General features: G+C 39.4%; 1 protein-coding gene across 2 annotated transcripts; it reads left to right on the forward strand.

Moving 5' to 3' along the window:
- The first annotated feature begins 5,706 nt into the window (after window positions 1-5,706).
- On the forward strand, window positions 5,707-46,348 carry wt1.L (WT1 transcription factor L homeolog). 2 transcript variants are annotated; one of them, XM_041589124.1, is made up of 9 exons: window positions 5,707-6,332; window positions 18,153-18,275; window positions 19,869-19,971; window positions 34,636-34,701; window positions 37,563-37,665; window positions 39,485-39,632; window positions 41,758-41,847; window positions 42,559-42,651; window positions 45,762-46,348. In XM_041589124.1, exons 1-9 carry the CDS (start codon window positions 5,948-5,950, stop codon window positions 45,881-45,883), a joined length of 1,233 nt encoding a protein of 410 aa, XP_041445058.1. In that variant the 5' UTR covers window positions 5,707-5,947; the 3' UTR covers window positions 45,884-46,348. The 2 variants fall into 2 exon arrangements, with proteins under 2 accessions (XP_041445058.1, NP_001079336.1); NM_001085867.2 differs by having other exon boundaries at window positions 5,717-6,332; window positions 42,559-42,642; window positions 45,762-45,893.
- Window positions 46,349-72,089: the final 25,741 nt, after the last annotated feature.

Raw genomic sequence — 72,089 nt, forward strand, 5'->3', positions numbered from 1 at the left:
AACCCAAAAATACAGTTTTAACAGTAAAAGAAACATTACATCCATTACAATTATTTAGTGGTTTCAGTGTTATGTGTGAATGCAATTGCAATTTCAAGCAGTGTTTATCCTTTCCTATTATCTAGTTCTGACTATCGAAACAATGTAGCAGAAGTCAGTTCTCCTGCAGGTTTGTTAAACAGCTGGCATCTGCTACATTGTTTCAGGAGGCTGAACTAGCAGTGCAGATAACATAGATTGTAATAACATAGATACTGTTTGTACAAACATTGATACATGTTTAATATTGGGTATTGCTTAAAACTAAATTTTTTTAATCATGCTATTCCAATTTCAGGAGTCACACATCACAGTGTATAGCAGCTGATATTATAGAAGTAAATATAGTGAATAAAGTACCCCCTCTTGTAAAATATAAGGATACAATACACAAAAGCCATGAATATCTTGTAATTTATATCCTTAGAAACGGTGAGTTCTGATGTCATCAGTTATAAACGGTGAGTTCTGATGTCATTTCTGTCACATGACTCACTGAAACTTGTGTATTATAATAAATAAAGTACCCCCAGTTGTAAAATATGAGGATATTAGAAGTAACCTCGGCCTTCGACCTCGTGTTTTTATATGGTCATGAAACTCCTCGGTAACTTATAATATCCTTATATTTTACAAGAGGGGGTACTTTATTCACTCGTGTTTTTATACAGGTCATGGAACTCCGAGGTAATGTCTAATATCCTCATATTTTACAACTGGGGGTACTTTATTTATTATAATACACACGTTTCAGTGAGTCATGTGACAGAAATGACATCAGAACTCACCGTTTATAACTGATGACATCAGAACTCACCGTTTATAACTGATGACATCAGAACTCATTGTTAATAAGGATATAATTTACAAGATATTCATGGCTTGTGTGTATTATATATATATATACTGTATATAAATACATAGATGCAACAGATGCTTCAAGTTGCTAAACGTCTACCAAATTTCAGATCCTTCTCCCTCAGTTCTTTGGCTGCAGCACATCTGAGATCTGAGATGACACAGACCCTTCTGTCTTGACTTATCAGTGAGAACAGATACAGGGTCCGCAGGGGGTTATGTACGGATTCTAGAGATGTATTTATGGGATGTGTTTGGGAGTAGGAGTGTGTCGCCAATCCTTTCAGGAAAGGGAGAGATCAGGGGGTTTCCTGACTGATAATCAGGGCCGTGTTAAGTGGTGGTGGGACCATTTATATCAAACCTTGTGTGACTCAATTGATTATAAACTTTATACTTTACTACTTGTATCAACACCCTCTGACAATCCAGATACCATCAATGGCTTAAAGGCTGCATGTTGGCCAACATTATATAAAGTATTATCAGTCGCATTTCAGGGGCTTTTGCCGTCCCCCTCCCGCTCCGAGCTTCTAATTTCTAGCGTCAGAGCAGGTCGAGGAGGGGCCGCATCGCTAGTGCAATGAGCAATATAGCGCTTGGTGCACTAAAAGAGCTGAATTTCTGTGTTAAAAACTGAAATTCGGCTCTTAAAGTTACCAGAGGTGGCTTTTTGCCACCCCTGATAACTGACCGCTCCGTGCCGCCTGAGGCAACATTCTCACCTTGTCTCACCCAGAGCAGCCCTGAGTATTATTGTCATCATCCTTCTGTCACAGCAGTCCTTCCCAGAGACTATTATCCCACTGTTACTATAGGCACCATCTCTCCCTACTATACCTGCTATCCCACAGTCACACTCCCTTCCCAGAGACTATTATCCACTGTTACTATAGGCACCATCTCTCCCTACTATGCCTGCTATCCCACAGTCACACTCCCTTCCCAGAGACTATTATCCACTGTTACTATAGGCACCATCTCTCCCTACTATACCTGCTATCCCACAGTCACACTCCCTTCCCAGAGACTATTATCCCACTGTTACTATAGACACCATCTCTCCCTACTATACCTGCTATCCCACAGTCACATTCCCTTCTCAGAGACTATTATACCACTGCTACTATAGGTACAATCTCTCCCTACTATACCTGCTATCCCACAGTCAAACTCCCTTCCCAGAGACTATTATCCACTGTTACTATAGGCACCATCTCTCCCTACTATACCTGCTATCCCACAGTCACACTCCCTTCCCAGAGACTATTATCCCACTGTTACTATAGGCACCATCTCTCCCTACTATACCTGCTATCCCACAGTCACACTCCCTTCCCAGAGACTATTATCCCACTGTTACTATAGACACCATCTCTCCCTACTATACCTGCTATCCCACAGTCACACTCCCTTCCCAGAGACTATTATCCAACTGTTACTATAGACACCGTCTCTCCCTACTATACCTGCTATCCCTATATTCTCCCCACTATGTGAAGCCCCAGGGCAGACCCATTAATTGGAACCCCTTAATATAGTACCAATAGCCACAATACTTTGATTCTTTAAATCTTACCTATGCAAAGAATAGAGAGAGAGAGATATTATGTTTTGTTCTTTCGTTGAAGCTGTAGTGGGAAGTTTACTCTAAAATACTAATTTCTATAGCAGCATTTCCTAAAGAAACATATCATCGGATCACAGTTGCATTGCACACACTTCTTTAGAATATAACCCCTAAAGTGACAAGTCACTGTATTCTTAGCTAAGTTGACAATCAAAGGAAATCTGCATTTAGCCTGAAAAGACTTCAACCTCTACCTATACTCATCTCCCCAATGCAATGAAATAATCTCTTCCTCCATAACAACCAGGCTGACCTTGAATCCTGAGATGCATTTCCAGAAGCAAGTGCACAATAGAACCAGATAATTCTTATTCCCCTGAGATCCTCTCCTGGGGGCTGAATACATGGAAATGAATGGGAAGGTGTTGGCGGCTGCACAAAAGCTCCCTGTGTTTTCCCTGCTGCCCATTAAATCAGAGCTTGGTCCTCCAAGTGCCATGACAGGGTTAATTGTCCGGCAAATAGACTCGCCACAAGGCTTTATTAGCGGGATTCATTAGCTCAAGTGGCCAATTCATAGGTATGTGGATGGGCAACCATTGGGGGGGGGGTATTTGTGGTGCAACAATAGCAGATCCCAGTGCTGTTTATTTGGGTAGTGCACTTGTCCTTGGCTCCCAACAATTGAGCTGCCCCTTAACACAAAAATGGTAAATAAAATGATATTGAATATATACATCACCCTTCAGCTCTCCAGTTATTGAACCACAACTTCCACAATCCCCATAGGATTGCAGGTTGCAGGCTGGAAATCCTTGATTTATATACACAACACCACCCCCCCACCCCATCTTCTACCCCCACTGTAGGTGCTCCCAGGCCCCTCTTCAATAAAATTTAAGAGCATAATTACTAAGAGCATATGGGGCCCCAACAGTTATACTTTAAGAGGGCCCAAATGAAATATGTAGTTGTATCCTAGTTGCAGCTCTAGTGCATGTATATAAGTGTGTGTACACAATACACCTGGAAACACATATACACACTTATAGTATTTCATTTCTTTTGTTTCTCAGCCATTACAAAATGGGGAAAATAAATGATGCAGAATCTAAAACATGGGCTGAATTTATATTATATATTTATTTATATTCAGGCTTTTGTGTTCTCTTTTATAAATATAATAATATACCATATAAATATAATAATATAACATATACATATAATAATATAACATATAAATATAATAATATAACATATAAATATAATAATATGACATATAAATATAATAATATAACATATAAATATAATAATATAACATATAAATATAATAATATAACATATAAATATAATAATATAACATATAAATATAATAATATGACATATAAATATAATAATATAACATATAAATATAATAATATAACAAAGTCCCAGTGAGCTTTAATTGAACAGCGTGGATATAATAAATTGTCGGCTTGATTTTAGCGCCGGATGGGTGCAAATTGCGTTAATTTCGTGTGAACATTTCTTTTATCTAACATACAGCGTATCCTATTGACAGCAAGAACAAATATTCACCTTAAATACCGACAGATGCAAAATATCTAACGAATTCTGATATTACATCGGCGATAAATAAGTTGCTAATAGGAAACGACTTTATTTCATTTTAACACTACAATTGCGACTTTCTTTGAATGATCTCTGCAATACATAACATATAAAAACTGGTTCACTAAAAATAAAATAATAACTATCCCCTATCAAACTCTATAGAAGATGTATTGAAATAAGAGAACGATTGCACATTTTATTTATCCTGGAAATCGTTAAATAAATGACATAATAACGAATTAAAAAACGAACGATGCTTAAAAAACAAAAAAATCTAAATTTAATATTTTATCAGACAGAAAGTCTTGATCCTACCAATCAGCACACAATCATTTACCTGTAGTTAAAGAAAAAGTCCCATTAAACATAAACAAAATAATTGATGTAACATTTAATAAAGAAAATAACTTTTTTTAAAGAAATATATCAATATCATTTTAGAGCAATCACGTGGGATTTTTAACAGAGAGATGGAGATATGTTCTCTATACAAAGAAGAACTGCCAGGAGCCAATTCATTGAGAAGGTGGCAGTTAGAAATTCAGGGCTAATTATGGACCAACGAATTAAACAAATAATCCCAAAAATCTCACCATCTTCCCGAGCGTGTGAAAGTATTTGAGAAGGACAACAAGTCAAAGTGAAGTGATAGGAGGGAGGTGAAAGTTCATGATCGTGATGGGCATCTCCCCGTCATTCACTCTAATTGATCGTGTCGCTGCTTATCTGTGGCCCGTCGCTATCTGCTCGGCCGATCTCCCCTCTTCTTGTTGTTAGCAGATTTGGAAATGAGGAAGATAACTGAGGTTTGGTCCCAGTACTTATTTCAATATTAATAAATAAATTAATTAATTAATGAATAAAAATATAATATAATATTAATAAATAACATTTGCATCAACATTTAGTGGTACTATTTCAATTTGTGTCCCACTGTTGTGTCTCTGTCTATCTAGTCTAGTTTTTTTTTTTTAGTAATACATTAATTTAAGACATTAATTTGTGATATTTGTATATTATACAAATGAATGCACTCCACTGTAATTATAAGGATTTTCATAGAACTCATTAGTGATTTCTAATATCCTTATATTATTTATATTAGAAGTCTGTCTGTCTGTCTATCAGCCTCTCTCTCTCTCTCTCTCTCTCTCTCTCTCTCTCTCTCTCTCTCTCTCTCCAATCAAATCTAATGAGCTTTATTGGCAGGATATCTATCTATCTATCTATCATCTATCTATCTATCTATCTATCTATCTATCTATCTATCTATCTATCTATCTATCTATCTATCATTTCTCTCTCTCTCTCTCTCTCTCTATTTTTCCATCTCTCTCTCTCTCTCTCTCTCTCTAGCTATCTATCTACCTACCTATGTATCAATCACCCATTTCTTACAGCAAGTTATACTTACGTCTGAATATTTGGTGCATCCTGAAGGCAACAAATCCACATTGTGTGCCCCCCACCTCTACCCCTTAGCCTGGTCCCAGGGAGAGCAGTGGAGTGAGTATCAGGGTGCAGGAGGGTAGTGACTGGGGATGAATGGAGCATCAGAGTCGCACAGGCTCCTCCCCTCTATGTGAAACTCTATTAGAGGAAAGGGAATGCAGGGACTGGAGACACAAGAGAGGAGGCAGCTCCCACTCTCCGCCACAGTTATTTCCCCAGGACTTGACTAAAAGCTGATCTAAGCTGAGGCTGGGCAGGAGCAAACAAGGGGTGCTGCTGGGTGCTGCTGGGTGCTGTGGAGCTGTAAAGGTTCGGGACATATCAGGTGCTGCGAGTAGTTGTGCTTCTCCTCCTGACGCCCCAGCACAGGGAGCCTGTAGGTTGGACCCCAGGAGCAGCCGGCTGAGCTTTCAGATGGGATCTGATGTGCGGGATATGAATCTGCTGCCTCCAGTCTCCAGTCTGTCCGGGAATAGCAGCTGTAACATGCCGGTTAGTAACAGTAGTCAGTGGGCTCCAGTCCTGGACTTCCCCCCAGGGGCTCCTTACAGCTCCTTGACCCCTCATTCTTTTATCAAGCAAGAACCCACCTGGAACCCAGACCCCCATGAAGATCAGTGTCTCAGCGCATTTACTGTCCATTTCTCTGGCCAGTTCACTGGGACAGCTGGAGCTTGTAGGTATGGGCCCTTTGGGGCCCCAACACCCAGTCAGGCAACAACAGGCCAAGCAAGGATGTTCCCCAATGCCCCTTATCTGTCCAACTGCCTGGATAACCAACAGAGCATGAGGAATCAAGGTAAATCTCAGAACAATTCGCCTTTATCTCTATTCATCTATCTATATCTATTATCTATATCTATTATCTATCTATTTTTCTATTTCTCTATCATCTCTCTCTCTCTCTCTCTCTCTCTCTCTCAATTTCTCTATCTATCTATCTATCTATCTATCTATCTATCTATCTATCTATCTATCTATCTATCTATCTATCTATCTATCTATCTATCTATCTATCTATCTATCTATCTATCTTTTATCTCTCTCTCTCTCTCTCTCTCTCTCTCTCCATCTATTATCTATCTATTTCTCTCTCTCTCTCTCTCTCTCTCTCTCTCTCTCTCTCTCTCTCTCTCTCTCATCTATCTATCTATGTATCTATCTATTATCTATTTATCTATCTATCTTTCTATTTCTCTATCTATCATCTCTCTCTCTCTCTCTCTAGTCTCTCTCTCTCTATCAATTTCTCTATTATCTATCTATCTATCTATTATCTTCTCTCTCTCTCTCTCTCTCTCTCTCTCTCTCTCTCTCTCTCTCATCTATCTATCTATCTATCTATCTTTTATCTCTCTCTCTCCATCTATTATTTATCTATTCCTCTCTCTCTCTCTCTCTCTCTCTCTCTCTCTCTCTCTCTCTCTCTCTCTCTCTCTCTCTCTCTCTCATCTATCTATCTATGTATCTATCTATTATCTATCTATCTATCTATCTATCTATCTATCTTTTATCTCTCTCTCTCTCTCTCTCTCTCTCTCTCTCGCTCTCTCTCCATCTATTATTTATCTATTCCTCTCTCTCTCTCTCTCTCTCTCTCTCTCTCTCTCTCTCTCATCTATCTATCTATGTATCTATGTATCTATCTATCTATCTATCTATCTATCTATCTATCTATCTATCTATCTATCTATCTATCTATCTATCTCTCTCTCTCTCTCTCTCTCTCTCTCTCTCTCTCTCTCTCTCTCTCTCTCTCTCTCTCTCTCTACCTATCTGTCTGTCCTCTATCATTATCTGCCTGGCATATGTCATCAATCAATCTCTATGATCTTTCTTTCATAATCTATCAGATATACTGTCCCTATGTCTGTTAGAGAGTGTGTATAAGTGTGAGTATGTGAGTCAGTTATTGTGTGTATGTGCAAGTGAATATGTATCATTATGTGTGTGTACAATCCAATAAAGTCTGACAAAGGGCAGAGATCTTATAGATAGAAGGATCGGTCTGAATAAAGTGGGATATAGACAGGTGACAGGTGATTTGGAACAGAGAGACAGGTAGGTTGGCAGAGAGGAACATCTATTTATATATAAACACATACACAAAGGCACAGGTTATTATGAAGAAATCCTTAAAATCAGTCACAATTACAATCAGTGAAATAAAGTGAGAATTCGCCTCATAGGAAGGCAGGGTGCAGAGAATGGGCTGGAGAATGTGCCTGGGGGGCTGTAATGTTTAACAGAATTAGTGTAATGAGGTGTAATTAGCAAGAGGGGGGGGGGGTCAGCTACTGACTCAGTGTCAGGGATCTGGGGAGCAGTCAGACACCCATTCTACTATCCAAACCCTGTGCTGCTGCTTCTGCCTACAGACTCGTGTTTCTATCTGATCTCATATATATACACAAAAAAGCATAACATTTTTTTTACACAAAAAGAGAGAAAAAGCCGCATACGTTCCATTTCTGCTCTTAGCCATATAAATATATAATCGGAATTATTTTTCATTCCATTGAAACCTGCATTAGGCGCATTCGCTTTCCCTTGTAACAAAACAATTGATATTCCTCTTACAGCTGCTTTAACACCTTCCCAGTTATTTGCTTAGTTACAAGCAGGAGTTTTTCCCTAGTAAACTATTATTTCCGAGTCTCTCTCTTCTAACCTCAATAATATTAGAAATAGATGAATACACCGGTAGCATAAATGTATGAAAGAAAGATAAATATAGATAAATAAATAGATATCTATCCATCTAGAAAAGTAGCCATGGCACTGTAGAAACCAGTACTGTAATATTCTTATATTTAGAGTTTAGAAATAAACTTTAGTAAATACGGTGGTGTTTATTTCTTAAAATATTTTAGAAATATTTTTATATTTATAGAAATATATATATAATATATATATATATATTTTTTTTTTTTTGCAGGGAATATATATCTACATAACTGAGTTAATTTAGTTTAATTTATTCCAAATATTAGTAGAAAATGAGGCATGCAAGGTTCTTATTATTTTTAGATTAATCAATAATGTGCACCCTGGTTGGATTCCACACATACCTCCCATGACAAGGAATTTACTTAGATGGGAGATACATCCCAATGAAATCAGATTTGTGTGACTTTGGCAGAGGACACCAAGGCTGCACCCCAAGGAAGGGCTCAATGTTGGGCAATTGTGGGAAAAATGTCACCTTGATCCAGTTCTGGATATTGTGCCAGATCTGCAGAAGGAGGACTTGGAAACGTGTGTCCAGATAGATTGAGTCATAGGGAAACAATTCCCTCTCTCTGTGTAACACATGGGCAACATTCACGTTTTTCAGCACTTTTTAATCAGCCTGTTGGGTGATAAGGTTCTAATTAAAGAGAACTGGGCATCAAACAAATTGCTTTGGAGCAAAAGGCTCTTATCAAATTCCTGAAGCTCTGGGTCATGCAAGACAGGGGAAATTTTTTTGGGCCAAAACATGGCTATCTTGCATTTTTCAAGGTCACAGAAAATAAACAATATTAAAAAACACAGTCTCCAGGACAGAATGTATCCAACAAACTGCTGCTCTTTGTATAGAGATAAAGGAAAGACTTGTTAGGAAAACTAAGATCAAATAAGGAAATAATTAATGTTTTCAATGGACCAGGACTCCTTTATTTATCCAAAATGCTAATAAATTGCACAAATCGATGGTATACAATTTATATATGTGTGTCTTTGATGAGTATTGATGAGACCTGACCGATATAGATAATGAAAGAATGATGATTGATTGTATTTATTTATTCTGTATTAATATATATGTATGTTTATACAGGATAAATAAATACAATCAATTGTCATTCTATTATTTATCTACATCGGTCAGGTCTCATCAATAGTCAAAGGCTTTCAGACCTTCCCTGACAAATAGAGGTAGACAGACAGACATGTAGACGACAGAAGCACATTCTAATCACAATATTTAACGGATGCGACATTTTCGAGATATTTTGCATCTCCAATTAAATCGTCCCGATACAGTTGACATGAAAAATATGGGTAAAATATGACATGAAAAAAATAGGCTGAAGGTTCTTTTACACTGTTCTACCTTGTGAATTACACGCAGAAGTTTAAAATCTTAATGAATATTAAAAAATGTCTCATTTCATTCACTATAACTCGAAAACGGGTTACCTGTTATTTATATATATATATGAGAATATATATATATATATCTATAGCTATATATATATATAGGCTTTGTCCTGGTGGTATTTAATTTTTAGCATTATATGAAAGCAGCAAAGTGTAGAGAAGAAAATTATTTTAAATAAAATTTACCATCTTGGTTCGTTTGACACGAATAATATGTGATAATAATACAAAAGGGATCAAAATATTCCATTATCTCCAGAAGCAATGCTATTAAATCTACATGACCAACTTCCTAATAAGAGCCTAGAAATGCTGACTTTCCAAATATTAAATACCTGTAAACTCCTAATAGCTAGAAACTGGAAAAAAGAGGATGTTCCAAATATACACCAAATACAACAAGAAGTAACAAATAATCTAGAATATGAAAAAGCAGTACCAAGAGGTTTTAGAGAGAAAATAATAATACAAGAAGCACATGATATTTGGCTATCTAAGACCAAAACATAAAACCTACATTGTATTGGACCTTTTTATTATATATTTTTTATTTTTTTCCTTTTTGTTTTGTCTGTTGTTTTGTTTTGTTAGATTTATGGAAAATACTAGATCTTACTCCTTAGAGAAATATATGATGATACTATGTATGTATTTGTTGAAAAAACACAATAAATAATAAGATTAAAAAAAAAATAATACAAAAGGGATAGAACAGATTTAACATAGACAGTAAAATATGAAATATTTATATTTAAAAAATCTGCTGCTATTAAGAAACGAATGCAACAACAGTTCAATGGATACAATTTTTTCTCCTGTTCTACAAAAACATGTTCTTCTGTTCTCAGTCCCATTGGCCATAGTATAGTAAAATATTGATAGTCATATAGTATTGTAATATATTATAATAGTATAGTAAAATATTGATAGTCATATAGTATTGTAATATATTATAATAGTATAGTAAAATATTGATAGTCATATAGTGTTGTAATATATTATAATAGTACTGTAATATATTGATAGTCATATAGTATTGTAATATATTATAATAGTATAGTAATATATTGATAGTCATGTAGTATTGTAATATATTATAATAGTATAGTAAAATATTGATAGTCATATAGTGTTGTAATATATTATAATAGTACTGTAATATATTGATAGTCATATAATATTGTAATATATTATAATAGTATATTATACTAGTATAGTAATATATTGATAATCATATAGTATTGTAATATATTATAATAGTATATTATACTAGTATAGTAATATATTGATAGTCATATAGTATTGTAATATATTATAATAGTACTGTAATATATTGATAATCATATAGCATTGTAATATATTATAATAGTACTGTAATATATTGATAGTCATATAGTATTGTAATATATTATAATAGTACTGTAATATATTGATAGTCATATAATATTGTAATATATTATAATAGTATAGTAATATATTAACAGTCATGTAGTGTTGTAATAAATTATAATAGTATAGTAATATATTGATAGTCATAAAGTATTGTAATATATTATAATAGTATATTATAACAGTATAGTAATATATTGATAGTCATATAGTATTGTAATATATTGATATATGTATTTCCTGCTTTAGAGATGGTTTATAAAAAGGTTAAAATACTGGAAAATATGAAAGCAAAAATATAAAACAGCAGTATTAACCTGGGTTATGTAAAAAGGTTATTTCTAAAATATGCCAAACATAAAGCTTCTATCCCTGTACACTTTTCTGCTAAAATAAACCAGTATATTATAAAAAAACAAAACAAAAAAAAACCAAAAAAAACAAACAAACAGCAGTATTAATAAACATATGATGCTCTGATGACAGGATTGGTTTAATTTGCTTTATGCCCATTCTTGAGGTCGGGAGAGGAGTTCCAAAAAGAAAATATCAACTTGTAATTGCTTTAGACTTTCCCAGCAGCCTTTGTTTGGTTGGTTCCCAGTAATTAATGAAAGTGCTTCTCCCGTGGATTGATTAATGGGTACAGTGTCACTCCTGGGTCAGGACAAGGGCTGACTCAGTTTGTTTGCTAAAAATATGGGGAGTTTATTTTGTTGGCAAGTCATTTTCCATTCAGAGAGGTGCAGCTGATTTAACCCTAAATGTGCCCGGGGCAGTAGGAGTAAATAAGCCCCCATTAGCAAATAAATCCATGTATTTGATGCTGTAGTATCTATGTTCATGGACTGAAATCGGGTTTGGGGGGCTCGCAGCCGTGCGCAACCGAATACGCGCGTAAGCAACTGAATACGCGTGTGCGCAACCGCGCGCAAACGAGGACGCGCGTGTGCGTCTTGCGCAAAGCTCTTTGATTTCAGAGAGTGCACCCACTTTTCAGTTGCCGGACCAGGGGCAGTCTGAATATGACTGAGGTACGTACCTAGAGCCCCCCAAGCTTTGCGCCCTAGGCACGTGCATTTTCTGACTACACCAAGTTCTGGCCCACCTGAAATTTCATGAATTAAGGTGACTGGGTGACTTCTAAAATCAGAGACTTTGCAGAGCTGGACCTGTATCTGTTGTACTCATTGTTCTTGTGCGCTGTTCATCTTAATTCAGATTGGGAATTTTTAAATTAAGTAAAATAGATTTTGTTTTTGTTTTTTTGTTGTTTTTTTAGAAAATTGTCAGATGTAACAAAGGCTTGGTTAGAATTTTATTATTCTTATTTTTAAGTTCCTACCATAGAGATTTGAAGACAAAGGCCATTGCCTTGGGCACCCAGCATCATGGAACCTATTGTGGGGGAAAAAGGAGAAATAACAAATTATATTAGATGAACGCAGGGCTTTATATGTGGCTCTAAAATTTCTCTCTCTCTTTATATATATATAATGAGTGTGTGTAGGTATGGGACTGTTATCCAGAATTCTTGGGACCTGGTGTTTTCCTGAAAAGGGATCTCCATACTTTATGGGGCAGAGTCTTCAAAGGTCTAAGTGAAAAATCGAATTAAAAAAATTCAAATTTCGAGCTAATTTTGGTGTCCTTCGACTTGGGAATAGTCCAAATTCGATTTGAAAATAATTCGAAAAATTTGAATTTCGAAATTTATCATGTAAGGGCAGATTTATCAAAGGTCGTGGTGAATTTTTGAATTAAAAAAATTAAAATTTCTAGCTTATTTTCGAGTATCGAATTCGAAGAATTTTAGTGCAAATACTTCGATCGAATAAAATCGTGTGATCGAACGAAAAAATCCTTCCAATCGAACGATTCAAAAGATTTTAATTGATTGATCAAAGGATTTTTATTAGATCATAAAAAACGTAGAAAAGTGCAGGGGAAGACCCCCATAGGCTAACATTGAACCTCGGTAGGTTTAAACTGGCGAAGTATGTAGTCAAAGTATTTTTTAATGAGACAGTACTTCGACTATCTAAGTCGAAGGTCGTAGTAGCCTATTCGATGGTCGAAGTACCCCGAAAATTACTTCGAAAATCTGATTTTTTTTCATTCGAATCCTTCACTCGAGCTTAGGAAATGTGCCCCGTACTGTCTCTTTAAAAATTCAACTTTGACCATTCGCCATCTAAAACCTGCCAAATTGCTGTTTTAGCCTATGGGGAACATCCTAATACCTATTTAAAGTCAACCGGTGGACTTTGAAAAATCAAAGTTTTTTTTGTGAAAAACTTTCGAATCGTATGATTCAAATGCGCTATTACTACGATTCAAATTCGATTGAAAACAGACCTATTCAATCAAAAATGGACCTATTCGGCGAAAAAAAAAGTCAATGTAATTTCAGTTGGTCTTTTTAAATTCGAATTTCGAAGTTTTTCAAATTCGAAATTCGACCCTTGATAAATCTGCCCCTATGTCTACAAAAAAACAGTAATTTAAATATGGAATAAATTCAACCTCATTGTATTGCCTCCAGTAAGAAAAACATATATCTTAAGTCTACTAGAAAGTCATGTAAAGCTGGCCATAGATGTAAAGATTTCTAAAAGATCCGATCGTCATCGTGAGACCACGATTATCTCGAAACGATCGTAAGAATTGTCCATCAAATAAAAAGACCATTTCAGGTTGATATTGCCAGGAAAACAAAGGGGAGCTGCCTGCTTGGCCCTGCAAACATAGATAGATTGCACTGGGACCGACAAAGATTTTTTGACCTGGCCGATCAATATCCTGACAGATGTCGGCCGAAAAATCGTTAGATGTACGATCGTTCGAATCCCACTAACCGTGCAATAATTTCGAAGGATTGGTCAGACTTCGCTAAAATCGGTCGTTCGGCAAGAAAAATCTTTGCGTCTATGGTTTTGCTTTCAATAAGGATTAATTATATCTTAGTTGGGATCAAGTACAAGCTACTGTTTTATTATTACAGAGAAAAGGGAAATCATTTTTAAAAATGTGGATTATTTGGATAAAATGGAGTCTATGGGAGATGGCCTTCCTGTAATTAGGAGCGACCTGTATATATATATATATATATATATATATATAAAAAGATATAAAATATATAGATACATAGAAAAGAAGCTTCTGTAGCTGCACTCAAAGGGCTCAGAGGAGACTATTCCCAAATAAATGCACCTCTTTTGTACCTGAGAGTAATGCTGTCCATGTATATATATATATATATAGTAGAAGTGCCTCATAATCCCCTTTAAATGGCAGGAAAATCACTCCCAAGAAAGATTATACCTATTAAATGAGCTAAGATACAGTATTTCTCTTTCAAATAATGGATGGGAACAAATATGACCCCCCCCCATAATTTACCTCCTCTGGGGAGGAAAATCCTGTTATTCTGTCGGGATTTTGGGAGGTTCTTAGAGAAGATGTTTCTGGCTTGAGGTTTATACAATATATTTCATATTTTGCCCCTGCATTTAGGCCATTCTATTGAATCCCCACTGCTGCACTGTAAACTAATCAGAATCTCAATTATCACCAGCTCTACAGAAATGATTTTGTCGTAAAATGCGTTGAATGTGTCATTTTGGCATTTTTTTATAGTATCTGCAGAGGAAGCAGCATGTGTGTGTATAGAACAAAATGTATTTATTCCAGGCCCTTGTTGTTTTAGTAATTATCCTTTGATAGTCTTACTATTCATGTTAAATAACATTTCCTTCACACTGGGCCTCATATTTAATTTATTGGCCAAGAAAGAAACATTATGAAATTACAGGTATGGGACCTGTTATCCACAATGGAGTTTTCTGGATAATGGATCTTTCTATAAGTTGGATCCCCATATTTTAAAGGGGTTGTCCAACTTGTACTTGTACAAGGCACAGAGATAAAAGAAATACTTTAAAATAATTGAATTATTTGATTAAAAGAATCTATGGGAAATGACCTTTCTGTAATTTGGAGCTTTCTGGATAACGGGTTTCTGGATAACCTGTACTTTCATCTCAAGGATAGGAGAGCTTACCCTTTAAATTTCCTTTGCGCTGATGGCTGTCAGTCTGCCTGGAGAGAAAATCCGGTCTGTGAATACCTCCCTTTGTCGTGTGTAGGAGGCAATTGGCTGATCCGGAAGGCACAGGGGCCACACTTCCCTTCAGCTTCCCATTTCCATGTGGGAATGAATTAATTGCAAGTTCGTTTAGGCCTTTATGGATCAGAAGACCTGTTTGACTGAACATTGGGGAATGGGGTACAATAAAAAGCAAAAGAGGATAAACTTTCATTATATTCAGTGGAGAGAGAGATGCCTATATATATATATATATATCTAACAACCTAGCTAATATTGAGATTATTTTGGGTCATTGTGTATTGATTATGGAGCAAAATAAGCACGTTTAATGGGGATCTATCCTATGCTGACTCTATGCAAATATATATATTTGGCTACAATATATGGCTACAACAATTTCTCTATATATAACTGAATATACACACAAATGTTTATTACACATGGGAGTGCCAATGACATATTACATTATTCCTCCATAGGGATGAGACGTAGGGACAAATTCACTAAGCGCTGAAAATACGCTAGCAACGGCTTCGCCGCACTTCGCCAGGCGAAGTTTCTCCAGGACGTTCACTAAAATCGGAAGTTGCGCTCAGGGAGGCGAAAGGTAGCGAAGTTTTGCTAGCGTTAATTTGTCAAGCAAAGCGAAGTTACGCTAGCGATGCCTAATTTGCATACAGCACTAACTTAAAGTACAATGGACGTATATGTAGCAGCAAATACATTACACTACACAAGCCTGGGAAAGCTTCATAAAATAAAATAGAGTTGTTATATTACCCTACACATGAGCCCAGTGTATAGTTTAGGTGCCATATGTTAGGAAATGTAGTGGGGGAGGAGGGTACCCCAAAAAAATGTACGATCTTTTTCAGCCTATCACCCTTAAAAAAAGTTAAAGACGCCAGCGTTTTCTGGGACTTAGAAAAAATTTTAACTTTTTTTGAAGCAAGTCCTATTTACTCTGTTGCACTTCGCCTGGTCTGAGGTGGAGGAGGCAAGTCTGGCGCAAGAGTTAACGTTCAGTAAAATGCGTAAGTTAGTGAATTATCTTAGTTACGTCCCTTCGCCATAGCGCAACTTCTCCTGAGGTAAGCAGCGCTAGAGTAGGTCCACTTTACTAGCGAATTTACGCCAGCACCGTTAGTAAATTGGCGAAGTAACGAAATGACGTCACGCTGGCGAATTTGTGCTAACGTTAGCCGTTTCGCGCTTTAGTGAATTTGCCCTGTAGTATGTAAGTGACTGTAGGTAGATACACAGTTATTCCTCCATAAGGATGAGAAGTAGTATGTAAGTGGCTGGGGGTAGGTACACAGTTGCATAGGCTGTATGTGTGGGGGTCTGATTTATTGCCTCCAGCTTTAACCTTCTAAGTGCCAAAAAGCCAGCAGGGGAGATAAAGGGTTAATGCTGGCACTCACCACTTTGGGTGACGGCACATTGAGCACATTGTCACCCATGGGAAAGTGATAAAGGGATTAAAAGAATACATTGTCATTGGGAGCTGCAGGAATCACCATGGATTAGATATATTACACGTATGGGACCTGTTATGCTTGGGATCTGGGGTTTTCTGAATCATGGGTCTTTCCATAATTTGGATCTTATTAAGTCTACTAGAAAATCATGTAAACATTAAATAAACCCAAAAGGCTGGTTTTGCTTCCAATAAGGATTAATTATATCTTAGTTTTAGGATTTGTGGAAAGGCCACATAGGCCCGGGCCTAGGGCGGCAGAATTTTAGGGGGACGGCATCCCACCCAACCACAGGTTCAGAAGCACTGGGGATTTGCAGGAGATGCAATAGTTTTTAAAATTTCCTGTGCACCAATCCCCAGTACTCCGGACCCCATGCTGAAAATTTGCTCATGTTCACAAAGGGAGGGGAAAGGGGGTGATGAACAGCAGCAGGCCTAGGGGCGCATGCTATGTAAATCCGGCCCTGCAGGTTTCTGTGCTGCCATGTAGTAATTATCTGTATTAATTACCAATCAGCCTTATATTGTGACATTTCTATTCTATGTGTACTGTATATTGTGAGTGGGTCCCTAAGCTCAGTAAGTGACAGCAGCACAGAGCATGTGCAGTGAATCAGCAGAAAAGAAGATGGGGAGCTACTGGGGCATCTTTGGAGACACAGATCTTTACTGCTAAAGGGCTGTGGTTGACTTGGGCTGGTACAGAAGCACAAAACATCATGTACAACATTTCTAGACACTTCTTTAGTTTAACTTTCCTTGTCCTTTAAGGCTTCTTCCCTGATGATTATAGGAGCAAAGAACAAGAGGCAGGTCTCTCATGTATTTCTTGGATCGTTTGCCCTGGTGATTTGGGCAATAATTTATTGCTTTCTTTTCATTTTCTAATTGATAGTCTGATCAAAACAAATTGATTTATTGTTTCTTGCATCAAGTGGTGGGTCAGGCCGGCATCTTCAGTTCCCTCTTCAGTTCCCTCTTCAGCAGTGTGCAACCGCCGTGCGTAACTGAGGACAAGTGTGCGCAACCGCGCGTAATCGAGGACGCACGCACGTGCGCAACCGTGCGCAATAGTGCGCAACCGTGCGCAATAGTGCGCAACCGAGGACCGGCGTGCGCGGTTGTGCGTAAAACACTGACTTCAATGAGCGCACCCACATTTCACTGAGCTAACACTAATAAAATATGAGGTCCTCATCTGAATGCAGAAGTGGACTTTAGAAGGTGGCTTTCTGGTATTTATTTCTGGTATTTATTTCTGGTATTTATTTCTGGTATTTGTGCAGTTTGAGTTAAGATCCCTTTAATTTAGCGATCTCTGATGTCAGTAGAAAAGCGTTTCTAGCTTACTGGAAGGAGATGTCAGTAATCTAAAGGCCAGATGACTATTATTATTTAAAAAATGCTATTTGTATGTGTCTTACACCATGTTTGTTCTTTTTGGGTATCTGCAAGTGGATAACATTATATTTTTCTGCTTTGTTTGTAAGGTTACAGTGCAGTGGCATTTGATGGTACCCCAAGTTATGGCCACACCCCCTCTCATCATACAGCACAATTTACAAACCACTCCTTCAAGCATGAAGACCCCATCAGCCAACAGACCTCTCTAGGTAACTGCTCTTATTCACTTCCTCTACATATCAACAGCCATATCTACAGAAAATATCCTGTGTGAGCAATTACATATCTTGTGTAATAAAATATCTTGTGTGAGCAATGAAACAGACTATGCTGGGTCCCCACTCTCCAATTATTTTATTTCCATCCCACCTTTCTCCATATCTCCTCCTTCCCCATACAGCCTCCCTTCTCTCTCCCTATGGTACTTTCTTAATTCCTACCTCTATACCTCATTTTATCAAACCTTTCTTGCCATTCTTACCCCCCTCTCTTCTTCCTTACTGCCTTACTTTCCCTGCAACTTTCCTGCCCCCACCATTTTCCCTATTATTCTTACTTCAAAATTCTTCCATCCTCTTCCTAAATTCAACCTCCACCTTTTTTTCCTCATTCATTTTCCCCCTTCCTTCCTTCCTTCCTTCCTTCCTTCCTTCCTTCCTTCCTTTACTTTTTATTCCTTTGCAATAATTCTTATATTATCCTTTTAAGTCTTCTCTTTACATATCTTCAATTCCCCTTCTTTTATGTCTCCATTCATTTAAATACTTTTCTTCCTTCCTCTCCCTCTATTAAACCCCCAACATACACATTCTTAGCCCCATGTGTGTGTGTATATATATATATATATATATATATATATATATATATATATATATATATATATAGTGAATAAAGTACCCCCTCTTGTAAAATATAAGGATATTATAAGTTACTGAGGAGTTTCATGACCGAGTGTTTTTATACAGGTCATGGAACTCCAAGGTAACTTATAATATCCTCATATTTTACAACTGGGGGTACTTTATTTATTATAATACACAAATTTAAGTGAGTCATGTGACAGAAATGACATCAGAACTCACCGTTTATAACTGATGACATCAGAATTCACCGTTTATAAGGATATAATTTACAAGATATTCATGGCTTTTGTGTATTATATATATATATATTCCATTCCTTACTTCCTTTCCTTTCCAATAGTTCTTTTATTATTCTTCTCTGTAGTTGTTGTTTTCTGTCTCCAATCTTTGAAACTCAATCGTTCCTTCTTTTCTGCTTCCTCCCTATCTATCAGCATTTCTTTTTCTTTTCTTCCCCTTTATTTAACCTGCAACCTCCCCCTTCTTTGCCCCATTCAGTTTCCCGTTCCATCCCACCGTTCTCTTTCCTATCTACTTCTTCCGTTCCTAAACTTATTATATTATCCTTTGAAGTCCTCTCTTTACATGTCCCAAATTCCCCTTATTTGTTTGCCTTACAAAGTAACAGTAACCTCTCTGTATAATGAATGGCCCTGTCTCTGCATTTCTTTCATATTGAGAGATTCTCTTTCCTAGAACATAAACTCAGCAGCCAGAGATGTTTATGAAATGGAGATAGTTGTGATGTTGCGACGGGTCTCCTATAGACTGATGCAAAGAATGACATTATGTTGTACGAGCATCTCTGAAATCCCATTTGCAATTTCAAGCCTACAAATAGTCCATAAATCACTTGCTAAGGGCCTGGTCCCAGTATGTAAAGGGCCTGTGAAATGTCTGAAATCTCTTCTTTGTTAATGTGATATCATGTTCCTACAGGAGAGCAGCAGTATTCTGTCCCCCCTCCAGTGTACGGCTGTCACACCCCTACTGACACTTGTACCGGGAGCCAAGCGCTTCTCCTGAGGACTCCTTATAACAGGTAACAAGTGATATATGCACTTTCAGTTAAACCCAATGGAAACCTACCCAATCTGTAATCACAGCCGCCTCATTGTATATTGCAAATGATTAAAGCTTTATATAGGGAATTTCTTTTGTATATCACAATTGTACAACAAAACATTACTGTACAAATCCTTGGCAAGTTCTCACCTTGAATGTTCCTTCAGCTTACTGAATACAAGTACATTTGTTTATCTCATTACACTGCTAACTATAACTAAATAAATAAGACAACTGGATAAAACGTACAGCCTAACTGGCCAATACAGGCCACCATCCAACACTTGCAGAATCTGCACTACAGTTTACACACACCCACACCCCCCACACCCACACCCCGACATCCCCCCACACACCCACACACACACCCACACCCCCCTCACACACACATACACACTCACCCACACTCACCCAGACATACACACACCCACACTCACCCACACACATACACCCACAACCACACACACCCACCCACACCCCCCTCACACACACACACACACCCTCACACACACATACACACTCACCCAGACACCCAGACACACACACACACCCAAATACACCCACACACATACACCCACAACCACCCACACACATACACAGACACACACACACACACACATACACCCACACCCACATACACCCAACACCCACATACACACACACCCACCCACACACATACACACACACACACATACACACACATACACCCACACCCACATACACCCACATACACACACCCACACACATACACACCCACACACATACACACACACCCACACACACATACACCCACACACACACCCACACACCCACACACACATACACCCACACACATACACACACACCCACACACATACACACACACCCACACACATACACACACACCCACACAGGATTAAAAGGTGAAAAACATTTTTGAAAAAATAAGAAAAGTCAGTGCAATTGTATTAGATTATATGTGTCTGCAGCACATTATAAATAGTTTTCAGATGAGTGCCGTTATTTTTTATCCTTCAACCCCAGGACTTTTCTGAAGTTCTGTCTGGTTGCTGGACCATAGCTCTCTAAACAGTTCCACAGAAGAGAAGGCTGTTAAAGGGGTGGTTAACTATTAGTGCTATAGAATGGCTAATTCTAAGCAACTTTTCAATTGGCCTTCATTTTTTCAATTTTATAGCTTTAATTGCCTTCTTCTTCTGATTCTCTCCTGCTTTCAAATAGGGGTCACTGACCCCATCTAATAAACAAATGCTCTGTAAGGCTACAAATGTATTGTTATTGCTACTTTTTATTATTCACCTTTCTATTCAGTCCACTCCTATTGATATTTCAGTTTCTTATTCAAATCAATCCATGGTTGCTAGGGTCATTTTGACCCTAGCAACTAGATTCCTGAAACTGCAGACTGGAGAGCTGCTGAATAAAAAGCTAAGTAACTCAAAAACCACAATTAATAAAAAATGAAAACCAATTGCAAATTGTCTCAGAATATCCCTCTCTACATCATACTAAAAGTTGAACAACCCTTTTAAGTCAGCTATTACTGATAGGTGCAATCGCTTGAAGTACTCCCCTTCTGAATGAATGGTTTAGGCAGTTGTCCTGTTGAAGGCAAGGGGCAATAAGTTGCTCTAAAAACTCTCTAATTACCCCAAAGTAATTGCCCTGGAGCAAGCAGATCCCTCATAGCTTAACTTTACAGAGACAACCATAATAAACATGTATAATACAAACACACAGATACATAGGGGGTTATTTATTAAAGTCCGAATGCCCAAAACTTGAAAAATGCAAGTTTTTTTCTTTACTATAAAATTCGAATTTATATTTTTTTTTGGTGATTTCTTATACCCCGAGGATGGAAAAAGTCCAAATCCGAAAATCCATCATCTCAGACATGCTGAGGTTGTATATACAGTAAGTCAATGGTAGAAGTCCCGAAGATATCCTGATTTGCTCTGTTTTTTGTGCAAAAATCTGAATATTTTGCGTTTTTCTGGCAAAAATCAGAAAAATTCGTACGATTTAATTTTACCCAATTTTTCGAGTTTTTTTCCCCGCACTCAAATTTTTCAGAAAAATTTATTGATATGTAAGGGGAAATAACCCATGCGGATTTGGTCGGAGTATATTTCAGAAAATTGACACATAATTTGAATTGAGATAAATAACCCCCTAAATGTACAATTTGTTTTTACATAAGTAATATATACATATATATATATATATATATATATATATATATATATATATATATATATATATAAATATACACTGCTAAAAATATTAATATATATATATATATATATATATATATATAATAATATTATATATATATATATATATATATAATATAATATATATATAATCAGAACATAACAGAACGACTCCTCCTGTTTTACAATAATAATTTCAGACCCTGCTCAGAATATATTGTATTCCCTTCATCCCTTCCTAACATTTAGTGCAGTGAGATTTTCCAGCTATCAGTGAACTTGGCCATGCTCCTCTATTAGCCTGATAAGGCCTGTCTGGTGACTGGTACAAAGCGCTCCACTTATAGCACGGGGAAGCCATAACTCATACGCAGGCCCCCCTTTAAAGAATTACATTTTTTTTAAACAATTATTAATGAATTCTGTACCAAAATGAGGTAATTTCCTTAACCTCACTCTGTGCAACATGGCTGACGTCAAGGGAAAGAGTTAAAGTTTAGGGGGGGGTCAGCCTTCCTGTTGGATGATAATCCATATGATCACTCCAGTGGCACAAATGGAGCAAAAAAGGATTAACGGCCGGGCACTCAGAGTAAATTCCTGGCGATACTTTCAATTACTCAAAATGTTTTAAATGTAAGCTAAATATTTAGAAAAATCAGCACGGACATGGGATAGAAATTTAAGTGTATATCACACTCACCGCTCTGCAGTATGAACATATAAACTCAACGGTGTCATTGTGTAATCCAATTTTAATGGAGAACTAAACCTTAAAAAAACAAGTAGGCTATAAATGTTGCACATTAAGTTTTGTGCTTCTGTACCAGCCCAAGGCAACCACAGCCCTTTAGCAGTAAAGATCTGTGTCTCCAAAGATGCCCCAGTAGCTCCCCATCTTCTTTTCTGCTGATTCACTGCACATGCTCTGTGCTGCTGTCACTTACTGAGCTTAGGGACCCACTCACAATATACAGTACACATAGAATAGAAAAGTCACAATATGAGGCTGATTAGTAATTAATACACATAATTACTACATGGCAGCACAGAAACCAGTGCAATTAGCATCAGAATTTAATAATCAGCAAACCTGTAGCATCAGCTTATATTACAGCCAGGGAAGCTCATTTTCTGCTGGATAATTAGTGACGAGCCCTAAGCTTAGCTTCTCAACAGCCAATCAGAGCCCACTGAGCATGTGAGTGTCACAGACACTTTCCAAGATGGTGACCCCCTGTGACAAGTTTGAAGTCCTGGATCATTGCTGCTATTGACAAGCTGAGACTTTAGCCTCGTGCAATAAGTTCACTATATAAAATGTGGCATTTTTAACCATATTCGTTTTTAGCTCTCCTTTAATGATGGACATTTTTAAGGCTTTTTTTAGGAAATTCTTGTTGAATATGTTTATTGTCTGTATGGTACACCCCAAGTCTGAAGTATCCTTGTCCTATAAGTCATCAGTTCTGCTTACTTCTTCTATTAGTGTATCACATTCTGTGGTATAGATTAGATGTATTAGAATTTGAAACAGATTCCCTGTAAATTCTGGTTAAAAAAGGGCTGTGATTCAGTAAATACTTGAGAATTTATGCAAATCCCATGTTTCCCATAATTCTCTGTGTTTGACATAAGCGGACCACACACATGAAGATCAAAGGTTGCCAAACAAGCAGGTCTTCCCCCCCCCATATGCCCACCTTCAGCTGGGTGATAGGCTGATTTGATTGGCCCTCGGGCCAATGATTGGATCATAAGAAAGTAAATGCAGCACATCAGATGAGACCCTCACCCCAAGAGTTCTCACCCCAATGGGAAAATCAGACCTGCCTAGTCGATATGTGCCCAATATTTTGCTCAGATACCAGTTGTACCAGCCCAATACACAGGTCTGGAAGAAGAACATCACCAGCTTTGATCGACCCATGTACCTAACATTTGCTCTTTTCAAGCCAGGGAGTCGCCATCATGTAGATTGTAAGCTCTGTTTAGTGGCGTAACTAGAGTGTGACGGTCTGACGGATCCCCCTGTAAAAAAATCTTCAGAAGAGCCCAGTGCACTCCGACCTTATCCTCCCGCCCACTCTCTGCCCAATGCCCACCCAGACTCCACCCACTCCCCGCCCAGACACTGCCTACTCCCCTCCCAGACTCCTCCCCTCCCAGAATCCGCCCCTTGTCGACACATTCTGCTTTCCCGCCATAGGTAAGAGAGCGGCTGGGGGTGTTTTTTTTGGATGTAGAGGAAGCAGCTTCCCCTATAGTTATGCCACTGACTCTGTTGATCAAAACTTTACTTTCTGTATTGATTAGTATTTGTACACAACTTGTATGTTGGATGTATACACTCTTCTCTTGTAAACACTGTGCAATATGTTGGCGCTTTGTAAATACGATACAAGTGCGTGTTAATGTTGAGCGTACAGGTATGGGATCTGTTATCCGGAAACCCGTTGTCCAGAAAGCTCCGAATTACGCAAAGGCCGTCTCCCATAGACTCCATTTTATCCAAATATTCCAAATTTTTTCAAATGATTTATCTGTAATAATAAAACAATACCTTGTACTTGATCCCAACTAAGATATAATTAATCCTTATTAGAAGCAAAACCAGCCTATTGGCTTTATTTCATGCTTACATGATTTTCTAGTAGACTTAAGGTACGAAGATCTAATTTAGGGAAAGATCTATTATCCGGTAAACCCCTGATCCCAAGCATTCTGGATAACAGGTCCTATACCTGTATATATGCAGTGCAAGTCCTGCTTCACTGCAATGAAAGTGCACTTGTGTTATCATTTCCCCTTCAGCTGACAGTCAGTAAATCAGTTACAGCCTCCCCTTCGGCAGTGAAAAGGTTATCCAGTATGTAATATGAGTCACGCTGGTGAATGGGGGAGTCTCAGTGTAGATTAAAGCTGTAACCACTGCGGGGTCAAGCACCATCATCTTTTCTCTTTAGGCCAAAACAAACTCTGGATGATCTACGGCTCGGTTCCTTTAAAGTTCCTCTTTGCGGGGTAAAAAGTTCCTTTTTTCTTTCATACGACTCCAAAACTCATCATTCCTCCACTTTGTATAGTAGAACTAGTAGTAAAAGAGAAATCTACTTGTAGAGCTTTGATATCTCAGCCGGCGTGGAATGGTCAATGAAGCAGCGAACGCAAAAATGGCTGGAAACGACCACGGGACAAAAAATAGAAAATGGGGATTCCTTTGTACAGTGGATCTGTTTGTAAAATGTAGGCTTGGGGTTGGACTGGCCTGTCGGGATACCAGCAATAAACAGATAGACCCCAATAGCCTTTTATCTTGGGCCTATTGCCTGATAGGCCCAAGAAACATGGGGGCAAATTCACTAAGATTCGTAGTTGCGCCAGGCGTAACTTCGCCGCACTTCGCCAGGCGTAGTTTCGCCAGCGCTTCTCAAATTCACTAAAATCCGAAGTTGCGCTCAGGGGTAGCGTAAGGTTGCGAAGTTGCGCTAGCGTTGATTCGCTAAGTAAAGCGAAGTTACGCTAGCGAAGGCTAATTTGCATACGGCGCCAAATTCAAATTTCAATGGAGGAACACGTATCTGCACTACAAATGGCTAGAAAAGCTTTAAAACATCAAATAAAAATTTTATTTTGCCCTACACATGTGCCCACTGTATAGGTAAGTTGCCATGAGTCAGGAAATGTAGGGGGGAAGGAGGGGAGCCCCAAAAATGTTTTCGATCTTTTTCAGCCTATCACCCATAATGTAGAAAACACGCCAGCGTTTTTTGGGACGTAGAAAAAATTTTAACTTTTTTTGAAGCAATCCCTATCTACTCTATTGCGCTTCGCCTGGTCTGAGGTGGCGAAGGAAGTCTAGCGTAAAAGGTAGCGTTCAGTACACTGCGCGCGTTAGTGAATTTGCGTAGTTACGTCGCTAGCGAAACTTCACCAGGCGTAAGGGTGCGAAGTAACACTAGCGAAACTACGCCAGCGTTCATTAGTGAATTTGCGCAGTAACGAAAATGCCAAACGCTAGCGAAGTAACGCTAGCGTTCGGCGCTTCGGCGCTTAGTGAATTTGCCCCATGGTTGGGCAAAACAAAACTCTTTGCTGGGGTTTATTGTGCCATGTTATCCAGGACTACTTCATCTCGCTCTACGGCTTGTTGAAAGACAACATGAGGCTGGGTAGATCACAGAGTAACCCAGAAACGTAAAGCTACGGCACTGGCAGTTAGGTCCCTGGTAGAGGACACAGTAGACGTATTGGTGCCATTTAATGCTATGCGGGCTGATAGCTATTGTCCTTGTGATCCAAGCACACCAACAACGGGTTTGTCTTTGTGTTGCTAATGTGGACTCTCGCCCTGGTACATGGATTATCTAGGGTTTGTATGATTTAATGCATCTCCTATGGAATTTAGCTGTGGTTTTAACACATTTGAATGTGGTTTATGGCCCCTGTTTCTCTAGTGGGTCCCCAGTATGACAATGTGTTTATGAGTTAGCTGCATCACATCTTTTGGGCAGACTAAGGCCCCAAGTCTTAATAGCCATCCCAGGGATGAAAACCTCCCTCCAGTGACCACAGGCCTCTTCTTCTTCAACTCTGGTTCCACGTTTTGGAATATCCCATAAACAGATAACAAAATCCTCTCATCCTCTCTGCCAATAGCTCTCTAGCCATTTCCAGGCCTTATCTTACTGCAGTCATTCTAAACAATACATTATCTGAGTTCTCTAATGAGTTTGAAAATAGAGAACTCTTTAAAAAAAAGTGTGTGGTTTCCATAGAATATTTGGTTTCATTCTATCATTGTTAGTTAGGTTTTGAGGAAAGGGGGGCCCACACAGTTCATGACTTGAATAAGAACTTGGTGCTTCCCTTTGCAGAGTTTTGCATTGACTTGTTTGCTCGCCTTTTGTTACATATGCCCCGTGTGCAAATATAGCCTTGTAATACACAAGAGTCCTGAATATCCTGTAAATAAGATCCCTAGAAATGGTCCTTAGTGATGTCATTTGTTAGAACTGGTGCTTAATGATGTCATTTGTTAGAATTGGTGCTTAGTGATGTCATTTGTTAGAATTGGTGCTTAGTGATGTCATTTGTTAGACTTGGTGCTTAGTGATGTCATTTGTTAGAATTGGTGCTTAGTGATGTCATTTGTTAGAATTGGTGCTTAGTGATGTCATTTCCGTCAAGTGCATCTCCCCCTTGCAACCCTCATTTCTCATGAATCTATGGATATCAAATAATTTGAATTATTTCCTTTTTCTCTCTCTGTACTTTATACACGACCCGAACTAAGATATCATTAATCCTTACTGGACCCAATCCTGTTGGGTTTAATGAATGCTTAAATGATTTTTAGTAGACATAATGTATGGAGATTCAAATTACAGAAAGACCCCTTGAAGAAAACCCCAAGTCCCAAGAATTCTGGATAACAGGTCCCATACATATTTGTATTGCAGTGCACTGTATATCCGTTATAAAATTATTGACTAAGATTGCAAGTATTGAGGTTCTACAGACTGCCTTGGTCATGATCCTTCTCCTTCCAGCTGACCTATTTCAACAGTATAAATTCAATTGAAAGGGGAAAAGAGGGGCACAAGGTGACAGAAAAAGGGAAAGAAAACAATTAAATGACAGAGAGGGCGTGAAGATGGTAACCCTCTATAGAAACTATAATTAAGAAGAAGGGCTGAGTATATGAAACAATATACTGAACATAGTTCCCTGTTAAAGAAACCAGTCGTTTTTGCTTGTTTTTAGATCTAATAGCATATATAATAGATAGTGTCCTGTCATGAACCATCCCTCACTTACTGTGTTAGTAAAGGGTCAAACCATTGGAATCCAGAAGGCTTTTAATTTACAGGCTCTATGAGCCACCAGGGACCTCTCAGACATGGTGCTGATTTACTGTGTGATTTTTGACAAAGTTCAGTCCCTTGAACGTTCAGTGAAAGCCCCTCGAATTTCTTACTGTCTGGGAACCCCCCACTTAGGTTATGTCTATTTAGTAAGGTGAAGATATATGTCTGATGACTCTTGCTTCTATGTCCTGGGCTTCATTTCTCACTGAACGTTTATACCTAACAGGACAGTTCACTATTGTATTTCTTACATGCACATTAAATGGCCTCTATACAAATATTTAGCAGAGGAAACCTTGTAGATTTATTGTCTGTCTGTATCAGTGAGGGTCGTTCTGGCTGAAGTTATGCCTTTGTACATACATATATTGTTTATTGGGTTAACTATACCCTTGATGATGGCAGACAAAGGCCCTGGTTGCTTTACCATGGCATGTATTTGTAATTAAGACAGTGTCCTAAATTATAAATGGTGCTACTAGACTGAAGAAGACTAATGCCGGACAGCTGAAGAAGAAGCAAGGCCCATGTTATGCTGAAATTGCAATCCTATACTAACTCCTTCATGGACGTAGGGGGAAAGCCATAAGCCAACAAGGAAGGGTGCAGCTGCTGCGATGAGCCAGGTGCCTTAAGGTGGTATTTTCCCAATGGTAAATAGAAGCCATCTCTGGTAACTTTAAGATCCAAGTAACATTGTGGCATTGGTTCCACTGACAAATGGCACCAGGGCCAGGGCCACCCCTCAAGTATTAGATAATAGATAGAGTATAGACAACAAGGCATTGTGCCTGTTATAGAAAGACAATTATAGAACCCCACTCAAAACTGCATTTTTTTGGATTTTCACCTAGGGTTCAATCATCTGTGACATAAAGAAATTGTACAATGCCTTAGTTCCCAGAATCTAGAATGCTCTGATTTAGTGGCTTTTAGAATTTTTGGGCTCAAGTATGCCTTTAGGCTCCAGAATTTGTTCAGGCCCCTTCAAAAGCAAGTTACATATACAGTATAGTCCCATATAGAATTCTAAGAACAGCAGATTAGTGTTTGTCAGGGGGGGTATCGGCTCCCAGCGGGGGAAGTCCGGACCAAGGAGGAAGCTTCGGGTAAAGGTCAAAGTTAGCAGTACAGACAAGTACTAGGAATAATGGTAGTTAAATCCAGGCTGTAGTTCAATAGGCAGATAGATAAATAGCAAAGTCAAGGTACAGGCAGGGTCAAAAGGAATGCTTAAAACAAATCATAATCAGGCATTGAACCGGCATCCTGGGCGTCCTTTTATTTTGAATTTGGCGCCAAAATGCGGTGTCGTGGCGTCACGCATTTGCATGCTGACGTCAACATGCCAGCGCCCAAACCCACTCCGCGACCATGGGTGCTTCCATCTTGGATTTGCTGCGCCCGGGAACAGGAGCTTCGCATATCTGGTCTTTTGGTCTTCAAGCTGAACTTCAAGGAACATCTAGGATAGGAAATAATATGAAGCTTATCCTCATTTGTCTTCATGCTGTCCCATCCTTTGCTTTCAGCTTTCTGGTGGCCAAGATTTATTACTTGTAATTCTTGATTTTCTCTCATAATTCCTTTGTAATTGTGGCCACACTCTGAGATGAAATGGATGCAATGGCACTTGCATTGTTACACAAATTGGGTGCAAGTGGGTGTGTGGGACTTATGGGCATAACTCTGCTGCACCTGTTGATGAAAGTCGCTGTGGGAAGCCTGGGGCTACTGCCAGGTCCAGGGTAACAGAAACTCCAGGGTTCCCCAGGGTCAGTAGAGGCCGTTGTTCAGAAGAAGCAGGATGGACTCATTGGCAACTATGTAGAAGTGCAAGAATGTTTGTACCCTAATGAATTCACTCAATATGCACTTTCCACTATGTCCTTTTTAGACCAGGCCCATTCATAAATATTGCATGACCCTGGCACAAGATAATGTTTTTTTTTGGTATTCTCTTCTTTTAATGAATTGAATCCATGATAACATAGTACTCATACCCAGAGGCAGCTTTAAGCTTCTAGGTCCAGTGCTTTTGGCTGGGGGATGTGCTCCCTTTGACGAACAATTAAAATGGGACAGGTTTTAGAAAAAAAACAAATGAGAATGTTCAGGATACAATTGAGATTGCTGAGCCAAACAAACATGTATATGTCTGCTGGCTGATTAGTCAAAACATGTTTATGAACTCATCGCCTTGTGCTGCTGCTCGACAGCAATGTTTTTGTTTGGAGATAACTTTTTGTCACACTGTAACTTCATCAGGCGATGGTGTTCCTGCGTCTGGCAGCTCTGGGTGCCGAATTCATAACTAAACAATAGGAACAGCAGAGTGTTCATAACCTTCACCTGTGAGAACACATTATCGTTATTCTGTTATTCTGTCGGAAGTGAGGGAACAGCGAGCAGAGATTCATTATATAGGATATAGTATTAGAAAGGGTGGGGTATGGTATATAGGATGTTGGTGTAATATGTTCTGAATATTATAAATTAAAATTTTTTTCTTATTTGAGATTAGATATATGATTTATTTTTTTGTGCACAGGCCTGATATACTTTGAGTGCTGCACCTCAAAATAGGGATTCAGGGCTCGGTTCGGGATTTGGCCAGGATTCAGCCTTTTTCAGCAGGATTCGGATTACTGAATCAGAATCTGAATCCTAATTTGCCTATGTAAATTAGGGACGGAGAGGGAAATAGCGTGATTTTTTGTCACAAAACAAGGAAGTAAAAAAATGTTTCCCCTTCCCATCCCTAATTTGCATATGCAAATTAGGATTTGAATTTGGTTCGGTATTCCGCCGAATCCTTCGCGAAGGATTCAGGGGTTTGGCAGAATCCAAAATAGTGGATTCGGTGCAAACCTACCTCAAAATAAAACAGTACTATACAGTACATGCACTTGCCTGAACTGTTAGGTCCCATTTTTGGCACAGGGCAGGGATAATTGGAAAATGTTGATCAAACATGGGGGCATTGTGCCCTAGAAGAAAGTACCTGCGGTATTTATGGAAGACATGCACTGGCCTGAGCCACAAGGTTGGAGATTCTAGACATGTACTATTTATTCTGTTGTTAATTAATTTATGTTGTTTATAGGATATCCTAAGTTCCTTTGGGGGTATCCCTGGTTGTATGTTTATCACGTTTCTTGGATGCTAACAAAAGTCAACAAATGCCTGAAACTGCCCCTTAGACTGGGACAATAAGGACCATTTAATTTAACCCCAGCTGCAGGTGCAAAAAAGACATTTAAGGCCCCCATACATGGGCCATTAAAAGCTGCAGAGAGACCGAGTTGGCAGCTTATTGGTCTGTGCATGGAGCCATCCGACGGGCTGCTCCGATCGATATCTGGCTGAAAATCCCGCTGGATCTTGGCCGCATCTATGCGGTCCTGTGATCCGACCGCCCGTATCTAATCCATTATGATCCGATCGTTGGGCCCTTCACTTCAATGTGGGCATATCGGGGCGAGATCCACTCATTTGGCGATAGCGCCAAACGAGTGGATCTTTACGTCTATTGTGAGCGGATCTCTACGTCTATGGTGAGTGCACGGAAGCCCTGTCCTTACCACTTGACATAAGACAGTTAGTAAGGACAGGGTCGGACTGGGCCAGCAGGAAATCAGTGGGCTCTCTTGGGCCTCATGACCCAGGCCTGTCCTCTGCCAGGACCAACTCCTGGTAGTTTTTAGGTGGAGGAGGGAAAATACAAGAGATGGAGGGGCAGTCAGTGCATTGGGGGCCAGACAGTGCATTTGGTGGGCGCATGGTTGGTTGGTTGGTTGGTAAATGCATTGGGTTTGGTGGATTGGGTAGGCAGATGGATAGGTGCGGGGAGTTTTCCACTGGATTAGGAGAAGTTGGTCTTTAGGATTGGGACCCTGAACCACCCAGGGCGATCCTGGTTAAGTACAGGGCTTCATCAGCCAGTGTCCCCTTCGGTTCTTTAATACAATAAAAATATGAACTATTAGCTCTCATTTATGGCTAGTGATGAGTGAATCTGACCCATTTTGCTTCGCCGAAAATCCGTGAAACATTCAAAAATCTGCCAGAATGCATTGAAGTCTATGGACGACAACATTTTTGTTGCGCGACAATTTTTTTCCCCCCTTTTGGGTGAGAAATTCCACTCTTCACTATTTATTGCTCTAGCTCCAATGGGCAGAAGCATAAATTGACACGAGTGTGCTTTTGCTTAACCTTTGCCAGGAGCTTAAATGTTTCCAGCTGACTCTAAAAATAAATAAAGCCCCCAAAAGAATGCAGGTAACGTAAACTGGATTGTGCTGAGGTTTCAGCCTGTTTATTCAGATGCAGACGGGAATGAATCCGGAGCTGAGCGTTAATGCACATGACTCCATTTTAAAATATATCGTTTATAACCTGATGCCCCTTGGACCCTATGAGGTTAATGAAATTCATTAGCTGGCGGCTAGTAACTTGGCAGTCCCTGTTTCATAACAAAAGTTAACGGTTTCTACCAAAGAAAACAATGGCCCTGTGATACATTGAGATTAATGGAGAAAAGAAGAATTTGATGCCTTTTTGCTGAAAAGAGCTCAAAATTAAGAGAAAACAGGGCAAGTTAAAAATGACGTGTCAACTAAATGAGAATTACAGAGAAACTCCTGCTGTAAGTGTCCTGGGATGGTATTTCTAATAAATTATTAATTACACGAGTGTAACAGCAAGAATTTGTGGAATTGCTGAGAGCAGTGGCACGGCCCAGCACGGGGGGCTTCAGAGAGAACCTGCTCCTATAATAAGTGCATCTGGGGAACACAATAGAAGCCAAAGCTCACAGGGAGTTGTACCCTTATAATACAAATTAATCCTACATCGAAAAAATATTCTATAGCTGATTAGCAATATACATAAACCTTGTGACCCTCCTGGGCAAAACCAGTATGAACACAAGGTTTCTATAGCAGGGGACACTAGACTTTTAGCCTTCATTCTCATTGGTGAATTTTTCTGTATTAGTTTGGTTAATGCAAAGGGGCAATTTGTTGGAGGGTCCTCTATAATGAGATCTGCAGGTACTCTGGTTTCTTCCCACCCTCCAAAAATGACACAGGAAGGTTAATTGGCTCCTAATGAAGTTGCCCCTAGTGCAGCGTCAGACTGGGGGGCAGATTCCCTAAAGGGCGAAGTGACTAACGCTAGCGAAAACTCACCAGCGTGACGTCATTTTGTAACTACGCAGATTCCCTAACAGGTGAAGGTGATATCGCTAGCGTCGCTTCACACTCTAACTTTAGATTTCGCTTTGGCGAAGGGATGTAATTCCACAAATTCAGTAAAATGCGGATTTTAACGAATTTTACCTCTTGTGCCAGACTTGCCTTCACCGCCTCAGTCCAGACAAAGTGCAATGGAGTGCATAGGACTTCCTCAATTTTTGGTTTAAAAATGTTCTAAGTCCCAAAAAACGCTGGCGTCTTTTCCTTTTTTCAGGGTGATAGGCTGCAAAAGACCGTAAAAAATTTTTGGGTTCCCCCATACATTTCCTAATATATGGCACATAAACTATACACTGGGCTCATGTGTAGGGCAATATAACAACTCTATTTTCTTTTATTAAGGTTTCCCGGGCTTGTGTATAATGTAATGTATTTGCTGCAACATATACGTCCATTCAACTTTCAATTCCCGCTGTATGCAAATTAGCCAACGCTAGCGCAACTTCGCCAGCGTTCGGCGCCCTGGACGAACTTCGCATTTTAGGGAATTAGCGTTGTCTTGCCGAATTTACACCTGACGAAGTGTTGTAAAGTGGGTGAAGCGGTCGCTAGCGAATTTGCGCCACTTAGGGAATTTGCCCCTGGGGCGGTCTCGGCCCACCGGGGTTCCAGCATTGGGGCTCACACCCCCCTGGCCCCCTTACCACCCTCCACGCCCCCTGCCTCATCTGCGGTGTACCTTTTTTTTGCAATCAGGTCAGGGGGGAGCAGATATCGGGTGCAGGAAGCTCACAATCTAATGCACCCATGGGGATCAGATCTGGGCTGGCAGGGCCCACTGGTTTTTTTTTCCCGGTGTCCCGCCGGTCCAGTCCGACCCTTCCCGAATATGACAGGGATCTTCAGTGTCAGACTGGGGCGTGTGGGTCCCACTAGGGATGCCAACGCAGGGTCCTCCGGCTCTCCACACCCCAGTTGTGTAACTTGGAGCTGTCCTAACTCACCCCTCCATGAGCTGCGTATCTCACTTACCTCTACTTGCAGCCATGATCAGGGGCGGGCTATGTTTTGGATCAGGGGGATAATACTAATAATAATGCTAATATAGGTATGGAAACTGTTATCCGTTTTATCCAAAATAATCAACATGGAAGCAAAACCAGCCTATTGCGTTTATTTAATGTTCATATGATTTTCTACTAGACTTAAGGCATGAAGATCCAGATAACAGAAAGGCCCATTATCTGGAAAGAGTCCCGAGAATTCTGGATAACAGGTCCCATACCTGTAATACATACTAGCCTATCACTGTAATTGAACATTGCAAATAACCAGTTTTAAACATTCCCTGCAGCGATAATCTCTACCAAATGGAATGTATGACATGGAATCAGATGAATTTGGGATCTTCGCTAAAAAGGTCAGTTATCAAAATGTCTATGTTGCTGGCATGTACGTGTTGTTTTATATCCGCAAAATCTACTGGGGAATATGGATACATGAATCAAATAAAGCAGGAGTGGAGCTCATTTGTCAAATTTGCCCCAGTGCAGAAACCAATTAGAATTTAGCTTCCCTTATTCCTCCTGCAGTAGATCCATTGCTGATTGGTTGCTAGGGGGTTATTACTCTGGAGACACTCTGCTCAGTATTAGTATCCCCTTTTATTTTTGCAATGCATGAAAATATAAGTATCTTTTTCCATGGACTTGGAAATGAGTTTTTTATGTGAGTTCTCAGCCTCCCTTACAAATTGATAGAGAGGGCTTATTTATTTTCTTACACATTGTGACAACGGGGATTAACGTGGCGGAAACAAATATACCTTGAGCCTGGTCCAACAAATGAATGTAAGGATATGGGGTTATCTGCTGAATTTATAGGACACAATAGCGATGTGAGAACAGGGAGAAAGCTCATGTTCTGCCTCCATGGGTTCACAGGCGGTCAGTAAAGAGAAGCGCTTGACCCTCACATGCTTTAGGAGTAATGAATGGCAATGCACATGGATGATCTATGGAGATAGGCTTGTTTTTTTCTATTTTTCCTGTTCTTTTTAGGCCAGAATCTGTGGAAAATCAGCTCTAGACATAGCCTCATCTTTAAGACCCAGAGCCAAAATATTTATGTCTTCCTAAGCCGAGAGTTACAATGCACAGCCCAGTATATGTCTGAAATCAGGGGCCAGGGACATAGTCTTCCCTCCTCATAGAGCGTCCAAAGGATTTAGCTCTGAATAAAATACGGGCTGCTCCGAGAAATTATTATGCCTTTGGTAAATGCCTGTATTGCTTCTTGAATCAGAGATTAGGGGGGCACCTCTACTAGTACCATATCCGTCAAGTATGATCAATGCCATATGTGTGAGTCTGGGGGAAAGGCAGTGGGATATTTGGCACGAGAGTTATCAGTGGGTGCCAGTCTTATTCTACTCCCATTGAGGGGACATTGGGGCAGGGAGAAGAGAAGACCCTCAGCCAGTGCCAGATTCATCCTAAACTGGGGTGTTATTTTATACCCCGAGACATCACGGTGTATCCAAATGTTGCTGGACCACGACCCCTAGTCCAGTGCTGTCCAACTGTTTCCATATAGAGGGTTAATTATTTACTATACTGTATTTGGTTCTACTGGCAGCTGTAGATTTCTTCAGGCAGCTATGGGGTTGCTGAAAGCTGTAGCTCAAAAACAGCTGGAGGGCCACAGGTTGGACAAACATGATGTGTGTATCAGGGGCGTAACTTGATGTTATTGGGCCCCCATAGCAAATTATTTTGAAGGCCCCCAACATGTCTAGAGGTTGTACTATTTTACCAACATATATTAATATTGCTCATTAATTAGAGACTCATGGGGCCCCCTATACCACTTGGGCCCCCTGCAGTCTCATGGTCTGCTTTCTCTGTAGTTACACCCCTGTTAACTATATCTACCCCCCATCCTAGTTTTAGTCTTCTTGTATTTCCAGGAATCTTAGTTCTAGGCCAAGGTTCTTATCCAGTGTCGAACTGGGTGGTCCAGGCTTCCACCTTAAGACCCCCACGCCCCTCCCCAGGACCACCACACCTCCCCCAGGACCCCTGCCTCAGCCATGAGGTCCACCCAGCGCTGGAACCCCCCTCCTCCCCAGTGTGTTCCTTGTTGCATACCTTGGCCTCTAGTGATGGGCAAATCTGTCTCATTTCGCATCGCCGGAAACTTTGCGAAATTCGCGAAACGGAGAAACATTAGAGAAACTCGAATTTTGACGCCCACATCAATTTTGCTGCTGGCATTAAAGTTAATGGGCATCCAAATAATGTTGACGCACGACAGTTATGAAGTGAGCGACTTTTCCAACGCACTTCCATAATTTTGGTGTGGAAATTCACCGCAAATTCGTGCCTGGTGAATAAATTCGCCCATCACTATTGGCTTCTCTTTTTTTGCAGCCACTTTCAGGGCCGTGGGGAGGCAGCAACTCCCAGGTCTTCATCTGGAGCAAGTCTTTGTCAGTGAGCCACACCAGCAGAGCCGGGCCAACCCGGCCAGGCGCCCTAGGCAACCTGACGGGCCACGGCGCCAGCTCTGTGCGCGCTTGACTGCGCATGCACGTATTTTTTTGCCAGCGCGCAACTGCGTTTTTTTGCCAGCGCGCATGTGCGGAATTTTGCTCCAGCGTGCATGCGCAAAATGTGTTCGCGCATGCGCAGAAGCGCAAGCCAGTGGCAGTCGGGGAGAGCACGGGACCGGACACGGGGTAGGCGACAGAGCAGGTATGTGCCTGGCGCCCCCTCAGCTTTGCGCCCTAGGCACGTGCCTACTCTGCCTACCCCTAGTTCCGGCCCTGCCCACCAGGTTTTTTTCCAGGATTCGGCCTTTTTCAGCAGGATTCGGCCGAATCCTTCTGCCGGGCTGAACCGGATCCTAATTTACATATGCAAATTGGGGGTGGGGAGGGAAATCGTGTGACTTTTTGTCACAAAACAAAGAAAGTATATAATGTTTTCCCCTTCCCACCCCTAATTTGCATATGCAAATTAGGATTCAGATTCGGTTTGGTATTCGGCCAAATATTTTTGCAAAGTATTCGGCCGAATCCAAAATAGTGGATTTGGTGCATCCTTAGTTTTTTCCCAGTGTTCCACCGGTACAGTCCAACCCTGTTAAACCACAAAGCAGTTTCTGGTGCACTAATTGTACCTGACTCATGAGCAATATATAAATATATCAGTATCACTGGACTTTAAGGTTAAAGTCAGATAAAATGGCTCTCTGATGTTTTTCATGTTTTATTTGCAGTCACGGGACGACTTATGAAAACGACAGTCACAGCGCGCCAATGCTGTACAGCTGCGGGGGTCAGTACAGGATACACACACACGGGGTCTTTAGAGGAATTCAAGTAAGTGCAGTAGCGATACACTGATGATCTATGATAATGCTATGTTTTGTATGAAGATAACTCAAACAGCATACTCAGCACATTTTACATATTGAAGAGAGCTGCCATACTACTTGCATCTGCTGAGAGCTTCTTCATTGATTTATAAGGGCTTGTTACTGATGCCCCTGGGCAGCAGTGCAAGGGCACTAAGATGCACAAGAGTCATCTACGCATGCTCCTTTAAACTGGTTGCAGAACAGGGAACAAGGAAGACTCTGGTGTAAGGGAACCCTGCCCTGAGCAAGTGGTTATTCCAGGGGCCCATTTTGCATGTTGTACCTAGAGGTGTTTCCTCCAACTTGCTATTGCAACTTGCAAGCTTGCTGCAAGCACAATTGCTCAATTGGAATGCTGGCTTACAATGTTGCATTGTGGGTAAAACACAGCTATTTTCAAGTTTGCCCATAGCACCATTTAGAACATGGGCCCTGTAAAGGTGGTATTCCTTTGGTATCTATGCAAGATACAATCAAAGGGCAAGTAATGTTAAAAATAACAGTCAATGCCAATTTGATAGACACCCCCAATGACCAAAGTGCCTAGTTTATCACCCTGGCCTGGTGTACCTCTTCTTTAAAGGAGAAGGAAAGGTTAAAACGAAGTAAGCTTTATCAGAAAGGTCTTTATAAATACACCAGTAAACCCTCAAAGTAATGCTGCTCTGAGTCCTCTGTCAAAAGAAACACCACATTTCTTTCCTTCTATTGTGTACACATGGGCTTCTGTATCAGACTTCCTGTTTTCAGCTTAAACCTCCAGGGCTAGGGCTTGAGCATGCTCAGTTTGCTCCCCTCCCTCTTCCCCTCCCTCTTCCCCTCCCTGCTGTAATCTGAGCCTAGAGCTATGAGATACTCAGGCAGGAAGTGATGTCACACCAAACTAATATGGCAGCTGCTATCCTAAACTATCAGAGAGAGCTTCTAGAGTTGTTCACTCAGGTCTGGTAAAGCATTCTACAGAATAAATATAGTGTTATAGTTTGCACTATTGTGGCTAATCTATTGGCAATAAACTGCCTCAGTAGCTTTCCTTTTCCTTTAAGTCTGAGTATGTCAAGAACTACTTTACTGCACATGAACCCAGACTAGTGAACTACAAGGGGCACTAACAGGAACAGTGACACCACCACGCTCTGGAATCTAGTTTCCAGCACCAGAATATGATTAGGAAATGAGACAAAGTGGGTGAAACTTTAGCGACCAATGGGTGTCTAACAAATTGCCGCCCCCTTCTGATTTTGACTTTACTTGTCCTTAAAATGAGTAACAACCTCCTTGTGTACAGGGTGTGTTTATCCCTTTAACACCTCGGCGATATATATATCTACAAACATAGTCGTGATTCATACGTAGTTCCTGGCATGGAATGACAGTCTGGTGCTGGAGTGGGCGCTGATTAGCCGTATACACCCTGCTGTGCTATAACAGGATAGAATTATTGTGAATTTGCTGAGTGCGGAGGAGTTTACAGATGAAAATAATCCCTGGTGATTCGTAATGATGAATTTACTCGGCTGACACAAAGGTCATTTATTGTACAGAAGACTCATTGCTTTGCACACGGTATCATTAGTGAGAGTAATTAACAGCTGCTTTCGTCAGAATAAAGGATTTTTATTGGTGAGCAACGGATAGAATAAGTGTAAAAAAATAAGTTTCTCCTTAACATTCACTTGATTTAATATAGCAATGACACTAACACTTATTGGCAGCATATTTATGTTTATTATGAGTATGGACGCTCCTAATGCATTGTGATATATGTTGTTCCCCCTTAGGATGTGAGGCGCGTGCCTGGAGTGACCCCGGCTATAGTGAGATCAACAGAAGCCAATGAGAAGAGGCCATTTATGTGTGCCTACCCAGGATGCAACAAGAGATACTTCAAATTGTCGCATTTGCAGATGCACAGCAGGAAACACACAGGTACCAACTATAATGCAGTATATCATTAAGGTTATTCTTAGATACAATATCTAGGAGGTCAGGGGCATTACCCAGAATCTACTTGACTCAAAAGAGCTGCATCTGTGCACATGCTAGTTTCTCTTTTATTTATAGTAGAGTTAAATCCCCATCAATCCTGTTGGAGCTTTTATAAATTGGAAATACTTTTTGGGAGTAGCTGGAATGCTCACTATGCCCTTTCCAAAGGAGCCTACAATTACCCAAGTTTCATATTCTTGTCACTGTCTTGACCTGTGACATAACAGTTGGGGACCATTCAAATCTATATTTTGTTACACCCATACTGGGCCCAAAGGTAAAAGTCAGAGTCCTGGGTAGACTTCTATTCTGACCCTTCAACATGCAGAGATATTTCCCTACATGGGTAGATTTTAAAAAAAGGCCTCCCCTAAACCAACACCAACATCAATTTCCTGTAACAAACAGGATGGAAGTATCATACATGAAGCTGGCACTGTATTTATCCTGCCATGTATTTACCCTCAAGGAGCGCTATACAAATAAAAATATATATACATACATACATTGTATATAAAATTGGCACTGTATTTATCCTGCAGCATATTCTGGGGTATTATATATGGAATTGGCACTGTATTTATACTGCTGTGTGTTCTGGGGTATTATATATGGAATTTGCACTGTATTTATCCTGCCATGTATTTACCCTCAAGGAGCGCTATACAAATAAAAATATATATACATACATACATTGTATATAAAATTGGCACTGTATTTATCCTGCAGCATATTCTGGGGTATTATATATGGAATTGGCACTGTATTTATGCTGCTGTGTGTTCTGGGGTATTATATATGGAATTTGCACTGTATTTATACTACTGTGTGTTCTGGGGTATTATATATGGAATTGGCACTGTATTTATACTGCTGTGTGTTCTGGGGTATTATATATGGAATTTGCACTGTATTTACACTGCTGTGTGTTCTGGGGTATTATATATGGAATTTGCACTGTATTTATGCTGCTGTGTGTTCTGGGGGCATTATATATGAAATTGGCACTGTATTTATACTGCTGTCTGTTCTGGGGTATTATATATGGAATTGAACTGCATTTATACTGCTGTGTGTTCTGGGGTATTATATATGGAATTGGCACTGTATTTATACTGCTGTGTGTTCTGGTGTCTTATATATGGAATTTGCACTGTATTTATACTGCTGTGTGTTCAGGGGTATTATATATGGAATTTGCACTGTATTTATCTTGCCATGGGTTTTGGGGTATTATATAAGGAACTGGCATTGTATTTATCCAGCTACGTGTTTTGGGATGTATGACATTGGCACTATATTTATCTTGTCATCTGTTCTGGGGCATTATATATGAAATTGCATTATATTTCTCCTGCCATGTTTTCCAGGGTATTAAATATGTAACTGGCCCTTCATTTATCCTGCAATGGGTTCTGGGGTATTATACATGGAAGTAGCCCTGGGATACAAAGAGGAATCTACAGATATATATATAATGCAAAAAAAAAAAAAATCAGCCTCTACCTATGTCGTCCTACCAAGTCATGGACCATCTTAATTTTATCCTTCCACTGTAGCAGGACCAAGAAGTCCACATACTCTAAATGAAATATAAAAGCTAAGACTTGAAGCCTGTAGTTGAAGATGATATTCAGGAGAGACAGACTCTGAGGCATTGCCATCAAGTGGATTCCTTCTGGAACTTGGATTAGTTCCCACTTGCTTTTATTTAAATCCCCTCTTCGTTCATTAGAAGGTTGCAGAAACATTGGTGTTCCAAGGATATATGGGGCAGCAAATAAGTGTTCACCCCAAATGTCATTTATTGACATTACAAATTGCCTTAATTGACTTATTACATGGTCTTTCAGTGGTATCCAGGAAAGCAATTGCCCCACAAGTAAAAGTTAACTACTAATTTGCTGCTATGGTTGGCCGGACAGTGTCAAACATCTCCTGTGTTGTTACCAAAATGCTCCTCTCTGCTTCCCTCATCGTTGTTTAGCTTAAAGGTTAATGTACGATCTCTAATGTTTGTTCTTGGAAGTGGTCAAGATTAATTGTTTATCTTTTGCCTCCTTAGGGGAAAAACCATACCAGTGTGATTTCAAAGACTGCGAGAGGCGATTTTCTCGCTCAGACCAACTTAAAAGGCACCAAAGGAGGCACACAGGTCTGTAAATGTATTGTGATCCATCAGGTTAAGTTCTGGGGGAAAGGCACACAGATCAATGGCTGAACAGTTGTATTTATTTATTTTTATAGTAAGGATTGGGTGGTCTCCTGAAACAATGGTTCCAAAGCCTAAAAATTAGGTTTGCAAAGAACTAAGCCCAGTTCTTTGTGAAGACCAAGATACTATTTTTGGCACCTGTAGTGATCGAAAAAGCAAAACATAAGGAATAATGTGGGGTATTTTTCACTGTTCTCTAGCTCAGTAATCCTCAACCTTTTTGAAAAGTGAGCTACATTCAAATTTAAATAAAAGTTGGAGAGCAACACAAGCATGCTTAGGGGTGTAGTGATTTACTATTTGTAGCCCCTATGTGGACTAGCAGGCTACAGGAGGTTCTGTTTGGCTGTAAAACTGGCTTTTATGCCACCAAAGCTTGCCTCCAAGCCTGGAATTCAAAAATAAGCACCTGCTTTGAGGCCACTGGGAGCAACATTGAAGGGGTTGGTGAGCAACTTGTTTGATCACAAGCCACTGGTTGGTGATCACTTCTCTAGCTAGTGGCCTTATTTCACATATGAAGATACATTAGATTTTTGCTTGCCATTATAAATGGCTTCACCCTGCATATATGAAGTTGTTTGGACCGTAGATGTGACAGAGCATAACCACATATAGTTATTCAATTTTAATCTCATGATTACGTTGCAGGCGTCAAACCCTTCCAATGCAAAACCTGCCAACGAAAGTTCTCCAGGTCCGACCACCTGAAGACTCACACCAGGACTCATACAGGTAAAACAAGTGCGTATACTTTTCTTCATATTTTTTTTTACTATATTGTTGATATCTTCAGCATGGGGATGAGGTAAACGTTGGCCATGGAGTTTTATTAATACAACGGGGCCAGGGAAGTCTTTACTTGTGGGAATGTTGATTGAATATGATTATTGTTACATTGCTATGGATCCGTTTCAAAAGGGGTAACAATTTGCCACTCAATCCAATCCTCAGGGTGGATTTATTTAAATTTTCTTACATTTGGTCAACAAAGAATAGGGGCTAATTCACCAAGCTCGAGTGAAGGATTCGAAGTAAAAAAAAATTCGAAGTGTTTTTTGGGCTACATCGACCATCAAATGGGCTACTTCGACTTCGAAGGATTCGAACTAAAAATCGTTCGACTATTCGATAGTCGAAGTACTGTCTCTTTAAGAAAAAACTTCGACCCCCTAGTTCGCCATCTAAAAGCTACCAAACTCAATGTTAGCCTATGGGGAAGGTCCCCATAGGCTTTCCTAAGTTTTTTTGGTCGAAGGATAATCCTTCGATCGTTGGATTAAAATCCTTCGAATCGTTCGATTCGAAGGATTTAATCATTCGATCAAAGGAATAATCCGATCGTTCGATTGTATTATCTGCGCTAAATCCTTCGACTTCGATATTCGAAGTCGAAGGATTTTAATTCCCAGACGAATATCGAGGGTTAATTAATCAGCCCCTAAGTGTTTTTTGGGCTACTTCGACCTTCGACTTCGACTACGACTTCGAATCGAAGGATTCGAACAAAAAATCGTTTGACTATTCGACTATTCGATAGTCGAAGTACTGTCTCTTTAATATAAACTTCGACCCCCTAGTTCGCCATCTAAAACCTACCGAACCCAATGTTAGCCTATGGGGAAGGTCCCCATTGGCTTTCCTAAGTTTTTTTTGGTCGAAGGATAATCCTTCGATCGTTGGATTAAAATCCTTCGATTCGAAGGATTTAATCGTTCGATCGAAGGATTACTTCTTTGATCGTCCGATCGAACTATTTGCGCTAAAATCCTTCGACTTCGATATTCGAAGGATTTTAATTCCCAGTCGAATATCGAGGGTTTATTAACCCTCGATATTCAACCCTTGGTGAATCGGCCCCATAGAGTTTAGAGTTCATTTCCATAGTAATCCTGATCTTTCTTTACATGTAGGTGGATTTATTGCTTTACTTCCAGTTATCTAACCCCAGAGGTTCAATGTTGTTTTTACATTCTGTATGCATGGTGGTAAAAATGCCGATTTTCGATGTTGTAGAATGCAGATTTAATCTATAATATTCATATTATATATATATTCATATGCCAGTCGTTGCTTAGAGAAGATAAGGGAAAGTCACACACGGAAAAAACTTCAAAGCTGTTACCTCCTAATCTGCTCAAATTAGACTGCCCATTAACCATAGCAGAAGGGGATCAAATTGCTCCACAAATTAGAATTAAGAGGAGGCCTGTGGTCAAATATAGGCATGAAGGTGGGCTTTGGGGTTTGAAGCAAAATGTTCCATTAAATAGTACTCACCAGCACTCTATCTTATGATTAGTCAGTCTAATAATTATGTTAAGTGAATTACTTCGATTGATTAAAAAAGGGATCTGATTTGCATCAGTGTATTCAAATTTATTTATTGGAGAAAAGAGAAATCCTTTCCTTATCAATTAAAACGTGTTTTAAATTACCTGCAAGATTCTGTAGAACGACTTCTTTAGAAAGAGCTGGATGATATATATCATATATTACTATAAGGGGCTGATTCACTAAGGGTCGAATATCGAGGGTTAATTAACCCTCGATATTCGACTGGGAATTGAAATCCTTCGACTTCGAATATCGAAGTCGAAGGATTTAGCGCAAAAAAGTGCGATCGTACGATCGAAGGATTATTCCTTCGATCGAACGATTAAATCCTTCGTATCGAACGATTCAAAGGATTTAAATCCAACGATCGAAGGAATATCCTTTGATCGAAAAAAGTTAGCCATGCCTATGGGGACCTTCCCCATAGGCTAACATTGACTTCGGTAGCTTTTAGATGGCGAACTAGGGGGTCGAAGATTTTTTTAAAGAGACAGTATTCCGACTATCGAATGGTCGAATAGTCAAACGATTTTTAGTTCGAATCCTTCGATTCGAAGTCGTAGTCGAAGGTCAAAGTAGCCCATTCGATGGTCGAAGTAGCCCAAAAAAACGTCGAAATTCGAAGTTTTTTACTTCGAATCCTTCACTGGAAGTTAGTGAATCGGCCCCGAAATCTAAAGTGCTAGTGCAATAAATTATTTAAGTTCATTGACTTCCTCCTCAGAGGCTTAAAAGTGTTCACATAATAATTAAATTGACTGAGTGTAAATTGACTGAGTGTTAAGTTAATAAATAATCAAAAAGTATAAATTTATGAGCTTATGAATCCTTAATAATTCATTACCACCACTATATACAGCTTTAGATTATGCAGGGTTAAAAAAGTATCCAATTAATAAATTATAAAGCGATTAAGTGCCAAAATTAGACTTCCCAATTCATCCAGAAAAATGTATGTAATTACTCAGATTTCATAGATAAGTGGGAAAAGGAAATAATAGAGGGTGGAGAAGTCCCGTGGTAACTGTCATATATTTTGATATCTTTGGAACCCCACAAAGGTGGAGAAGTCTTATAATTGTCATGACCCCAACCGTGATCTGCTAGCATTTTACATCAAAAACTTGGGTCTGAGGATCCTTTTTTGGCCATGGCAAGTAGATTAGCTCCAACTGCTCTATTAATCTGGTTCACATTTTACTTAGAGAATCATAGGTCTAATGTAGAAGAACCCAAGCCATGTGTCTTTTCAAACTGCCTACACTCACCTAAAAGCTTTCAGTATTTATTAACGTTTGAGTTCTCATTAGAACACAAAGTAATGTCTTTTGGGGAATTTAATTATTCTGATTTGTCTAAATTTCCCCAAAACATGACATAGGCAAAATCATTGCTTATGCACGTGCTTCGAGTAGAAACCTTTGCTTGTAGATATTCTTCAGGTAGATTAGGATGTGATTACTAGAAATAAAATGCAAAGTTCTTCTTTGATAATGGGATATTTTCTTCTTAAACAGGTGAGAAGCCCTTTAGCTGCAGGTGGCCAAGTTGCCAGAAGAAGTTTGCCAGGTCCGATGAACTGGTTCGTCACCACAACATGCACCAGAGGAACATGACCAAACTCCAGCTGGCCCTTTAGAAAAAAAAAAGGGAACGGCCATGGGACTGGAAAAAAACTGCTACTGTATTATATATATATATATATAAATAGAACATTAGTGCAAACGTTTAAAGGCATTTTCTGCCATTATCCACTAAGTGGGATTCTGTTCATCTCTCGTTAAGATATGCAAAAGGAGCTAAGCAGTAACATAATGGAAAGCTTGGATGTGTTCTTTGCATATTGAGTGTCTGTTTGGCGTCCGCTGGTCTAGTTATTAGTGTTTCAGTTGGTTACTGCTCTAATTGTTTAAGAATATGCTTGAAGCCCGCAGATACTGTAAGATTCTATTTTCTACACTCTACAACTGTTAAAGCAATGCCACACAGGGCTACTTTTAGTCCAGGAACATGGTGCCAAGGCATCAGAAAACACCCCCATCGACAAGCCTTTGTTTTTGTTTAACCTATATATGCTGTATAGATTTCATAGCTACTAATGGTTGGATATTCCTTCTCCTACAATATTCCTTCTCCTACAACAGTGGGAAACTGGATTTTGATATTTATCCCATATCTTACCCTTTCCCTTGTTCACTCACTGTAATATCAAAACTGTCTGCAGCCTGATCAGACACTTGATATAGGTGTTTTTCTAACATGAAGGGTCTTTATCCATGTTTATAGAACAGATTCAAACACTATGATATCATATACAACATGTTGGCCACTAGCTTGTAGTCATCGTGCTAAACCCACAAAGATGGCACCAATGTTGAAATATCTGTCTTTCAAGTGCATATCCATAGACTGTGTTTGTTGCTTACATTCAGTAAGGTACAGGTATGGGACCTATTATCCAGAATGCTCGGGACCTAGGGTATTCCGGATAATGGATCTTTCTGTAATTTGGATCTTCATACTTTAAATCTCATGTAAACATTAAATAAACCCAATATAATGGTTTTACATCCAATTAGGATTAATTATATCTTAGTTTGGATCAAGTACAATGTACTGTTTAATTATTATAGAGAAAAAGGACATAATTTTTCAAAATTTGGATTATTTGGATAAAATTGAGTCTATGGGAGACAGCCATTCCATAATTCGGAGCTTTCTGGATAATGGGTTTCCGGATAACGGATCCCATACCTGTAGTTTGTTGCACCTAATGCCGTATGAATCCATCTTTAATGAGTCATTTGGTCTGGTCCTTCCTGCATTTATTTTCATTTAAGGTACAACGAGCATTTCTTCTTAGCATATTTGCCTTTATGCATACGAATGGTAGTTGCCTTTTTCCTTATTGGTATCCTCCAGTGATTCAACAATGCCCCCATTAAATACCAATGTTCTATAATAATAATAACTGGGGCTCTGCAGCAATCCTAGTGGTCATTGATACATTGGGCTAATTTCAACACTCCTAGAATAATAAAGGAATGGAAAAAGGATGGAAAGGAATGACTCAAGGCAGGAAAATATGTAGAGAAGGAAGGTTAAGTCTGTCTTAGAGGGAAAATAAAGGGACGAAGAACAAAAGGGCTGTTTTACTGTTAAGAATATAACACCCCTAGTGGCCATGATTAAATACTGCAGTTCTATAAACTTCCTAGTGGTCATAGACAAAGCACATCTAGGGACCCGGCATTTATACATTTAGGGGCCCATTCACTAAGTTCGAGTGAAGGAATAGAGGAAAAATTGTTTGATCTTCGAATGGTTTTTTTGGCTACTTCGACCATCAAATTGGCTAATTCGACTACGACCTTCGACTTCGAATCGAACGATTCGAACTAAAAATCGTTCGACTATTCGACCATTCGATAATCGAAGTACTGTCTCTTTAAAAATTTCTTCGACACCCTAGTTCGCCACCTAAAACCTACCGAGGCCAATGTTAGCCTATGGGGAAGGTCCCCATAGGCTTTCCAAGTTTTTTCTGATCGAAAGATAATCCTTTGATCGATGGATTAAAAAATCCTTCGAATCATTCGATTCAAAGGATATAACGATTATTCCTTCGATCGTTCGATCTAAGGAATTGCGCAAAATCCTTCGATATTCAAAGTTGAAGGATTTTAATTCACCAGTCGAATATCGAGGGTTAATTGACACTCGATATTCGACCCTTGATACATCTGCCCCTAATTCTACAACAATTCTAGGGAGCCCTTGTACATACTCATTCAGTCCAGCACCCCTGGAGACCATAGTTACTACAGTACATAGAGAAATGCTGATTATTCTATCAACTCTTGTGAACATGTAAAAATTGTGCTGTTCTTTGGCATGCCCAGTGACCATGTCTATACAACTGTTTTTGTCTACGGAAAAGGAATACAGGAAAATATGCAGAGAAGGAAGGTTCGATGAAAACATAAATCAGTCTCTCTTTCTGGGAAAATAAGGAATAACGAAAGAAACTTTTGTTAAGAAAATCTACTCTTACAACTCAAACGTGATGGATATCCGCTCTACCCTTTAAGAAAAAGTGAGGAAGTTAAAAATAAAATTATTTCGTTAGAACTCTTTGTATTTTAAATAGTGTATTGGTTTGTTTTTCTTTTGTAGATTTTAATTTATTTTACAGCTTCACTAGAAGAGGGCAACATGGGCTCCTTGGGGGGGTTTATTCTTATTTTTTGTATTTTTTTGGTGCCGGAAATCCAAAACTGACACGTGTCAAAATTATTTAGACGTCCAATGTGTTTCGCAAATTTTGCTCCGTTTCGTAAATGTGGCACCGATTCTCCCATCACTAGTGGGGTTCACTCCTCCATGTTTTGTTTGTCCTTGTGGTGGGAAAAAGGGGTACAAGTGTTATAATTCCCCAGGCAAATTTTTCACCTGCTTTATAGAGATTTTCTTTTTTTGTTGGAAATCATTGGGTAACAAGTGGTGGAAATGTATTTATACATTAATACTGAGCTCTCTAGTAAGTTAAAGGGCACAGTTCCTGTTGTGTAATTTGAGAAATGGTAATAACAACATTTTTTTCCAGGAGCTAAAATGTATTGCAATGTAGAATTTTAAGTTTATTCATTTAATAATTCAATTTATTAAAAATAAAATGGACTAATTGAAGAATTCAATTGGTTCCATTTTTCAGTGTAATAATTTAATCCATTTTTGATGTATTGTAAAAAAAAAAAATTCTTGCAGGAAAAAAATCTCTAGAAAACAGCTGAAACAAAATTGGACTTTCTCAATTTTTCAGACCTTGATAAATCTAGGCTCACAGAATCACACGATGATACTTGTCAGGGGAAGTGCTATTCAACCCCTGAGATTTGTGAACACTGTAAGCGCTGCACTGGTTTTGCAGCTCAGATTTGTAAATATATTGCTTTAAGGAAATGTAATAAAGAAAATGCAAAACGGCTGGTCCATAATCGTTTTTTTTTTTTATTAGATTGTTTCTTAATTACTTTCCATGTTATTAAAGCCCTGGAGTAAAGAAGAATATTAATAGCCGGGGCTTTAAAACAAGGGACATTAGATTTGGTTTGTTTTTGTCCTTTTTTTTTCAGGCTTGATTTGTATGTACATAAATATGTAATATAAATACAGTATGGTATTGCTCTTAGAAAACATTCCAGCGTAGAAAATGTATAATTGTTGACTGTTTTGATGTTTTTACAGTAAATGTAATCTGCATAATTCACACGGCTTTAATAAAAGCTTGTTCTGTTGAGTCATTGGCCTCTTTTCTTACTTATAAAACCTTGAAATCCATAATTACCAACATTTGAATATAATTTTATTAACGTTTTTTCAGTGCTATGCTTACCTTGCAATGTATCCTCTTGATAGATTTTGAATGATTAAAAATGAAAGAAAATTAATTATATATACAGGTATAGGGCCTGTTATCCAGATTGCCTGGTGTTTTCTGGATAACAGATCTTTCCATAATTTGGATCTAAGGGGCCCATTCACCAAGCTCGGGTGAATGAATAGAGGGAAAAAAGCTCGAATTTCGAGTAGTTTTTTTTGCTCCTTGACTATCGAATTGGCGTAAATTCGCCTGAGTAGAAGATTCGAATAGATCGAGCGCAAAAACGCTGCGACTATTCGCCCATTCGATAGTCGAAGTACTGGATCTAGCGCAAAAACGCTGCGACTATTCGCCCATTCGATAGTCGAAGTACTGTCTCCTTTAAAAATACTTCGACTGCCTACTTCGCCACCTAAAACCTACCGAACTGCTTTAAAAGCCTATGGGAAAGTTCCATCGGCTTGTTTTCCAAGTTTTTGATCGAATAAAAAGGCATTCGATCGAATGAAAATCCTTCGAGCGAATATTCGATCGTGCGCCTATTCGCCTGGCGAATATTCGCCCATTCGACTATTCGACAGCACGTAAATTCGCCCGAATTGCCTATTCGATTCTATTCCCCAGTCAAATTTTGAGGGATTTAAACCCTCAAAATTTGACCCTTGATACATCTGCCCCTAAGTCTACTAAAAAATCATGTAAACATCTAGGGTTTATTTATTAAATTCCAAATGCCAAAAAAAACTCAAAGAATTTGAGTTTTTTTTTTTACTATAAAATCCGAATTTTTAGTGGAAAAAGACTCAAATTTTTCTGAATTTAATAAACCCCAAGGGTGTTAAAAGTCTGAATAAAAAAGTATTCCAACTCAGACCTGCCGAGTTCATGTAGAAGTCAATGGGAGAAATCCCGAAGATCTGTGCTGGGTTTCATGCAATAATCCGAAGATTTCGTGGTTTTCAATCAAAATTAAAAAGTTTTTGGGCGTCAAATCAGAAAAATTCATACAATTAAATTTTTTTCACAATTTTATCGAGTTTTTTTCCAGCACAGGAAATTTTCGGAAAAATGTATTTATAAACAAGGTAAAAAATCCGTGCTGAATTGTTCGCATTTAAAATTAGCATTCATTTTTGAATTTTGATACATAATCCCCTAGATAAACTCAATAGACTGGTTTTGCCTCCAATAAATATTAATTATATTTTAGTTGGGATCAAGTACAAGCTACTGTTTTATTATTACAGATTTTTAATCATTTTTAAAAATTTGGATTATTTGGATAAATGGAGTCTATGGGAGATGGACTTTCCTTTCTTTCTTTCTTTTCAATTTCTTTTTATTGAATTTTATAATAATCCAGCAAAAACTAAACAATTCATTCAAGAAATTGACATGACAATTTCAAAGTTCATTAAAAAAAAAAATTAGTAGGGATGCACCGCATCCTGCTGCCTGGCCGAACTGAATCCTAATTTGCATATGCAAATTAAGGCCGGGGAGGGAAATTGCGTGACTTTTTGTCACAAAACAAGGAAGTAAAAAATGATTTCCCCTTCCCACCCCTAATTTGCATATGCAAATTCGGATTTGGTTCTGTATTCAGCCGAATCTTTCACAAAGGATTCGGGGGTTCGGCCGAATCCAAAATAGTGGATTCGGTGCATCCCCAATTAATAGAAATATATGTACCAACTCTAGTAAAAACCAATACAATCTAATAGTAGAATCACAACTAAAAACGACCAACTACCATGTGGCCCAAGAATATAATTATGTCACTAAAATGACAAAAATTTAAAAAAAGGAAAAAAATTGAGTTAATGTGAATGGGACAATTTAAATATAATTTTAAACAGTGACAATAACTTTACAAATCTCAATTTTTTTCCCATAAAATTAATAATAAATTGCTTTTTTGTCCCTTCCAAAGTCTCTAAGTCGATAGACCATTTCGACTGAAATTGTTTCTTTATCGAAATATCTCCTACTTTATATCTAACTACATCATGTAAACAAAGATTATAAATGTACTGAAGAACAATTTCCAATACAGGAACAGTATCTTTAATCCAGTTTAAAAAAATTGTCTTCCGTGCTGCTGCCATAACCAAAAACAAAAATTAAGCATTTCAACAAAAATATTAGAGGGTAATTCTTTCTCCGATTCATGAAGATGGTCTATAAGATCAAGAAGGTGGGACAAGTTTCGGACTTTCCATAATTCGGAGGACACTTTGTTGCAGGGTCATAATGCTATGAATGAACTGCATAACTCCATATGTGACTTATTTAATGGCCATGGTTGTAACAATGCAACTGTGTTATAATTATCACCTTTCCAGCATCTATAGAGCTTAGAGAATGAGAGTTGACACTAATGGGCAGATTTATTAAAGATCGAGACATCTCACTTAGCTTTCATCCCTTTTAGAAAGATGATTTTTGTCGATCTATAAAATCAAATTTTTTTACATATTCTCACATTTTTTTGTGAGATTCTGATAGTTACATAGTTAAATTGGGTTGAAAAAAGACAAAGTCCATCAAGTTCAACCCCTCCAAATGAAAACCCAGCATCCTAATACTGCTGGAGCTCAGAGGTGCTGAGAACCATTCTATCCAATGGACCAGCTTATTTTCATGAAGGGGTTGACCTACCTGAGAATTCTTCAGTTGGGTTAGTAACTCTATAGATGCTTATGGAAATCTTGCACAACTCGCACACATGAGAGAGAGAAATATATGAAAAAATTTTCAGGTTTCGATTACATTTCTGACCATACATCACCAAATATTTCAATGCAGTTGGTCCATTTAAAAAAACAGGAACATTTTCAGGGCCAAAAAATTCCAGAATAGAGAGCAACAACCAAAGACTGGACCTGAAATTTGTTTAGATGTCGGAACCCAGCAATACAGGTATAGGATCCCTTATCCAGAAACCCGATATCCAGAAAGCTCCGTATTACGGAATGGCTGTCTCCCATAAACTCCATTTTATCCAAATAATCCAAATTTTTAAAAATGATTTCCTTTTTCTCTGTAATAATAAAACAGTCGCTTGTACTTGATCCCAACTAAGATATAATTAATCCTTATTGGAGGCAAAACCAGCCTATTGGGTTTATTTAATTTTTAAATGAATTTCTAGTAGACTTAAGGCATGAAGACCCAAATTACAGAAAGATCCGTTATCCGGAAAACCCCAGGTCCCGAGCATTGTGGATAACAGGTCCCATACCTGTAATTCATTACTTGTATCTGTCAAATTTGATTCAACACACTTCTCATATTTTGCTATTTATAAACCATTTGATAACACACTTAACAAGTGGCCAAAACAACAATTTGGAAAGGGTTATAAATATTTGATGCCCCAGTAGCTCCCCATCTTCTTTTCTGCTGATTCACTGCACATGCTCTGTGCTGCTGTCACTTACTGAGCTTAGGGACCCACTCACAATATACAGTACACATAGGGGGTTATTTATCAAGGTCCGAATATCCAAACCTCGAATAATTGTAGTTTTCTGAGCAAAAAAAAAAACTACGAATTTTTTCGAGATTTATTAAAGTCCGATAGTCTAAAAACTCTGAAACCCCGGCATCTAAATGCTCTTGAGGTCCTGTATGAGTCAATGAGGAGGTCTCAGTGTCTGCGCTGATGTCCATACCGATTTCCGATGATTTCAGGGTTTCTGCACAAAAAACTCAGAAAACTCCAATAAAATGCGGGAAATCTCCGAACAATTCGGAGTTTTCGGGGAAAGCTCCGAAGTTTGCCTGACCCTAATTTTTCAGGCTCTTTTCTTCATAAATAAGGTCCATTCGGGAGTTCGGAGTTGCTTGGATTTCTAACTTAGAAATACTGAAATAAATTCATGCCTTGATAAATAACCCCCATAGAATAGAAATGTCACAATATAAGGCTGATTAGTAATTAATACAGATAATTACTACATGGCAGCACAGAAACCAGTGCAATTAGCATCAGAATTTAATAATCAGCAAACCTGTAGCATCAGCTTATATTACAGACCAACCTCATTTTCTGCTGGATAATTAGTGACAAGACATTTATTCTACAACAATTCTAGGGAGCCCTTGTATATTCGGTCTGGCTTCCCTGGAGACTAGTGATGGGCGAATTTGCGAATTTTGCGCGAAATTCGTGAAACGGCGAAAAATTCGCGAAACGGCGCCGGCGTCTCTTTTTTTATTTTTTTGACGCTGGCGCCTGTTTTTTGACCCCGCGCCCATTTTTTGCGAAAAATGTTTTTGACGCCGGCAAATTTATTCGCTGGCGGCAAATCGCGCAAATTCGCCGCAAATTTGCGCCTGGCGAATAAATTCGCCCATCACTACTGGAGACCTTAGCTACGTTCTTCTGTTCTACAGTACATAGATAAATGCTGATTATTCTATCAACTCTAGTGAGACATTGTGCTGTTCTTTGGCATGCCCAGTGACCATGTCTATACAACTGTTTTTGTCTACGGAAAAGGAATACAGGAAAATATGCAGAGAAGGAAGGTTCGATGAAAACATATATTAGTCCTGGATCATTGCTGCTATTGACAAACTGAAACTTTACACTGGTGCAATAAGGTCAGTTTCTAAAATAACCATATCCATTTTTAGGGTTTAGTTCTCCTTGAAGAGTTACAGCCCACCTGATCTGTGTCTGTTTTTTGCTCCTGCAATTGGAGAGCTGCAACATAAAATACATCTATGGCATCACTGATGTTCTGTTGTTTCACTACAGTGTAATATCAGGAAGCCAAACCCACACAGTAAGCTCCGTGTATTGGATAAATGATGTAGTGCTGGTAAGCAGGGTTCTCATTGGTTAATCTTAAAAAATAAACCACATCTATTTAAAAAAAAAAGCACATTTTGCTTTCAAGTGGAAAATGTGAAATGAAAGTGTTCTAGGGAAAAGAGTAGGTGTAGGGCGTAACAAGGTTAAAAGCAAGGCCAAGTTTGGATGTGTATAGTGCTGAGCAGATGTATCATGTCCCAGTCTTGTACATTTTATTATTATAAGCCAGAGAGTGAAATCATGGGATGGTACACGGTGGTGCAGAGCTGGAAACCCTTTGTCTTCATTAGATCTGATCTGTACAATATGGGGAATGTCATCTTCTTCAGGGTTTCTTTAACTTCTTCACTGCCAATACGGCACAGGAATTCTGGAAGTGAAGCAGAGATGCTGCATGGCCATAGTCACGAGGCACGTCGCCTTTTTGTCAAAATCTGAATTTTTCTGAGCATTTTAATTAAAAAAAAAGTCAGACCAAACTAGAATCCACGATTGGACCTTTTTTTTTTATTATAAAAGCACAAACACGAAAAAATCTTACAATTTCGATATTTCCAGGATTTTTCCGGAAAAGACCGCATTTTTGAGATTTTTGCCTGAAAAGTCAGATTTTTAGGGCTAATTCCAGCGCAGACCACAGAAACTTACAAATAGGTCCCATTGACTTATGCACAACCTCAGTAGGTCTGAGATGCCGGATTTTCCGATTCCGTCCTCGGGGAATAATAAATCTGGAAATTTTTTTTTTTTTTTTTGTTACTTAAAACTTAAAATTCGGATTTTATAGTAAAATAAAACTCAAATTGTTTGAGTTTTTGGCATTCGGGCTTTTATAATTAAACCCCTGAATGTCATATAAGCCCCCTAAAAAAGGGGTACAGGATGCCGTTAGTTTAAACTATTTACTGGATGTCTCTTTAATTTCCCTGCAAGAGGCGTCTGAAATATCTCCAGCACATGGGCCACAGTAGTGGTATTAAAGGTATTTCTCAATATCAAATCCTGCCACCCTCAAGTTTAACACATTTGCTAAACATACCGTATGCTCACTCATATGATTTCCTATTGCTGGGGAACTGTTGCCTTAAAACTGCTGCTCTGTTACTGTAAAGGAATTTATTCTGCTTCCTTATCATCAGTAACCGTGAATATTCCAAGTGACTCACAGAACAGTCAGAGAATGGAATTCCTCTACCTACGTGATGCTTAGTCTGAATGAGAGTCACCAGATCAATAGTTTCCAGACTTTTTGGGTCCAGGAACCCCTTGCTCCTTAGTTTTGTAATCTTCTGTATAGAAGATGGTCACACTCCCGATTCCTTGGTACACGGTTTTTAATAGGAAATATAATAAAAGGCACAATGTTGGCAACAGAGCTTATAATCCATAGCAGATATATATTCTGAAACAGCAGATCAGTGAGCACCAATTGCACCCATAAAGGGTCATTTACTGATCCCTAGGGAGCAAGTGCTTGGGCATCAGGCCTGGCAAATCTGTGGGTTCTGGCAAATGCCAGAGGGGCTGCTGTAAGGTCCCACAGACTATTTAGTGGGCTGATGGAGGACTATTTGGGCCTCTGGGTACTAGGAATGCCAGGGCCTATTTTGACTCCCTGACTGTTGGGCATGCCCATTACCAAGCACTTGTACCCCAGGAATCCTTGCACCAAGCACTCAGCGCAGAGAGCAGTATCAGGGTGGGGCAAGTTATGGTGGGCTCCTAACTTGTTTAGGGAGGGTTCCGCCTAACCCCGTCCACCCCTCACCAATACACCATACCTCCCAAAATCCTGGAAACAAAAAGAGGGGAAAAAAAAGTTGGTGCGCAGCAATTTTTTGACCACGCCCATTTTTGTAGCCACACCCCTAATTACCATGTTCAGTTTACAAAATTTGGCAGGTTTGAACATATTTCTGTGTTATTTTCCCGAGTTATTACAGTTTTGCTACTGACGGTGAATTGCCCTTTAAGCTGTGAGTCTAAGTTCTCCCAAGAGACCTGTTTATCTAAATTGCTACAATTACTTATTTGTGAATCTCAGAATTGTTACAAAAGTATCTTAGTTGCACCTGGTGGCTGTCCCGGGCCAAAAGCCAATTAAATAAGAAGCTTTGTATCTTTTTCTGGCTGTTTAGTGCAGAGAAAGTCGGGACATTTCAGTACAAATGCTGGACTGCGAGTTGAGCTGTCAGAAGCAGGACTGTCCCGCTGAAAACGGGACAATCGGGAGGTATGATACAGCACTGACTAATGCAGCTGACGATGTCTTCGTTGGGTATGAGCAGAGACCTGCAGCCAATCATAACGGTCAGAATGCAGCGTGTAAAGTGCAAATGCAAAATGTAAAGAAATGGGCGATTGCAATTTTTTTTGCACTTTGCACACTGCATTATAGTTCGTAGTTTGTCTTTAAGAACATTACGGTACACTTAGGGACTGATGTATTCATATTCCAGATCATGTTTTGCCAGAAATAGTGTACATTTTCCTAAAAAATTCCTGTGCGGGAAAAAACACTAAAAATTTGCAAAAAATTCAAATCGTGCGAATAATTTGGATTTTTGCCCGAAAATCATGAAATCTACAGATCATCGCACAAAACCCAGCGCCGATCAGGATATCTTCGGGACTTCTCCCATTGACTTACATGCAACCTCGGCAATTCTTATATGCTGGATTTTGGATTCTGACTTTTTCTATCCTCGGGGTATAATAAATCCTAAAAACTTTTTTCCGGGTTTTTGGCATTTGGACTTCAATAAATAACCTCCTAAGAGTAACTTTAATCCGTTATCTTATACACCTACTACTAAACAGATTCTTGACTTTGTCTTTCCCAAAAGTATCTTAAAAGAGCACAATATATATCCATTTTCCATAGGAACTGTTAGAAATATTAAAGGGATCCTGTCATCGGAAAACATGTTTTTTTTCAAAACACATCAGTTAATAGTGCTACTCCAGCAGAATTCTGCACTGAAATCCATTTCTCAAAAGAGCAAACAGATTTTTTTATATTCAATTTTGAAATCTGACATGGGGCTAGACATTTTGTCAATTTCCCAGCTGCCCCTAGTCATGTGACTTGTGCCTGCACTTTAGGAGAGAAATTCTTTCTGGCAGGCTGCTGTTTTTCCTTCTCAATGTAACTGAATGTGTCTCAGTGGGACTTAGATCTACCAGGCAGCTGTTATCTTGTGTTAGGGAGCTGCTATCTGGTTACCTTCCCATTGTTCTTTTGTTTGGCTGCTGGGGGGAAAAAGGGAGGGGGTGATATCACTCCAACTTGCAGTACAGCAGTAAAGAGTGATTGAAGTTTATCAGAGCACAATTCACATGACTTGGGGCAGTTGGGAAATTGACAATATGTCTAGCCCCATGTCAGATTTCAAAATTGAATATAAAAAAATCTGTTTGCTCTTTTGAGAAATGGATTTCAGTGCATGACAGTTCCCATGACAGTATCCGTTTAAACACACCACATAGTCATCAATACCTAATATAAGATTAGAAGAATAGTTTCTGTTGTAGTTTTCAATCTGTTTTATTGCTGTGATTCTTCAATCTAACGATTTTCCTATGGTGACGTCTCAAATAAATAAGACCAGTGGCTACTTGAAGGCTAATAAATAATGCTGTCTGTCCAATAGTTTGATGCAGTAGAGAACAAAAATGTTGATGGGGCAATGGGCAAAGCATAAATGTCACCTTATTAAAAACATAGAGACACTATTTTGCTAAATACCAATGACTCCCTATTGGCTCATTTACTGGCACTGGGCAAATATGCACATGAACAATAACCAATGGCAAGCTATCATTTATTCACCGTGGCTCCTCCCTGTTTCAATAAGTTAAAAGGCAAGTATATACGTTAGATACCCAACCCAACCCGTACCCGCAATTTGACCCGCATGTTCCTGCTTAGGCCCGCAATAGGCCAACTAATCTTCCGACCCTGGGGACACGCAAAAAGTGACAACGCCTTTTACTGGAAGTGTCATCACTCCACCGCAAAATCTTCAAAATAAAAATGTAAAAACTGGAAGAATCACAAGGGAGGGTGGGAGGGATCAAGCCTGGACCTTTGTTGGGTACACAACCCGGTTACCCGCGGACTGGCCGCACTGCCAAGGAATCTGAACGTTTTGCCCGAAACCCAATCCTTTTGTTGGTTTTCCGCATGTACCCAATCCGATGCAGGACTTTAATACATGTCTTCTTGACCTCTCCCAAAATACTGCTATGGAGAGTCAATAATTTGTTGGGTAAAACGCAACAAATCCTATGTAAAACTAGCAAAAGACAAGATACAAAAATACCCTATTGCATTAATAGTATTTAAAGTATTTATGGAATTTCTAACCTATTAAAATGAGTTGAAACCTATTGATCGTTAGCATTAGCAGTTCCATGCCCTGTGTCTTTGAGTTCCTGTAGGAATGCCATAAGGAATACCAATTATTCCTTTGTAGAGAGTGTCACAATAACCCCTTAACCTCGGAGGAACCAGAAGAGTCTAGACAGAGTGTAAATACCAGTATAATACATATCTTTGGGGAAAAAGCAGCAATATTTCATGCGCCAAATGCACCGCACACACATAAATAGGTGATAAAATGAAAGTCTAACAAGGCAACATTAGCGACCCAACTGATTTCAAGATTTATAGGCCTCCGGCTTGAAAGCAGCTGAATAATTGATAGTGAGACTTGATAACAATGGACCTGGGTAGCGGTTTCATAAACATACAAGAGAACTTCAATGCTTTTGTATATTATTATGACATTGGTTTGTCTAAACCAGTCTTGACCTTTGGCTCCAGAGGAGTATATTAACCATGTTTGTTCTTCTTCGGCCTGCCCAAGAGCATCAAGAGAAAGTTGTGTTGGGTTGATCAAGATGGATAGCTTTCTCAGGAAGGATAGTTATCCTTGACTGGATACAGATGGCCCAGTGAAGGAAAAAAAATAAAAAGAATGAATCTGCCAGAGCTTAATCTTTATCAGTTGTAAAGTTCAGCTGGGACCAGAATTGCTCATTTCTAGCCTGAGACAGGCAGCCTTCTGTTTCACCACTGTATCACATAGTGTCCTAATGAATTCTTCCAACACACTGGAGTCCAGATAAAGTTGCTGATACTAATGCGTTTTGGCAGCTTAGGCACCATACAACGTTACAGAGATGCTCTGCCTTAATCTGGGGAGCTGCACAGTCTAAACTTATTGTCTAGTCAAGTTGTTTGGTCTCGGCTGCAGATACGGAGTTGTCTATCGGACATGTTTAACCACAACTGGACTTACAGACACAGGACACTACACAGACAAGACAATAATGCAACATAACAAAAACTCCGTTTGTAATTCGGCCGAACCCAAGCAATTTAAGAAGAATTCAAATTTTTTATTCTTGAGCTTAATATAACAATTTTAGATCATGTTTTTTCCCATGGTTGTTTCCAAAGCCAGATTTTTCTAACTCAACTCAATGTTGAAAATCAAAAACATCATGAAAATTTTCACTTAAAAATTTGCCAGATAATACCTGTTGATGTTCTATGGATTTTTGAAACAAGGACATTTTTTTACAAACTTCTTGAAAATGAAGTTTGAAAATGAGTTTTTTTGTTTAAAAAAACAAGTGATAATTGAAAAATGTACTTTCCGTTAATCGAGTGACTTTAACTAAGATTCTGGGGAGATTAGTCGCCCAGCGAAAAATCGCCTCTTCTTCGGTCGACTAATCGCTCCAATTGCCTTTCCGCTGGCTAGAATGTAAATCTCCGAGATGGCACTTGGAACACTTCGTTTTCTGAAGTGGCCTCATGAGGAAACTTCGGGCAACTTCGGAAAGCAAAGCAATCTGAGTGCCATTCTACTGGCGATTTACACTCTAGCCGGCGGCAGTTCGGGGAGATTAGTCGCCTGAAGAAGAGGCAATTTGTCGCTGGGCGAATAATCTCCCTGGAATCTTAGCGTGTGTCACTGCCATAAACCTTCAGAGATGTGAAACAAAAATATTTGTCATGCAGATTTGGATTTTGCAAATTAGAGTCCAGATAATATTCAGACAAATTTTTTTTTTTAAATTCAACACAGTTATTTGGCCAAGTACAAAAATGAGTTTCCTAAATCACGTGACTTTAAACCTCCAGAGATATGAAATTAATATATTTGTCATGCAGATTTGGATTTTACCACTTAGAGTCCAGATAATATTCAGACAATTTTTTTTTTTAGTAAAATGCAACACAGTTATTTGGCCAAGTCCAAAAATGATGGCCCAGGCAATTTATCAACGTTAAAATTTGACATTTTGCCAAAATGCTAATTTTCCTCTGCAAAAACTCTTGAATTTGAATTATGCTTTCAATACTTGAGTGTATGAGTGCAAAAAAAGTGCAAAAGTGTAAAGAAGTTTGAATGTAAAACTTCGACGTCTAAAAGTTGCCGAATCCATGTAAAATTGAATGGGAGCTGCCTATGGCAAATTTAAAGTGTTTTTTGAATTTTTCAACCCATTGATTAATGATAGCGTACAGATTTAAGGTATTCAAGTTATTTTTCATGATGTTATTCAAACTTTTTATTTTCAAATTTTTTTAATAAATATGCAAACATTTGAATTTGTGAAATTTTTTTTGAGTTTATTCAAAGAAGAAAAAAAAAACCTCTAACATTATAAGGCCTCCATAAAGAAGTTGTAGCAGAATATTTAGTGAAAGTCAAATTTTACTGAAATTCCATTTCAGTAACTTCAATCTGTGAATCGTGAAATATCAACATCTCCTTTTGCCCAAAATAATTTATTTTGGATGGCAAGGATGTATAGAATCATATCTAAGTGAGAAAAAAAAAACATGTAAAAGAAATTTAAACATTTCTTTAAAGTGGGAGCTTTATAAACAGGCGGCATGGGAAAAAGTGAGATATTTTCAAACGTGTACCATATTTTCCAAGTTTGTCCCCTTTAAAGGGCATGTAAAGCCAAAAAAATAAAATCCCATTTTTACTTTAGTTAATGAAAAAGAAACCTATCTCCAATATACTTTAATTAAAAAATGTGCACCGTTTTTATTAGAAACCTGACTGTATGCAGTGAAATTCTCCCTTCATTTACTGCTGTGGATAGGAATTGTCAGACGGTCCCTAACTGCTCTGCAGGGAAACAATCATACTTATGAACAGCAGGGGGAGCCCCCGCCTTACTTCCCAGCCATGCAGAACTCAAGCAGCTTTGTTTGTTTCCCTGTTTTGATCATTTATGACGATCCCTAAGCAGCCCAGACCACACTGAGCATGTGCACAGTCTTGGTCTTGCAAAGATGTATAACAAAGTTACAAGATGGTGACCCCCTGTGGCCAATTTTGAAAGCATAAATCATTTGTTTGATTAGGCTTGTGGTGCAGTAATTTCATGTTTATGTTTAGTATACAAAATACAGCTTATCTAGCCTTATTCTATTTTAGACTTTACTTTCCCTTTAAGATACTTATTTTGGCATGTTTTCATTTGCAAATGTTTCCATTGAAGGGATGCTGACACCAACTAATTCAACCTGAGATGTGCCTTGCCTTGTCCAAATCCCTATATATTTGAGCCCCACACATAGGGGGTGATTTATCAAATTCTGATTTTATTTTAACATTTTCTGCTACAAACTCTGATCAAATCCGCTATGTTTTTTTTATAATTATTTATTATTATGTTTTCCTGAAAATTTACTTTGCGGGAAAAAATATGATTTTGATGATTTTTTTCGGAATTTTTCACCCAAAAACTCCAATTTCTTATGCTTTTTGCCCAAAATCCCCTGAAAACGTTGGGGTATTGCACAAAACCCTTTGACTTATATGACAGGTCTGAGATGCCGGATTTTCTAATTTGGACTTTTCCATCCTCGGGGGTTTGATAAATTCTGAAAAAAAGTCAGATTTTATAAAGAAAAATCACAAATTTTTCAGGATTTTTGCATTCGGAGTTTAGTAAATAACCCCCATAATTTAATAATATATTCACACATTAATGTCAAGTGTATCAGAAGCCAATGAACCTGCCTTTATGTTTTTGGATTTGAGGAGGAAAAAATAAACAACAGAGACCCCGTTCCTTGTTATGGTTTCCTGCTAAATATCAAGCCATGAAGGAAGACTAAGCCCTCATGCTACATCCCCCATAGACGATGGTGTCACCCCAGCTTGATAAAAGGCACATGTTATTCCATAAATGCTTCTCCTATGGAAATGTAAGTCATTTGCTGGTCTCTTTAGATGTTCAATTAGAGTATAACTTCTTTTTATGTTCCACGCTGAAGTCAAATATTTCCCCAAAGTGCATGCACTTTCCATTTATTTTCCTCTCTATTCTATTTATTCAATGCATAGCCATAAATTGTGCTCAATTCCAAGGAATCTTGACCTCAGCCAGGCTTTTGCATCCTATGAGAATAAGTCATACACATTTTGCAAATAGTTTTTGGGTTTAGAAAGCCAGAGGCTCTGCGGAGAAACAGCCTTATATAAATCTGTGAGAAGATGCCTGGTGGTACATATCAAAGCCTGATTTTCAGGGAAAACCATGTTGGACAGGTCATTTGTTCGCTGCCTGTAAAGTGAAATACAAGGCTTTATTTAAGGAGTCTTACATACCTTTGTACAAATGGAAAAGCTCTGTAAACTAGAAATCTTAAATTCCAAAGTATTGAAGGACATCATCAAGCCTTATCATCATAAAAGCAGATGGCATAAGCATATTAAATATGAAACCTTGGGCTTTGGTGATGTTGGCACCTACTAGGGTCTTCTGCTCTGCTCCCCATATCCTAATACTAGCTTCTGTTGGCAAGGAGACTCAAACCAACTAACTACTCAAATATGGTTGTCTTCTTCTGAATGATTCCATGACTTAATAAAATTGTTATCATTACATGGTCCTGATGATTCTATATTTATATGGCCCAATCATCTACTCAAAGGAACCAATAGGCTCACCCCAAAGATAAGAGGGAGACAGTGAGGTTGGGTTAGAGACGACTTTAAACAGTAAACCATGCCTCAGTATTCCAATTGGATATTATCCCTAGAATTTAAGCCCACCTAGTTGACAACATTTCTAGTTCAATAGGAGGGTCTTTAAAACAATTTCATGATATTATTGCTCTTAATTATGTTTTACGCATTTTCAACCTTAATAATGATACTTAAGAGAAAGCAACACAAGGAGGCCCATTTATCAAAGTCTGAATTTATCTTATTTTTTTCTGAAAACTACTCCGACCTAATCCGCATGTGTTTTTTTCCCCTTATTTATCGATACATTTTCCCGAAAACTTCCTGTGCGGGAAAAAAACCTGAAAAATTAGTAAAAAATTCGGATTGTAGTACAAATTTTAGGATTTTCCAAACAAAGACTCTTTTTCGAATTTTTGCCCGAAAACCATTCATATTTTTGAGCGCATCCTAAAATGTAATTTTCCATTTGCACTGTTTTTATTTGGATTTTTTAAATAAATCTCACAACATTCATAGTTTTTGAGTTTGTGAGTTTAGTCGTGGTTTCAAAAAATCCCACTAAAATTTTACCGCACCATTAAATAGGCCCCGTAATTTTCAGTTTAGGCAAGGCATTCTCAGTAGTCTTTAGTAAGGATAGAAACCCTGAAAAGTACCACGTACTCTTCCTTAATTGTTCTGTGAACACATTAAAAGTGGGCTTTACCATGCAGACATGTGTTTATTTACATTAATGGGGTCTCTGATGATGATGATGATGATGATGAGATCAGATATCTGACAGTTGTTGGAATTCTGGGTGCTGTGCATCTCCCAAATAAAGGGATGGAAGACTTTCCCACTCTAACCACTTCTTGGAGTGTAGAAACACCAACTTAGAGCTGAACCAGACACATTTAGAAAGTATCAATACCTTAATTAACAGTGTAGGACACATTGATAAATAGCTGAGGGTCAGCAGAGTCCTGGGTAATGAACGACCTGGAGTTACTGGAGCGTAGGCTGGTGGGTGAGTGTTATTAATGGGAGAGTTAAGTGTTAGGGTAGCAATGACATTTTCCAGTTATAATACTCTGTAGCTGGATGTGGGCGTAATGATCATGTTTATGTTGGACATTGGATACCAAGAGAATATCACAAACTATAGCAGGTCAAGATATTTTAGCAACTGGCTTCTTTCATGAGCTTATTAAACTTAGGTGACCATCAAACATACTTCAGCCCCTCATATTCACCCTCAGAATGCAGTGCCTGCTACAGTATAAGTCAAGGCTTTCGCTTCCAGCTGCTCTATCTCCCAACATGCCCTAGAGCTCTAAAAAAAACAAAAATGGAGAGCTGCTGAAGAAATTAATTTACTGACTAAGAAGAACACAAAGGGGCAGATTTACTCGAGGGAGAAAATTCGCCAGCGAAACCCATCGCACTTCACCAGGCGAGAATTCGCTCAGACAACGCTAATTCACTGGAACGCGGCGTTTCGTTGTGGTCGCCGAAGGCTGGTGACGTTTCGCTAGAGTTTCTTCGGCAATGCGAGCAATTGAAAGCGAAGATGCGCTAGCGTTCATTTCTGCCTATCGCAAATTCGCTAGAGGTCTTGTGCTGCATATGGCGGGAAATTTAAAGCTGAATGGACGTATATGTTGCAGCAAATACATTATATTACACAAGTCCAGGGAACCTTAATAAAGACAATAGAGTTGTTATAATGCCCTACACATGAGCCCACTGTATAGTTTATGTTCCATATGTTAGAAATGTATGGGGGAACCCAAAAAAAATTGATCCCCAACCAGTGGCTCGTGAGAAACAAGTTGCTCTCCAACCCCTTGGATGTTGCTCCCAGTGGCCTCAAAGCAGCTCCTTATTTTTGAATTCCAGGCTTGGAGGCAAGTTTTAATTGCATAAAAAACAGGTGTACTGTAGGCTACCAGTTTACAGAGGGGCTACCAAATAGCCGCTTAAAGGGATCCTGTCATCGGAAAATATGTTTTTTTCCAAATGCATCAGTTAATAGTGCTACTCCAGCAGAATTCTGAACTGAAATCCATTTCTCAAAAGAGCAAACAGATTTTTTTATATTCAATTTTGAAATCTGACATGGGGCTAGACATATTGTCAATTTCCCAGCTGCCCCAAGTCATGTGACTTGTGCCTGCACTTTAGGAGAGAAATGCTTTCTGGCAGGCTGTTGTTTTTCCTTCTCAACTGAATGTGTCTCAGTGGGACCTGGATTTTACTATTGAGTGTTGTTCTTAGATCTACCAGGCAGCTGTTATCTTGTGTTAGGGAGCTGTTATCTGGTTACCTTCCCATTGTTCTTTTGTTGGGCTACTGGGGGGGAAAAGGGAGGGGGGTGATATCACTCTAACTTGCAGTACAGCAGTAAAGAGTGATTGAAGTTTATCAGAGCACAAGTCACATGACTTGGGGCAACTGGGAAACTGACAATATGTCTAGCCCCATGTCAGATTTCAAAATTGAATATAAAAAAATCTGTTTGCTCTTTTGAGAAATGGATTTCAGTGCAGAATTCTGCTGGAGCAGCACTATTAACTGATTCATTTTGAAAAACTTTTTTTTCCCATGACAATATCCCTTAAGGCCCTCATTTGGAACACCCAGGGACTTTTTTTTCATGCTTGTGTTGCTCCCTGACTCTTTTTATATTTGAATGTGGCTCACTGGTAAAAAAGGTTGGGGACCCCCGGTCTAAGCCAAGGGAAGAATGATACACAGAAACCTAAGGGAAAGGAAAGCAGTGACAGGCTGTGGGATTTATCTCAGTTTAGTGGGATTGTGTCTTCCTTTGATGTTAGAAGCTTTTGTTTACAAACCGCTTGTCTTTCTGAGTTATCTTCTGAGTCTCTTCTCCCTGATGCTGGGATGAGAATTGTTCTTCTTCATGGCTACACATCCATAGGTTTTATATACTCTATGTCCATATCCTTTGAGTGACAAATATCAATCCCACTACAGGTTCTGTATTCCAGTTGGAAGGTGTGTTTATAGTCTACTCAAGTGCTCCAAAGACATCTTTGAATGACGTGAGAATTTTAATATAATCCTGGGTCCAACATCTGGCATGAGAAACCTGCAGCCCATTACATGTACTGGTCTAGATGGATATACTGGGTAGCTAGGGGGCAATATTAACTTTTATGCTCTTAATGCTCTTAAAAATTTAAACCCCGTTTTCTTGACGATTAAATCAAATAGGGGCCAATAAAACAGGCTCTCATGATATTCCTCTCTTAGGGGCAGATTTACTAAAGGGTGCCAGCGACCGCACACTTGCACCGCTTCGGAAGGCGCTACTACGCTAATTCACTAAAATGCGCCGAACGCTGGCGACTTTTCGCTAGCGATACTTCTTCAGTGTGACCATTTCATAGCGAACATTCGCTAGCGTTCATTTATGCACAGTGAAAAGTTGCTAGTGATCTTACGCTTAGGTCAATTTGAATAGGGGGGGTCCATAATAGTCGTAAGGACGTCTGTATTAGAGATGTTGGTGCAAATGCTCGAAGTGGCCTCTTTTTATTACAAATGTCCAAGGGAGCTTAATAAAGACTTAAAAGCTTCTGTAATGCCCTAGACATGAGACCACCCAAAAATATATGTATCATGCCCATCAAATGTGGAAAAAAAAATTTCACGCAAAAATCTTTAAGGGCTTTAGCACACGGACAGATTCGGGGAGATTTAGTCGCCTGAAGATGAATTGCCTCTTCTACGGGGTGATAATCTCCCTGAACTGCCTTCCGCCTGCCTCAAAACTGACCCGAAACTTCGGTTGACTTCGGTGAGTGCATTGGCGCTGGCGTTTTCTCATTATAGCAGGTGGAAGGCAGGGGTAAGTCAGTTCGGGCCTGCAGAAGAGCCAATTAGTCGCTAGGCAACTAAATCTCCCCGAATCTGCCCGAGTGCTAGCTCCCTAATAGTTCTGACTTTTGAAGGCAATCCTGCTTTAAAAATAGAAAAGTCGCCTGCGTTTTTTACACTTTTTATGACTTTCCGGGGTACAGGATATGATGTCACTAACATCAGATTGAGGAAGATGTAGCTTTGTTTCAGCAGTTCACCTGGTCTGGGGTGACGGAGAAAACTCTGGCGAAAGAGGTAACGTTCAGTAAAATCGTCAATTTAGCGAATTTGCGTCCATTCGCCAGAGCGAAAAGTCGCCTGGCCATAGAATGTGAATGAGCGCTAGCGACGGTCTTTTTCTTAGGGAATTACAGATGGGATTTCTGGCGAAAAGTCGCTAGCGTTAGCCATTTTGCCCTTTAGTAAATCTTGCCCTAAAGCTGGCCATAGACACAACGATCTGATCGTATGAATCGAGAATTTGTACAATTTTGGGACCGTGTGTGGGTAATATCTCTGCGTCTATGGCCGTTCATATGTTTTTCAGAGGGAGACTGTCACTAGCTTTGGTCGGACATAACTTTCGTACGATTGCTGTCAGGGGCAGAACATCGGCTGATCTGTTCTTTTACTACTTTATTTGATCGGAATGGTTAGTGGCAGGTCGGGAGATGGGAAATTCTTGGCCAGCTTAAGAGTTTGGGAGTTGTCCCCAAATGAAAAAGTGACATTTAGAGCATTAGTCAGCTGGCCACACCCTCATTGGCATCAGGGGACATTCCCTGCACTGCCCCCCTCTGGCTTCTTATAATAGTGTAACAGTATAATACAATAGGAGACCTATGGGAGGTAATAAAGAAACGTTTGGATGAAAGTCACAGAGACCTGCTGCTTGGGCAAGCTCATTAATCAGTTCCTGGAAAGGGATATATTTGTACCAAGTTTGTGTACAATCTCCTTAGTTTACAGACTTTACAGGCGGCTTCAGATGACCTGTGTTTGTACTGTATTCTGAGATGTGACCGGTGACAGAACAGGCGTTAGGTTTCTTTCCATAGATATCCTTCCCTGCTATAAACACCACAAAGTGCAGTGAATTATTGCGCCACTGTGACAGCCAATACTACACTTCCCAGGCCATAAACTAGCATGACATATGATAACAAACACCGCAGATAAGCATGTAACATTGAAGAGAGGAGGGCAGAACACACTTTAAAAGGAAAAGAAGAAAGGAAACAAGCTTCCTTATGACCCCTGAACTCTGTTCTATACCCACAGGCAAATACACAGAGGGGCTGATTTACTAATATTCTAATTATCCATCCTACCCCAGTGGAGCTTACAATCTAAAGTCCCAATCACATTCACACACAATGGCCAATCTGGAGCCAATGTACCAGCTTCTTGGAGTGAAGGAGGGAACCCAAGTACCCAGAAGAAACCCATTCAGGTACAGGGAGATCATGAACTGGCTGGAATGGAGCATAATGAGTCTCTTGAACATAGGGGTACAATGTAAATTTGACTCCTGTCTACAGACGAGTGGAGGGGCATTGGGGGGAAGAGGAGGAGAGAATGGTGAAAAGCTACAGAATGGCCAGAATTTGGGGTACGCAGGTAGAAGACTTAAGTGACTAGTGCACAGTGTCAGACTGGGGGCCCTCTGGGCCTGCTGGCTCAGGGGCCCCCACGCACCTTCCCAGGCCCCTCACCACAGCCGCAAAGCCACCCGATCCCTGCTGCAACCCCTCTCTGGCCCCCCACACGTACCATTTTTATTTTTACCGGGGCTGGATAGGGAGGTCGAGGCAGAGGAAATGGTTTAAAGAAGGGAGCGGGTGAGAGGGCCTGGGCTCATTGGATTTTTTCCCGGTGTCCTGATGCAGGGTTGGGGGGTGTGTGGAGGGCCCTGAGGCAGCCACCCCAGGTCCCCCAGCCCAACACTGTCCTGGCAGCCCAGTCCAACTCTGCTGGTGCCCCCCTAGGGTTGTCACCTGGCCGGTAGAAATGATGCTTGATGCCAATGTTATCAATAGGAAAAAACGGCAAGAATATAGGAACGTCTGTATTTTTTTTCCAGAAAAGGTGGCAACCCTAGTGCCCCCCCCCCACACACACACCATTGAGCTCTGCCAATCCCTAGTTCCAGACCTGTCAAAATCTGTGCAGGACTGGGTGTTGCCTGTTGGACAACCGGCCTGTCACCCCTGGGTTAAATATACAGAAAGCCCTTCTAGAAGAGACGTGCCACTATAAACTAATATTAAAGCTTTATTTCCAATTGTGGTTTCTAAATATCAGTATTCCTCAATGCTGTAAGAAGGTGACAATGGCACTTTAACAGCATTATACGACATTAATTACAAGGGCATCCATTGTGGTATAAACATAGAGACAAGGGGCTTGGGTTTCAGGCTTTTAAGCCCCCTGCCCTGGTCTCCTGCAGTTACAGTCTCCTGTTATCAGTCATTTGCACCCGGTTCTTTAGCACAAGTCACAAGTACAGGGGAAAGTAAAGGGGAAAGTGAATTGATGCCGGTAGTAGTGAATAGCGTTTGGTGTTTCCATAGGCAGCAAGGAAAATGCCCAAAATTGCTCCAAGTGCCACTGGGAACTAATAGCTCAGTAGCCAGTGTGGCCTGAGCCAGTGGTAGAACTATATGTTAATGGGCCCCACTGCAAAATAATTTTAGGGCCCCCACAATCCAGAGGTTGTCCTGTTTCACCAATATATATTAACAGCACTCATTAATTAGGGGACCCCTTATACCTCCTGGGCCCCCCTGCAGGTGCAGGGTTTGCTTCCTCTGTAGTTACGCCCCTGGGGGCAGATTTACTCGAGGACGAAAATTCGCCATCGACTGCTTTGCAACCAATCGCTACATGCAGAGTTTCGTCGAACACTGGCGACGTTTCTCTAGTGTTACTTCGGCAATGCGAGAAATTGAAAGTGAAAATGCGCTAGCGTTCTTTTCTGTCTATCACAAAGTCACTAGAGGTCTTGCGCTCAGGTTCATTTGCATACGGCGGCAAATTTAAAGCTGAATGGACGTATATGTTGCAGCAAATACATCACATTACACAAGTCCGGGGAACCTTAATAAAGACAATAGAGTTGTTATAATGCCCTACACATGAGCCCACTGTATAGTTAATGTTTCATATGTTAGAAAATGTATGGGGAAACCTGTTACCCAAAAAAAATTTCAAGGACTTTGGCAGCCTATCACTCTGAAAAAGGAAAAGTTGCCAGCGTTTTTTTGGACTTCTTCCACTAAAAAATATGATGTAAGTAACAGAAGACTGAGGAAGATCTATTTACTCCAATGCATGTCTTCTGGTCTGAGCTGGTGAAAGAGGTAACGTTCAGTAAAATCCGCATTTCATTGAATTTGCGGAGTAATGTCCATTCGACAGAGTGAATTGTCGCCTGGCGATAGAGTGCGAATGATCGCTAGCGTCTATCTCTTTCGCTACAATTGCCGCTATCGTTAGCCACTTCGCCCTCGAGTAAATCTGCCCCCAGGCCTGAACCTACCTATTACAAAGCAGAATTTCCCATTGAATATAAAACAATTGCCCAGCGAAAACCAGTGGGAGACAAAACAGTGTATTATAATGGCAACTGCGAGTTGAAGTTTGAATCCTTGTGTAACACAATCGCTAAACCAGTAGAGAGGCAATACACTTATCAACGTTTATTCAGGAGAATGTGCCACCTGAGATTTGTTGCTTTACAGACTGACTACAGACTTGCCTGCACCTTATCAATCACTGTCAGCCTGGCCATGGGCTTATTGGCTTGGAAAGAAGACAAGTTGGATCAGATTAACTGCATTTACCCTTAACACAGAGCAGCTGCCCCTGGAGATCAGGGAAACCCACCACCACCATCATACTGAACTGCATTGCCTTCTTCCACTAGATATAATGTAGCCCCTGCTGTAAAATATAAAGGATTTTATTGTATTGTATTGTTGCAGCCCAATATTGCTGCTGATACCAACATTTGAAAATATAACAGCTACAGGAGGTAATCTTTCCTGGCAACTATAAGTGGCGGAATGCAATTTTTTTAAAAAAAAATGCAAAAAATATTCACAATTCGAATTAATTTAGATGGAAATCCATGGCTTTCCTTGTAACCAGTGCTGTCTCTGCTGCCCTCTAGTGTTATACCATAAACACAACACAGAACAATAAAAACTGTAAGTTTAGTAGGTTGAGTGCAGACTCCTATTGTGCAGACTCTGTGCAGAGGCACCTAATGTGTATCATAATTATGTCTGCATTAGTATAGAACTCCATGGGCGATTTCGGCATGATCCGGCTCGCTGCGCCAAAACGCAGGCATGCAACGGAAATAAAGTAAGTAATAGTCGTGTTGCGTCGGATCAACGCTGCGTCACCATCCGACAATGCTATTACTTACCTTATTTCCGACGTGACGCCTGCGCAGCGTGTCGGATCGCGTGGAAATCGCCCGTGGAGCCCTACCCTTATAGGTACTCCCCTTCTTTATTGGCTGCCTTACAGATTGAAGGAACTTTTATGTTCCTCTATGCAGTTGGTCAGTACGGATATTCGCAAGAAAAAATATTATTCCACTTTATATGGCGTGACATATTCCACAGAGATAATACGTCATTCCCATCAGTCCCTGCCCCAGTGAGCTTACAGTCTAAGGGCTCTATTTTGTTTGTATTTTATTCTATGTACTGATATAGCTCCACAAGTCATTGCAGTGCTTTAT

The sequence above is a fragment of the Xenopus laevis genome, chromosome 4L (genome assembly GCF_017654675.1).
Source record: "Xenopus laevis strain J_2021 chromosome 4L, Xenopus_laevis_v10.1, whole genome shotgun sequence".
Classification (NCBI taxonomy): Eukaryota; Metazoa; Chordata; class Amphibia; order Anura; family Pipidae; genus Xenopus; species Xenopus laevis.

Coding starts and splice junctions, on each gene's coding strand:
- wt1.L (XM_041589124.1), top strand. CDS start 5,948: ATGGGATCTGATGTGCGGGATATGAATCTGCTGCCTCCAGTCTCCAGT. Junction 39,633..41,757: donor GCACAGCAGGAAACACACAG/GTACCAACTATA, acceptor TTGCCTCCTTAG/GGGAAAAACCATACCAGTGT. Junction 41,848..42,558: donor GCACCAAAGGAGGCACACAG/GTCTGTAAATGT, acceptor ATTACGTTGCAG/GCGTCAAACCCTTCCAATGC.